Source organism: Triticum urartu, chromosome 7A (genome assembly GCF_056163025.1).
Source record: "Triticum urartu cultivar PI428250 chromosome 7A, HENAU_Tu73, whole genome shotgun sequence".
In the NCBI taxonomy this organism is placed as follows: domain Eukaryota; kingdom Viridiplantae; phylum Streptophyta; class Magnoliopsida; order Poales; family Poaceae; genus Triticum; species Triticum urartu.
In genome coordinates, this window is record NC_141879.1 from 575,321,397 (window position 1) to 575,393,485 (window position 72,089).

A 72,089-nucleotide genomic window follows, 5' to 3' on the forward strand; every position below is an offset into this window, starting at 1 on the left:
ACATCATAGATTGCACTATATCCAATAAAGTACGGTTATGACGTTCGGACACACCATTACATTGTGGTGTTCCAGGTGGCATGAGTAGTGAAACTATTTCACATTGTTTTTACTGAAGGCCAAACTCGTAACTCAAATACTCTTCTCCACAATCAGATCGTAGAAACTTTATTTTCTTGTTACGATGATTTTCCACTTCACTCTGAAATTCTTTGAACTGTTCAAATGTTTCAGACTTATGTTTCATCAAGTAGATATCCCCATATCTGCTCAAATCGTCTGTGAAGGTCAGAAAATAATGATACTTGCTGCAAGCCTTAATATTCATCGGACCACATACATCAGTATGTATGATTTCCAACAAATCTGTTGCTTGCTTCATTGTTCCGGAGAACGGCGTTTTAGTCATCTTGCCCATAAGGCATGGTTCGCAAGCATCAAGTGATTCATAATCAAGTGATTCCAAAAGCCCATCAGCATGGAGTTTCTTCATGCGCTTTACACCAATATGACCTAAACGGCAGTGCTACAAATAAGTTGCACTATCATTATTAACTTTGCATCTTTTGGTTTCAATATTATGATTATGTATATCACTATGATCGAGATCCAATGAACTACTTTCATTGGGTGTGTAACCATATAAGGTTTTATTCATGTAAACAGAACAACAATTTATTCTTTTACTTAAATGAATAACCGTATTACAATAAACATGATCAAATCATATTCATGCTCAATGCAAACACCAAATAACACTTATTCAGGTTCAACACTAATCCCGAAAGTATAGGGAGTGTGCGATGATGATCATATCAATCTTGGAACCACTTCCAACACACATCGTCACTTCACCCTTAACTAGTCTCTGTTTATTCTGCAACTCCCGTTTCGAGTTACTACTCTTAGCAACTGAACTAGCATCAAATACTAAGGGGTTGCTATAAACACTAGTAAAGTACACATCAATAACATGTATATCAAATATACTTATGTTCACTTTGCCATCCTTCTTATCCGCCAATCACTTGGGGTAGTTCCACTTCCAGTGATCAGTCCCTTTGCAGTATAAGCACTTAGTCTCAGGCTTAGGATCAGACTTGGGCTTCTTCACTTGAGCAGCAACTTGCTTGCCGTTCTTCTTGAAGTTCCCCTTCTTCCCTTTGCCCTTTTCTTGAAACTAGTGGTCTTGTCAACCATCAACACTTGATGTTTTTCTTGATTTCTACCTTCATTGATTTCAGCATCACGAAGAGCTTGGGAATTACTTTTGTCATCCCTTGCATATTATAGTTCATCACAAAGTTCTACTAACTTGGTGATGGTGACTAGAGAATTCTGTCAATCACTATCTTATCTGCAAGATTAACTCCCACTTGATTCAAGCGATTGTAGTACTCAGACAATCTGGGCACATGCTCACTAGTTGAGCGATTCTCCTCCATCTTTTAGCTATAGAACTTGTTGGAGACTTCATATCTCTCAACTCGGGTATTTGCTTGAAATATTAACTTCAACTCCTGGAACATCTCATATGGTCCATGACGTTCAAAACGTCTTTGAAGTCCCGATTCTAAGCCATTAAGCATGGTGCACTAAACTATCAAGTAGTCATCATATTGAGCCAGCCAAACGTTCATAACGTCTGCATCTGCTCCTGCAATAGGTCCGTCACCTAGCGGTGCATCAAGGACATAATTCTTCTGTGCAGCAATGAGGATAAACCTCAGATCACGGATCCAATCCGCATCATTGCTACCAACATCTTTCAACACAATTTTTCTCTAGGAACATATCAAAATAAACATATGAAAGCAACAACGCAAGCTATTGATCTACAACATAATTTGCAAAATACTACCAGGACTAAGTTCATGATAAATTTAAGTTCAATTTAATCATATTACTTAAGAACTCCCACTTAGATAGACATCCCTCTAATCCTCTAAGTGATCACGTGATCCAAATCAACTAAACCATAACCGATCATCACGTGAGATGGAGTAGTTTTCAATGGTGAACATCGTTATGTTGATCATATCTACTATATGATTCACGCTCGACCTTTCGGTCTCCGTGTTCCGAGGCCATATCTGTATATGCTTGTCTCGTCAAGTATAACCTGAGTATTCCGCGTGTGCAACTGTTTTGCACCCGTTGTATTTGAACGTAGAACCTATCACACCCGATCATCACGTGGTGTCTCAGCACGAAGAACTTTCGCAACGGTGCATACTCAGGGAGAACACTTCTTGATAATTTAGTGAGAGATCATCTTATAATGCTACCGTCAATCAAAGCAAGATAAGATGCATAAAAGATAAACATCACATGCAATCAATATATGTGACATGATATGGCCATCATCATCTTGCTTCTTTGATCTCCATCTCCAAAGTACTGTCATGATCTATATCATCACCAGCATGACACCATGATCTCCATCATATTGATCTATATCAATGTGTCGTCACGTGGTCGTCTCGCCAACAATTGCTCTTGCAACTATTGCTATCGCATAGCGATAAAGTAAAGCAATTATTGGACGCTTGCATCTTATGCAACAAAGAGACAACCATAAGGCTTTTGCCAGTTGCCGATAACTTCAACAAAACATGATCATCTCATACAACAACTTATATCTCATCACGTTTTGACCATATCACATCACAACATGCCCCTGCAAAAACAAGTTAGACGTCCTCTACTTTGTTGTTGCAAGTTTTACGTGGCTGCTACGGGCTTAAGCAAGAACTCATCTCACCTACGCATCAAAACCACAACGATAGTTTGTCAAATAGACTCCGTTTTAACCTTCTCAAGGACCGGGCGTAGCCACACTTGGTTCACCTAAAGTTGGAGAGACAGTCGCCCGCAAGCCATCTATGTGCAAAGCACGTCGAGGGAACCGGTCTCGCATAAGCGTACGCGTAAGGTTGGTCCGGGTCGTCTCGTCCAACAATACCGCCGAACCAAAGTATGACATGCTGGTAGGCAGTATGACTTGTATCGCCCACAACTCACTTGTGTTCTACTCGTGCAAATAACATCAAACCATAAAACCTAGGCTCGGATGCCACTGATGGGGAACGTAGTAATTTCAAAATTTTCCTACGCACACGCAAGATCATGGTGATGCATAGCAACGAGGGGAGAGTATGATCTACGTACCCTTGTAGATCGCAACGGAAGCGTTGACACAACGTTGAGGAAGCAGTCGTACGTCTTCTTCCCGATCCGACCGATCCAAGCACCGTTACTCCGGCACCTCCGAGTTCTTAGCACACGTTCAGCTCGATGACGATCCTCGGGCTCCGATCCAGCAAAGCGTCGAGGAAGAGTTCCGTCAGCACGACGGCGTGGTGACGATCTTGATGTACTACCGACGCAGGGCTTCGCCTAAGCACTGCAACAATATGATCGAGGTGGAATTTGGTGGCAGGGGGCACCGCACACGGCTAAGGAAAGATCTCAATGATCAATTGTGTGTCTAGAGGTGCCCCCTGCCCCCGTATATAAAGGGGCAAAGGGGGAGGGGTGCGGCAGCCATAGGAGGAGTCCTACTCCCGCTGGGAGTAGGACTCCCCTTCCAATCCTATTCCAAATAGGACTCCCCAAGTGGGGAAAGAGAGAGGGGGTGGCCGGCCACCTTCCCTAGTCCTAATAGGACTAGGGAAAGGGGGGGAGGCGTGCAGCCCATGGGGCAGCCCTTTCATCTTTCCACCAAGGCCCATGTTGGCCCATTTGGCTCCCGGGGGGTTCCGGTAACCCTCCCGGTATTCCGGTAAAATCCCGATTTCACCCGGAACACTTCCGATGTCCAAACATAGGCTTCCAATATATCAATCTTTACGTCTCGACCATTTCGAGACTCCTCGTCATGTCCGTGATCACATCCGGGACTCCGAACAACCTTCGGTACATCAAAATGCATAAACTCATAATAACTGTCATCGTAACGTTAAGCGTGCGGACCCTACGGGTTCGAGAACAATGTAGACATGACTGAGACACGTCTCCGGTCAATAACCAATAGCGGGACCTGGATGCCCATATTGGTTCCTACATATTCTACGAAGATCTTTATCGGTCAGACCGCATAACAACATACGTTGTTCCCTTTGTCATCGGTATGTTACTTGCCCGAGATTCGATCGTCAGTATCCAATACTTAGTTCAATCTCGTTACCGGCAAGTCTCTTTACTCGTTCCGTAATACATCATCCCGCAACTAACTCATTAGTTGCCATGCTTGCAAGGCTTAAGTGATGTGCATTACCGAGAGGGCCCAGAGATACCTCTCCGACAATCGGAGTGACAAATCCTAATCTCGAAATACGCCAACCCAACATCTACCTTTGGAGACACCTGTAATGCTCCTTTATAATCACCCAGTTACGTTGTGACGTTTGGTAGCACCCAAAGTGTTCCTCCGGCAAACGGGAGTTGCATAATCTCATAGTCATAGGAACATGTATAAGTCATGAAGAAAAGCAATAGCAACATACTAAACGATCGGGTGCTAAGCTAATGGAATGGGTCATGTCAATCAGATCATTCAACCAATGATGTGACCTTGTTAATCAAATAACAACTCATTGTTCATGGTTAGGAAACATAACCATCTTTGATTAACGAGCTAGTCAAGTAGAGGCATACTAGTGACACTTTGCTTGTCTATGTATTCACACATGTATTATGTTTCCGGTTAATACAATTCTAGCATGAATAATAAACATTTATCATGATTATAAGGAAATAAATAATAACTTTATTATTGCCTCTAGGGCATATTTCCTTCACACACTATGGTGTTCCAGGCGGTATTAGTTGTGAAACAATTTCCACAATGTCTTAATTATGTGCCAAACTCGTAACTTAGATATTCATCTCTATGATCATATCATAGACATTTTATCATCTTGTCACGACGATCTTCAACTTCACTTTGAAATTACTTGAACCTTTCAATAATTCAGACTTGTGTTTCATCAAGTAAATATACTCAGCATCTACTCAAATCATCTGTGAAGTAAGAACATAACGATATCCACTGCGTGCCTCAGCACTCATTGGACTGCACACATCAAAATGTATTACTTCCAACAAGTTGCTTTCTTGTTCCATCTTACTGAAAACGAGGTCTTTCAGTCATCTTGCCCATGTGGTATGATTTGCATGTCTCAAGTGATTCAAAATCAAGTGAGTCCAAATGATCCATCTGTATGGAGTTTCTTCATGCATATCTATCAATAGACATGGTTCGCATGTCTCAATCTTTTCAAAAACGAGTGAGTCCAAAGATCCATCAACGTGGAGCTTCTTCATGCATTTTACACCAACATGACTCAAACGGCAGTGCCACAAGTACGTGGTACTATCATTACTATCTTATATCTTTTGGCATGAACATGTGTATTACTACGATCGAGATTCAATAAACCATTCATTTTAGGTGCAAGACCATTGAAGGTATTATTCAAATAAACAGGGTAACCATTATTCTCGTTAAATGAATAACCGTGTGGCGATAAACATAATTCAATCATGTCTATGCTCCACGCAAACACCAAATAACAATTATTTCGGTTTAACACCAATCCCGATGGTAGAGGGAGCGTGCGATGTTTGATCACATCAACCTTGGAAACACTTCCAACATATCGTCATCTCACCTTTAGCTAGTCTCCGTAGCCTTTTATTTCGAGTTACTAACACTTAGCAACCGAACCGGTATTTATTACCCTGGTGCTACTAGGAGTACTAGTAAAGTACACAATAATATAATGTATATTCAAAATACTTCTGTCGACCTTGCCAGCCTTCTCATTTACCAAGTATCTAGGGTAGTTCAGCTTCAGTGACCGTTCCCCTCATTATAGAAGCACTTAGTCTCGGGTTTAGTTCAACCTTGGGTTTCTTCACTAGAGCAGCAACTGATTTGCCGTCTCATGAAGTATCCCTTCTTTCCCTTGCCCTTCTTGAAACTAGTGGTTTTACTAACCATCAACAATTGATGCTCCTACTTGATTTCTACTTTCATGGTGTCAAACATCGCGAATTTCTCAAGGATCATCATGTCTATCCGTGATATGTTATAGTTCATCACTAAGCTCTAATAGCTTGGTTGCAGTGACTATGGAGAACTATCACTTTCTCATCTGGAAGATTAACTCCCACTTGATTCAAGCGATTATAGTACTTAGACAATTTGAGCACATGCTCAACGATTGAGCTTTTCTCCCTTAGTTTGCAGGCTTAAGAAACTTGTCAGAGGTCTCATACCTCTTGACGTGGGCACTAGTCTGAAATCCCAATTTCAGTCTTTGGAACATTTCATATGTTCTGTGACATTCCAAAAAACGTCTTTGGTGCCACAATTCTAAACCGTTAGTATTACGCACTGAACTATCACGTAGTCATCAAAACATATATGTCAGATGTTTCCCAACATCTACAGACGACGCTCGAGGTTCAACGCACTGAGAGGTGCATTAAGGACATAGCCCTTCTGTGCAGCAATGAGGGCAATCCTCAGTTCACGGACCCAGTCCGCATAATTACTACTGTCAACTCTCAACTAAATTTTCTCTAGGAACATATCTAAAACAGTAGAACCAAAGCGTGAGCTACGACATAATTTGCAAAGACCTTTTGACTATGTTCATGATAATTAAGTTCATCTAATCAAATTATCCAATGAACTCCCACTTAGATAGACATCCCTCTAGTCATCTAAGTGATACATGATCCGAGTCAACTAGGCCGTGTCCGATCATCACGTGAGACAGACTAGTCATCATCGGTGAACATCTTCATGTTGATCGTATCCACTATACGACTCATGTTCGACCTTTCGGTCTTCCGTGCTCCGAGGCCATGTCTGTACATGCTAGGCTCGTCAAGTTAACCTAAGTGTATTGCGTGTGTAAATCTGGCTTACACCCGTTGTATGCGAACGTTAGAACCTATCACACCCAATCATCACGTGGTGCTTCGGAACAACGGACCTTAGCAACGGTGCACAGTTAGTGGGAACACTTTCTTGAAATTATTGCGAGGGATCATCTTATTTATGCTACCGCCGTTCAAAGCAAATAAGATGTAAACATGACAAACATCACATGCAAATCATAAAGTGACATGATATGGCCAATATCATCTTGCGCCTTTGATCTCTATCTTCGAGGCGCGGCATGAACACCATCGTCACCGGCATGACACCATGATCTCCATCATCGTGTCTTCATGAAGTTGCCTCGCCAACTATTACTTCTATTACTATGGCTAACAGTTAGCAATAAAGTAAAGTAATTACATGGCGTTTTCATTGACACGCAGGTCATAAATAAATTAAGACAACTCCTATGGCTCCTGCCGGTTGTCATACTCATCGACATGCAAGTCGTGATTCCTATTACAAGAACATGATCAATCTCATACATCACATATATCATTCATCACATCCTTTTGGCCATATCACATCACATAGCATACCCTGCAAAAACAAGTTAGACGTCATCTAATTGTTGTTGCATGTTTTACGTGGCTGCTATGGGTTTCTAGCAAGAACGTTTCTTACCTACGCAAAACCACAACGTGATATGCCAATTTCTATTTACCCTTCATAAGGACCCTTTTCATCGAATCGGATCCGACTAAAGTGGGAGAGACAGACACCCGCTAGCCACCTTATGCAACTAGTGCATGTTAGTCGGTGGAACCAGTCTCACGTAAGTGTACATGTAAGGTCGGTCCGGGCCGCTTCATCCCACGATGCCGCCGAATCAAGATAAGACTAGTAACGGTAAGCAAATTGAACAAATCATCGCCCACAACTACTTTGTGTTCTACTCGTGCATAGAAGCTACGCATAGACCTAGCTCATGATGCCACTGTTGGGGAACGTAGCAATAATTCAAAATTTTCCTACGTGTCATCAAGATCAATCTAGGAGATACTAGCAACGAGAGAGAGGGAGTGCATCTTCATACCCTTGAAGATCGCTAAGCGGAAGCGTTCAAGAGAACGGGGTTGATGGAGTCGTACTCGTTGTGATCCAAATCACCGATGATCCTAGCGCCGAACGGACGGCACCTCCGCGTTCAACACACGTACGGAACGGAGAGACGTCTCCTCCTTCTTGATCCAGCAAGGGGAGAGGAGAGGTTGATGGAGATACAACAGCACAACGACGTGGTGGTGGAAGCAGCGGGATCTCGGCAGGGCTTCGCCAAGCACCAACGAGAGGGAGAGGTGTCACAGAGGGAGAGGGAGGCGCCAGGGACTTCGGTGCGGCTGCCCTCCCTCCCCCCACTATATATAGGACCCCTAGGGGGGGGGCCCTAGGAGATCCAATCTCCAAGGAGGGGCGGCGGCCAAGGGAGGGACTTGCCCCCCACCCCTAGGGTTTCCAACCCTAGGCGCAGGGGGAGGCCCATGGGGGGCGCACCAGCCCACCTGGGGCTGGTTCCCCTCCCACTTCAACCCATGGGGCCCTCCGGGATAGGTGGCCCCACCCGGTGGACCCCCGGGACCCTTCCGGTGGTCCCGGTACAATACCGATTACCCCCGAAACTTTCCCGATGGCCAAAACTAGACTTCCTATATATAAATCTTCACCTCTGGACCATTACGGAACTCCTCGTGACGTCCGGGATCTCATCCGGGACTCCGAACAACTTTCGGGTACCGCATACTAATATCTCTACAACCCTAGCGTCACCGAATCTTAAGTGTGTGGACCCTACGGGTTCGGGAGACACGCAGACATGACCGAGATGACTCTCCGGTCAATAACCAACAGCGGGATCTGGATACCCATGTTGGCTCCCACATGTTCCACGATGATCTCATCGGATGAACTACGATGTCGAGGATTTAATCAATCCCTTATACAATTCCCTTTGTCTATCGATACGATACTTGCCCGAGATTCGATCGTCGGTATCCCGATACCTCGTTCAATCACATTACCGGCAAGTCTCTTTACTTGTTCCGTAATACATCATCCCATGATCAACTCCTTGGTCACATCGTGCACATTATGATGATGTCCTACCGAGTGGGCCCAGAGATACCTCTCCGTTACACGGAGCGACAAATCCCAGTCTCGATTCGTGCCAACCCAATAGACACTTTCGGAGATACCCGCAGTGCACCTTTATAGCCACCCAGTTATGTTGTGACGTTTGGTACACCCAAAGCATTCCTACGGTATCCGGGAGTTGCACAATCTCATGGTCTAAGGAAATGATACTTGACATTAGAAAAGCTTTAGCATACGAACTATACGATCTTGTGCTAGGCCTAGGATTGGGTCTTTTCCATCACATCATTCTCCTAATGATGTAATCCCGTCATCAACGACATCCAATGTCCATGGTCAGGAAACCGTAACCATCTATTGATCAACGAGCTAGTCAACTAGAGGCTTACTAGGGACATGGTGTTGTCTATGTATCCACACATGTATCTGAGTTTCCTATCAATACAATTCTAGCATGGATAATAAACGATTATCATGAACAAGGAAATATAATAATAACTAATTTATTATTGCCTCTAGGGTATATTTCCAACACTCTTTTTGCGGTGTGTTTGTCGAGATCCGATGAATTGTGGGTTTATGATCAAGTTTATCTATGAACAATATTTGATTCTTCTCTGAAATCTTTTATGTATGATTGGTTATCTTTGAAAGTCTCTTCGAATTATCAGTTTGGTTTGGCCTACTAGATTGATCTTTCTTGCAATGGGAGAAGTGCTTAGCTTTGGGTTCAATCTTGCGGTGTCCTATCCCAGTGATAGCAGGGGCAGCAAGGCATGTATTTTATTGTTGCCATTGAGGATAAAAAGATGGGGTTTATATCATATTGCTTGAGTTTATCCCTCTACATCATGTCATCTTGCCTAATGCGTCACTCTGTTCTTATGAACTTAATACTCTAGATGCATGCTGGATAGCAGTCGATGTGTGGAGTAATAATAGTAGATGCAGAATCGTTTCGGTCTACTTGTCACGGACGTGATGCCTATATACATGATCATACCTAAATATTCTCATAATTATGCACTTTTCTATCAATTGCTCGACAGTAATTTGTTCACCCACCGTAATACTTATACTATCTTGAGAGAAGCCACTAGTGAAACCTATGGCCCCCGGGTCTATTGTCCATCATATAAGTTTCCGAACTATTTTATCATAAAAATATCAAAAATATTTATCTTATTATTATTATCTCTATCAGATCTCACTCTCGTAAGTGACCGTGAAGCGATTGACAACCCCTTTATCGCGTTGGCTGCGAGGTTTTTATTTGTTTGTGCAGGTACGAGGGACTTGCGTGTAGTCTCCTACTGGGTTGATACCTTGGTTCTCAAAAACAGAGGGAAATACTTATACTACTTTGCTGCATCACCCTTTCCTCTTCAAGGGAAAACCAGCGCAGTGCTCAAGAGGTAGCAGTGCCGACGGCGGTGAGTGCTTAGCTCGATGGTGGCAGCGGCCGTGCACGGGAGTTGGATTCCTTCGAACAGATCTAGGTGAAAACTTGCTTTCGGCTATAGCCAAGGCTGGCGGTGGCGGCGCTATCTGCATCGTTCCCTTCTTGAAGGCATCGCCATGGAGAAGTTCAAGGCCACTCTCTGCTACCTCCGGGGAAAACCCTAGATCGGATGATCGGATGACGGCGGCGCTCTAGTGTCGTTCCCCCTTTGGGGCGTCATTCTTGGAGGTGCACACCATACCCGACAGGCGTCCTGAATGGGCTCGCGGCGGATCTCGACGGCATGGCGCTGTGGTGACTCGACGTTCGATGCGGGGAGATGGACTCGGGCGGGAGGGTGACGCGGTCTGGCCTCGTGGTGGCGTCGACGGCAGCTAGATCGGGCAAGGTAGATGCAACAGTACAGTTCTGAAGATGGATTGGTGAAAGGTGGCCACAGCGGCTTCATACCTAGCAGGCGTCCTAGTTGAAGAGTGCGCCGGACCAGTGGGTACCCCATACCCGGCAGACGTCCTGAATGGGACCTCAGGTCTTAGATGGTAGGTTTGACTGCGAGGTCTGTTTGATATTAGGCCCAGACTATCAGCATCCCTTCATAAATTGGATATGAGTAGTGACAGATATTGCATAAACGGTGGCTTTAGTCTTACTGTTATATTATTTTGTAAGATCTTGTATAAACAACTAATAAAGTGATTATATGCATCGTTCAGATGTAGAGGTCGAGGATCTTCCTCCTTTTTTTTTTTAAAAAAGCTGCCCTTAGTTGCAGGCCATGGCACGCATTCAACATTGTTCTTTCACCGGTCGACAATCATGTCGACATACAATTGTAGTACCAAACCTCAAACCAATCGATCCATCCGCTCAACAGATTATATTATGATGAACTTAAACCTCGTGAAAACGAAAGAACCCCAATAATCGACCTTGGTTATCATTTATCAACCGGACTCCTGATCACTTATCGCCACGTCCGTCGCCACATTGCACACAGACGGGTGCCCTTCAAGCCAACCCAAAAACCAACGAACGGCGAGTTCAAGAGATCCCGACGCGCCGCGCATCATCCAGAGCTACGAAAGGAAGATCTTCGCTCCCGTCGCGCTCCACCTTTTTGAGACACAGGCTCCTCCTGCACGTTGGAGACGGCCAAAGGGCAAAAGGAGACGCCGGGAAGAGACAGGCCGTCGGCGTCCCGTTCCGCGCGCGCGGTAGGACCGATGAACAGGAAGGCTGGCCATGCGATGCCATGTCGCCATTGCCACGACGTACGTACGACGCGTTGGCTCCCGAGAGCGACGTGTGGGAGAGAGAGATCTGCAGCTGTCGCTGCCGTTGGTGTGCGACGTACGCAGGGCGCTCGCCGGGCTTCCGCCCTGCCTGCCCGGGATGCCGATGCCGTCGACCCAAGCGAGTTGAGCGAGATGGACGGATGTTTAGCGCAATAATTCCCGGAGGAAGGGAATTCTTGTTGCGTGCTTGCTTCGGGTGTTAATGCTAGGCTGCTGGCGAGATGAGATGCCCGGCGACGCAGGACGGATTCCGAAAGCGGCACCAGGGAATCTCATCCTGTGTCGGTCACGGCGCAGACGGCCGGTCGCGCCGAACAAGGTAACGTCACGATTAAGTGTCGTTTGCGAGCAGTGATAAGTTAATGAAAAGATCGCCGAGAAAAATGAAAGAGAAGCACTATCTGACCAGGTAATAAAAACAAGTGTTGCATCCCTATGCTCTCCGTCTGATAACACGACAATCTTTAGCCTTGCCAGCTCCCACACTTTACTTTATGAGTTTGTGTGTCAATCTCCGACCCTTCACGAATCAAAGAAGCGTCCTATCAAATATCAGCACAAAAGTGAAAGAAACATAGACCAATTATCGCGGTAAGCGACAACACGTCGCTACTCATGCCGAGTACAAAACCATCAACCTGCATATCACAACAAAGTATACCCTGGTCGCTTTCTGATTCTGCATGAAGCGACGAGAACTGAAAGTTGCACATTTCCATCCTAGTACTGACTTAACCAATGATTTTGGGCCGTGTAAACGCATACCCCCTCTATCATAAATTATGACGTCGTCCATTCTCTCATTTAGGGAGATGGTAGACTAACGCATTCATCAAATGCAATAATGTAAGCCATTGATCTAGGCCACGAGCCTTGTTGATTGCTCGTCGACCCCGTCCAGTTAAGTATGTTGCAATGAAACACCTAGTCACCATAATATAGCCTGCTCTCCTAGTCTAATCTTCTTTTTTTTAGCATCAGTACAGACACAAGCGCTCATATACACGCGCATACACTCATCCCTATAAACGCACACACGCACACCCTACCCCTATGAGCACCTAACCAACTCAACCATAGGTTGATTCGCCCTAGTCTAATCTTCTTGTGTTGTTGATGTGGTACTAAACTAAACAAGAGCGCTGTGTAGTTATGGGCTGCTCAGACGTGGGACTAATTAGCCTGGTCGCGTGGACTTGCGTTACTGAATGGGCTCTGGATGGCTAGGCCCAGTAGCCAGAATAAAGGTTGCTTACTTTTTCAAAAGAAAAATAAAACAAAAAAAGGTAAAGATTGCTCACTGTTTGCTCTTGCCAAGAAACTGTAAAAGGGGAAAAGGAGGTGATAATTTTTTTGTAGGGAGAAAGGAGTGGCTCAATTTTTTTGCCGCTCGGCTTCCAAGAGCTGTACTATACATGATACTCCTATCTGAGTACTCAAAAGGGCAAGGAAACAGCGTTGACCTGTGTTTGTAGTTGACGGTAGTTTTCCGTCTCCCAATAATGTTCTAGTCTAGTACTGGATTTAGAAACTTTCACAGGCCATTATCTCATTATTACACTATTCCAATTATTGGCGAAAGTTTCGGTCCTCGGTGATATCTCTCCCATTCAAAGAACATATAGCCATTCCTCGCTGGGAAAAGGAAAGAAAAACAAGTGATGTCAAGTTGTTTAATTTATCTGAGTGATAGTTTATTGATAAGCCATGTCGACCCAGACTTCCTAGTCAAGCGTGATAGGAGAGCCAGAGAGATAAACAAACACCTGATGGCTGTTGAGGTGAGCTGGGCTCTCATCAACCGAAAGATCAATAGGAAATGACAAAGAGCTAGCTTGCCGATTCTTTACTTGTTCTGCAGCATGTGATTCATCACCGTCATCGTGGTTCGTGGATTCCCGGCCCTTCCGGGATCAAAGAAGCGTCCGTCTATACCTTGAACTGGTCGCTTTCTGGTTCTGCGCTTGGCGCCGGCCACCGAAGCGCGGCCTAGATATTACCAGATCCCACAGGTGGATTAAAAGAATGGAGGCGGTTGCAGAGGGATCCAATGAATGATTGGACTGATTAGCGGTGATCAGATCACCGATCACGGGGCGTGCCGCGCGCGTTCTTCGCCGCGTCGATCGCATGAATGATTGCACTCGGTGATCGGCGGTGATCAGAGCAGTGATCACCAAATCGTTGGCCGATACTGTTGGTGATCGATCGCCATGATGAAAGTGTTGCGCGCGCACCTTGATTGTGGAACCTAGGGTTGCGGAGATCCTCGCCAGGTGGCTGTAATCTCGTTAGCAGCTGCTGACGGATGATGATAAACCGAGTATCTGGGATAAGCCGAGTGCCACCGGTTGATCCCAAGAATATAATTCTATGAGAATGATCACGAGCAGACAAAAAAAGTGAGAGTGATCACCATGCATCTATGCTGTGCTTGTAAAATAATCTTTCAAAATATTCTGTACTCTCTCTGTACATTAATATAAGAATGTTTATAGATAACTAAAGTACTGACCAAACAGAGGGGAAAAGATGAAAAGAAATTCTTGTTTTATCTATACTGCATTTCTTATTTCTTTTACTTCTATCAGCACATGTCCTATTTCTTGTTCTGATAGTGTAAACTGAATCAGCTTGCGAAATTGTACTGAAAAAATCATAAAATTCCAATCATGAAAATGGAATAACATACACATTAATGCATTCCCAAATTTAATTTCTCTAGAAATCTTATAAAATTCATTCCAGCTAAAAGAAGCCTCGAAGACACGAGTTGCGTTACTAAGAGCATCTCTAGCAGACCCCGCATCCCGCCCCGACCCGCAAAATAACCTCTAAAATGCGGGTCGGGGCGGGAAAACCTGACCGATCAGACACCGCATTCGCGGCCGATCCGTAAAAGTTTTTGTGGGGCGCGGTAAAAGATCTCCCCCGACCTCTAGATTCACGGGCTAGGAGGACGACTCGAGCTCAGCCCCTATCCGCAGCGAGATTTGGCGGGAAGGACATTTCCGCGTGGCCGTCCCCCCCCCCCCCCCCCACCACCACCATTGCCTCGCCACCTCACGCTCCGGTGCATTCCCCGGCCGTTCTTCGCCGCCATGGATGACTCCCTGCTGTCCCCCGTCACCGTCGAGGTCGCGCACGCTCAATCCCCTTGGGCGGATCTCGTCGCCGGCCATGTTGGCCCCGCCGTCGCCCAAGGTACCGCCACGCCTGCCCGCAAGCGGCAGGGCAATGTGGTCGTGCAGGGCGGGAATCCGGCTGCCCCCGCCGCGAAGGCCCGCGCTCCGGCCGCCAACGCCGCTGCGCGATCCCGGCCGGCGGCGGAGAAGGTCGCTAAGGCCACCGGCGTAAAGAGGAAGAGGATTCCAGCTACAAAGAAGTCACCTCCTTCATCCACTGCCTCCGCCCCGGAAAGAGGTTCCCCGGCGATGCCGCTCAACGGTGCTGCTCCCACCGCAAGCGAGGTGTTTGACGAAATGGCCGGAAGGTATGCGTCTTCGGTCATGGCAATTTTCTTTGCTTTTCGCCATTTGCGATAGCTCGTGACTTGTTGTCGTTCACTATAGCGATGGTTCGAACAATGCAACTGTCGAGTTCGTGAACTTGTTGGACACAAACGCCGTTGACATCGATCAAGCCCCGTTCGCCGCATTCGACTACAATGAAACGGAGGACGGCGTGGATGATCATGGTGGGGAGGAAGAAGTGGAGGAGATCGATGAGGTAGCGTATGAGCAATCGCAAACAAAAGGTAGGAAAAGCCAGAGATCGAAGAACTACACGATCTTGGAAGATCAAATCCTGATCAGGGCATGGAGTGCGGTGTCTCTTGATGCCTGCACGGGTACTTCTCAAACCGCCAAGAGGTATTGGCAAAGGATCGAAGATTAATACTTTCGCATGATGGCAAAGTACCCCAATAGGACTCCACGCACATTTCGGTTGCTTGAAGGGCGTTGGGATGTGATCAAGCCTATGTGCAGCCGTTGGGCAGCTTGCTTGGAGCAAGTACACAATGCACCTCCAAGTGGAACCGTGGAATCCGACTAGGTGAGTTTGTTTTGCCTTTGTTCAAGTTGTGCATATTATATTGCATCATATTGTGTAGGACAAAATTGCCCAATATAGATACAAAGACATGGAAGTTTCGGAAGGCAAATTCTTCAAACTGGAGCATTGTTGGAACTTGCTCAAAGAGTGCGAGAAGTGGAAGTTGATCGACAAAGAATCCCCACCGAAGAGAGGTTCACTTACAAACATGGATGAAGATGAGGACAATGGTGGCCCAAGAAATTTGAACAAGCCCGATGACGACAAGAGGACTAAGGAGAAGGTGAAGAGAGAGCATGAAGTATCGAGCTTGAGGAAGAAGATTGATGCCATGGTAGGACATCATCATAATGTGCACAATGTGATCAAGGAGTTGATCACGGGATGATGTGTTACGAAACGAGTAAAGAGACTTGCTGGTAACGAGATTGAACAAGGTATCGGGATACCGACGATCGAATCTCGGGCAAGTATCGTACCGCTAGACAAAGAATTGTATACGGGATTGATTAAGTCCTTGACATCGTGGTTCATCCGATGAGATCATCGTGGAACATGTGGGAGCCAACATGGGTATCCAGATCCTGCTGTTGGTTATTGACCGGAGAGTCATCTCGGTCATGTCTGCATGTCTCCCAAACCCGTAGGGTCTACACACTTAAGGTTCGGTGACGCTAGGGTTGTAGGGATATGTATATGCAGTAACACGAATGTTGTTTGGAGTCCCGGATGAGATCCTGGACGTCACGAGGAGTTCCGGAATGGTCCGGAGGTAAAGAATTATATATAGGAAGTGCTATTTCGGCCATCGGGACAAGTTTCGGGGTCATCGGTATTGTACCGGGACCACCGGAAGGGTCCCGGGGGTCCACCGGGTGGGGCCACCTATCCCGGAGGGCCCCATGGGCTGAAGTGGGAAGGGATCCAGCCCAAAGTGGGCTGGGGCGCCACTTCCCTCTAGGGCCCATGCGCCTAGGGTGGGAAAACCCTAGGGGAAGAGTCCCAAAGGGGGAAGGCACCCCCTAGGTGCCTTGGGGAGGAGGGACTCCTCCCTTGGCCGCCGCCCCCCTAGGAGATTGCATCTCCTAGGGCCGGCGGCCCCTCCCTAGGCTCCCTATATATAGTGGGGGAAGGAGGGCCTCTCACCCCACGCCTTGGTGCCTCCCTCTCCCTCTCCAACACCTCCTCCTCCTCCATAGAGCTTAGCGAAGCCCTGCCGGAGTACTGCAGCTCCATCACCACCACGCCGTCGTGCTGCTGCTGGAGCCATCTTCCTCAACCTCTCCCTCCCCTTGCTGGATCGAGAAGGAGGAGACGTCGCTGCTCCGTACGTGTGTTGAACGCGGAGGTGCCGTCCGTTCGGCACTAGGATCATCGGTGATTTGAATCACGACGAGTACGACTCCATCAACTCCGTTCTCTTGAACGCTTCCGCGCGCGATCTACAAGGGTATTTAGATCCACTCCTCCCTCGTTGCTAGATGACTCCATAGATAGATCTTGGTGACACGTAGGAAAATTTTGAATTTATGCCACGTTCCCCAACAGTGGCATCATGAGCTAGGTCTATGCGTAGTTTCTATGCACGAGTAGAACACAAAGTAGTTGTGGGCGTTGATTTTGTTCAATATGCTTACCGTTACTAGTCCAATCTTGATTCGGTGGCATTGTGGGATGAAGCGGCCCGGACCAACCTTACACGTACTCTTACGTGAGACTGGTTCCACCGACTGACATGCACTAGTTGCATAAGGTGGCTAGCGGGTGTCTGTCTCTCCCACTTTAGTCGGATCGGATTCGATGAAAAGGGTCCTTATGAAGGGTAAATAGCAATTGGCATATCACGTTGTGGTTTTTGCGTAGGTAAGAAACGTTCTTGCTAGAAACCCATAGCAGCCACGTAAAACATGCAAACAACAATTAGAGGACGTCTAACTTGTTTTTGCAGGGTATGCTATGTGATGTGATATGGCCAAAAGGATGTGATGAATGATATATGTGATGTATGAGATTGATCATGTTCTTCTAATAGGAATCACGACTTGCATGTCGATGAGTATGACAACCGGCAGGAGCCATAGGAGTTGTCTTAATTTATTTATGACCTGCGTGTCAACATAAACGTCATGTAATTACTTTACTTTATCGCTAACCGTTAGCTTTAGTAGTAGAAGTAATAATTGACGAGACAACTTCATGAAGACATGATGATAGAGATCATGGTGTCATGCCAGTGACGATGATGATCATGGAGCCCCGAAGATGGAGATCAAGAGGAGCAAAGTGATGATGGCCATATCATGTCACTATTTGATTGCATGTGATGTTTATCATGTTTATGCATCTTGTTTACTTATAACGACGGTAGTAAATAAGATGATCCCTCATAATAATTTCAAGAAAGTGTTCCCCCTAACTGTGCACCGTTGCGACAGTTCGTTGTTTCGAAGCACCACGTGATGATCGGGTGTTAGATTCTAACGTTCACATACAACGGGTGTAAGACAGATTTACACACGCGAAACACTTAGGTTGACTTGACGAGCCTAGCATGTACAGACATGGCCTCAGAACACAAGAGACCGAAAGGTCGAGCATGAGTCGTATGGTAGATACGATCAACATGAAGATGTTCACCGATGATGACTAGTCCGTCTCACGTGATGATCGGACACGGCCTAGTTGACTCGGATCATGTAATCACTTAGATGACTAGAGGGATGTCTATCTGAGTGGGAGTTCACAAGATGAACTTAATTATCCTGAACATAGTCAAAAGGTCTTCGCAAATTATGTCGTAGATCGCGCTTCAGTTCTACTGTTTATATATGTTCCTAGAGAAAATTTAGTTGAAAGTTGATAGTAGTAATTATGCGGACTAGGTCTGTAAACCGAGGTTTGTCCTCATTTCTTCATAGAAGGCTTATGTCCTTAATGCACCGCTCAGTGTGCTGAACCTCGAACGTTGTCTATGGATGTTGCGAACATCTGACATACACATTTTTGATAACTACGTGATAGTTCAGTTAAACGGCTTAGAGTTGAGGCACCGAAGACGTTTTGAAACGTCGCGAAACATATGAGATGTTTCGAGGGCTGAAATTGGGATTTCAGGCTCGTGCCCACGTCAAGAGGTATAAGACCTCCGACGATTTTCTTAGCCTGCAAACTAAGGGAGAAAAGCTCAATTGTTGAACTTGTGCTCAGATTGTCTGAGTACAACAATCGCTTGAATCGAGTGGGAGTTGATCTTCCAGATGAAATAGTGATGGTTCTCCGAAGTCATTACCACCAAGCTGCTTGAGCTTCGTGATGAACTATAATATATCAGGGACATATATGATGATCCTTGAGATATTCGCGATGTTTGACACCACAAAAGTAGAGATCAAGAAGGAGCATCAATTGTTGATGGTTGGTGAAACCACTAGTTTCAAGAAGGGCAAGGGCAAAAAGGGATGCTTCATGAAACGGCAAATCAGCTGCTGCTCTAGTGAAGAAACCCAAGGTTGAGCCCAAACCCGAGACTAAGTGCTTCTGTAATAAGGGGAACAGCCACTGGAGCAGAATTACCCTAGATACTTGGTAGATGAGAAGGCTGGCAAGGTCGATAGAAGTATATTGGATATACATTGTGTTAATGTGTACTTTACTAGTACTCCTAGTAGCACCAGGGTATTAGATACCGGTTCGGTTGCTAAGTGTTAGTAACTCAAAACAAAAGGCTACGAAATAAACGGAGACTAGCTAAAAGGTGAGATGACGATATGTGTTGGAAGTATTTCCAAGGTTGATCAAATATCGTACGCTCCCTCTACCATCGAGATTGGTATTAAAACCTAAATAATTGTTATTTGGTGTTTGCGTTGAGCATAGACATGATTGGATTACGTCTATCGCAATGCGGTTATTCATTTAAGGAGAATAATGGTTACTTTGTTTATTTGAATAATATCTTCAATGGTCTTGCACCTAAAATGAATGGTTCATTGAATCTCGATCGTAGTGATACACATGTTCATGCCAAAAGATATAAGATAGTAATGATAGTACCACCTACTTGTGGCACTGCCACTTGAGTCATATTGGTATAAAACGCATGAAGAAGCTCCATGTTGATCGATCTTTGGACTCACTCGTTTTTGAAAAGTTTGAGACATGCGAACCATGTCTATTGGTGTATATGCATGAAGAAACTCCATGCAAAGGGACCGTTTGGACTCACTTGATTTTGAATCACTTGAGACATGCAAATCATACCACATGGGCAAGATGACTGAAAGCCTCGTTTTCAGTAAAATGGAAGTAGAAAGCAACTTGTTGGAAGTAATACATTTTGATGTGTGCAGTCCAATGAGTGCTGAGGCGTGTAGTGGATATCGTTATGTTCTTACTTCACAGATGATTTGAGTAAGATGTTGAGTATATTTACTTGATGAATCACGAGTCTGAATTATTGAAAGGTTCAAGTGATTTCAGGGTGAAGTTGAAAGACCGTCGTGACAAGAGGATAAATATCTATGATATGATCATAGAGATGAATATCTGAATTACGAGTTTGGCACAGAATTAAGACATTGTGGAAATTGTTTCACAACTAATACAGCCTGGAACACCATAGTGTGATGGTGTGTCCGAACATCATAACTGCACCCTATTGGATATGATGCATACCATGATGTCTCTTATCAAATTACCACGATAGTTTATGGGTTAGGCATTAAAGACAACCACATTCACTTTAAATAGGGCACCACGTAATTCCGATGAGATGACACCATATGAACTATGGTTTAGAGAAACCTAAGCTGTCATTTCTTAGAAGTTTGGGGCTGCGACGCTTATGTGAAAAGTTTCAGGCTGATAAGCTCGAACCCAAAGCGGATAAATGCATCTTCATAGGACACCCAAAACAGTTGGGTATACCTCCTGTCTCAGATCCGAAAGCAATAAGGGATTGTTTCTAGAATCGGGTCCTTTCTCGAGGAAAAGTTTCTCTCGAAAGAATTGAGTGGGAGGATGGTGGATACTTGATGAGGTTATTGAACCGTCTCTTCAACTAGTGTGTGGCAGGGCACAGGAGTTGTTCCTGTGGCACCTACACCAATTTAAGTGGAAGCTTATGATAGTGATCATGAAACTTCAGATCAAGTCACTACCAAACCTCGTGGGATGACAAGGATGCGTACTACTTCAGAGTGGTATGTAATCCTGTCTTGGAAGTCATGTTGCTAGACAACAATGAACCTACGAGCTATGGAGAAGCGATGGTGGGCCTGGATTCCAAAATGGCTCGAGGCCATATAATCCGAGAGAGGATCCATATATGAAAACAAAGTGTAGACTTTGGGAGAACTACTTGATGGTCGTAAGTGTTGGAGAACGTTGCAGAAAACAAAAAATTTCCTACTCGTTTCACCAAGATCATCTAGGAGTTCATCTAGCAACGAGTCATTGGATGCATCTACATACCTTTGTAGATGGCGCACGGAAGCGTTCAAAAGAACAGTGATGATGTCGTCGAACACGACGTGATCCAAATCACCGATGACCAAGCGCCGAACGGACGGCACCTCCGCGTTCAACACACGTACGGGACGGGAGACGTCTCCTCCTTCTTGATCCAGCAAGGGGAGGAGGAGAGGTTGATGAAGATCCAGCAGCACGACGGCGTGGTGATGGATGCAGGGCGTCACAGTAGCAGGGCTTCGCCTATACTACGAGGGAGAGACGTAACGGGGAGAGAGGGAGGCGCCAAAGCTCAGGTATAAAGTCCTCCCCTCTCCTCAACTATATATAGGGGTGCCAAGGGGGGGCGCCGGCCCTAGTAGATGGATCTACTAGGGGGGGGGGGCGGCGGCCAAGGGTGGGGGGCTTGCCCCCCAAGAAAGGGGGCGCCCCCTCTAGGGTTCCCCCCCAACCCTAGGCGCATGGGCCCTTGGGGGGTGGCGCCCCAGCCCACTTTGGGCTGGGTTCCCTCCCACTTCAGCCCATGGGGCCCCCCGGGATAGGTGGCCCCACCCGGTGGACCCCCGGGACCCCTCCGGTGGTCCCGGTACAATACCGGTGACCCCGAAACTTGTCCCGATGGCCGAAACAGCACTTCCTATATATAATTCTTTACCTCCGGACCATTCCGGAACTCCTCGTGACGTCCGGGATCTCATCCGGGACTCCGAACAATATTCAGGTTACTGCATATACATATCTTCTCAACCCTAGCGTCACCGAACCTTAAGTGTGTAGACCCTACGGGTTCGGGAGACAAGCAGACATGACCGAGACGACTCTCCGGTCAATAACCAACAGCGGGATCTGGATACCCATGTTGGCTCCCACATGCTCCACGATGATCTCATCGGATGAACCACGATGTCAAGGATTCAATCAACCCCGCATGCAATTCCCTTTGTCAATCGATATGTTACTTGCCCGAGATTCGATCGTCGGTATCCCAATACCTCGTTCAATCTCGTTACCGGCAAGTCACTTTACTCGTACCGTAATGCATGATCCCGTGACCAGACACTTGGTCACTTTGAGCTCATTATGATGATGCATTATCGAGTGGGCCCAGTGATACCTCTCCGTCATACGGAGTGACAAATCCCAGTCTTGATCCATGTCAACCCAACAGACACTTTCGGAGATACCCGTAGTCTACCTTTATAGTCACCCAGTTACGTTGTGACGTTTGGTATACCCAAAGCACTCCTACGGTATCCGGGAGTTACACGATCTCATGGTCTAAGGAAAAGATACTTGACATTGGAAAACTCTAGCAAACGAACTATACGATCTTGTGCTATGTTTAGGATTGGGTCTTGTCCATCACATCATTCCCCTAATGATGTGATCTCGTTATCAATGACATCCAATGTCCATAGTCAGGAAACCATGACTATCTGTTGATCAACGAGCTAGTCAACTAGAGGCTTACTAGGGACATGTTGGTGTCTGTTATTCACACATGCATTACGATTTCCGGATAACACAATTATAGCATGAATAAAGACAATTATCATGAACAAAGAAATATAATAATAAAGCTTTTATTATTGCCTCTAGGGCATATTTCCAACAGTAAGGCTGTTAGGTACATATGGATTTTAAAAGGAAGACGGATAATGATGGTAGGTATCACCATTAAGAATGCTCGACTTGTCGTTAAGATGTTTTCTGACAAGTTCAAGGAGTTGACTGCGATGAGACTTTCTCACTCGTAGCGATGCTAAGAGTTTGTTGGAATTATATTAGCAATTACTGCATTATTTGTGAAATCTTGCAGATAGGATGCCAAAAAACCATTGTTTCCTTGACGATTTTTGAGGAAAGGTTGTATGTGATACAACCGGAAGGTTTTGTCAATCCTGAAAGATGCTAATAAGTATGCAAAGCTCCAGCAATCCTTCTAAGGACTGGAGTAAGCATCTCAGAGTTGGAATGTATGCTTTGATGAGATGATCAAAGATTTTGGGGGTATACAAAGTTTATGAGAAACTTGTATTTCCAAAGAAGTGAGTGGGAGCACTATAGAATTTCTGATGAGTATATGTTGTTGACATATTGTGGATCAGAAATGACGTAGAATTTCTGGAAAGCATATAGGGTTATTTGGAAAGTGTTTTTCAATGGAAAGCCTGGATTAAGCTACTTGAACATTGAGCATCAAGATCTATAAGGATAGATCAAAAATTCTTAATGGTACTTTCAAATGAGCACATACCTTGACATGATCTTGAAGGTGTTCAAGATGGATCAGTCAAAGAAGGAGTTCTTGCCTGAGTTGTAAGGTATGAAGTTAAGACTTAAAGCTCGACCACGGCAGAATAGAGAGAAAGGACGAAGGTCGTCCCCTATACTTAAGACGTGGGCTCTATAGTATGCTATGCTATGTACCGCACCTGAAGTGTGCCTTGCCATGAGTCAGTCAAGGGGTACAAGAGTGATCCAAGAATGGATCACAGGACAACGGTCAAAGTTATCCTTAGTAACTAGTGGATTAAGGAATTTTCTCGATTATGGAGGTGATAAAAGAGTTCGTCGTAAAGGGTTACGCCGATGCAAACTTTGACACTAATCCAGATTATTCTGAGTAGTAAACTGGATTCGTATAGTAGAACAGTTATTTGGAATAGCTCCAAATAGAACGTGGTAGCTGCATCTAGGAGATGACATAGAGATTTGTAAAGCACACACGGATCTGAAAGGTTCAGACCCGTTGACTATAACCTCTCTCACAAGCATAACATGATCAATCCCAGAACTCTCTGGGTGTTAGTCACATGGGGATGTGACCTTGAGTGTTAATCACATATCGATGTGAACTGGATTATTGACTCTAGTGCAAGTGGGAGACTGTTGGAAATATGCCCTAGAGGCAATAATAAATTAGTTATTATTATATTTCCTTGTTCATGATAATCGTTTATTATCCATGCTAGAATTGTATTGATAGGAAACTCAGATACATGTGTGGATACATAGACAACACCATGTCCCTAGTAAGCCTCTAGTTGACTAGCTCGTTGATCAATAGATGGTTACGGTTTCCTGACCATGGACATTGGATGTCATTGATAACGGGATCACATCATTAGGAGAATGATGTGATGGACAAAGACCCAATCCTAAGCCTAGCACAAGATCATGTAGTTCGTATGCTAAAGCTTTTCTAATGTCAAGTATCATTTCCTTAGACCATGAGATTGTGCAACTCCCGGATACCGTAGGAGTTCTTTGGGTGTGCCAAACGTCACAACGTAACTGGGTGGCTATAAAGGTACACTACAAGTATCTCCGAAAGTGTCTGTTGGGTTGGCATGAATCGAGACTGGGATTTGTCACTCCGTGTAAACGGAGAGGTATCTCTGGGCCCACTCGGTAGGACATCATCATAATGTGCACAATGTGATCAAGGAGTTGATCACGGGATGATGTGTTACGGAACGAGTAAAGAGACTTGCCGGTAACGAGATTGAACAAGGTATCGGGATACCGACGATCGAATCTCGGGCAAGTATCGTACAGCTAGACAAAGGGAATTGTATACGGGATTGATTAAGTCCTTGACATCGTGGTTCATCCGATGAGATCATCGTGGAACATGTGGGAGCCAACATGGGTATCCAGATCCCGCTGTTGGTTATTGACCGGAGAGTCATCTCGGTCATGTCTGCATGCCTCCCGAACCCGTAGGGTCTACACACTTAAGGTTCGGTGACGCTAGGGTTGTAGGGATATGTATATGCAGTAACCCGGATGTTGTTCGGAGTCTCGGATGAGATCTCGGACGTCACGAGGAGTTCCGGAATGGTCCGGAGGTAAAGAATTATATATAGGAAGTGCTATTTCGGCCATCGGGACAAGTTTCGGGGTCACCGGTATTGTACCGGGACCACCGGAAGGGTCCCGGGGGTCCACCGGGTGGGGCCACCTATCCCGGAGGGCCCCATGGGCTGAAGTGGGAAGGGATCCAGCCCAAAGTGGGCTGGGGCACCACTTCCCTCTAGGGCCCATGCGCCTAGGGTGGGAAAACCCTAGGGGAAGAGTCCCAAAGGGGGAAGGCACCCCCTAGGTGCCTTGGGGAGGAGGGACTCCTCCCTTGGCCGCCGCCCCCCTAGGAGATTGCATCTCCTAGGGCCGGCGCCCCCTCCCTAGGCTCCCTATATATAGTGGGGGAAGGAGGGCCTCTCACCCCACGCCTTGGTGCCTCCCTCTCCCTCTCCAACACCTCCTCCTCCTCCATAGAGCTTAGCGAAGCCCTGCCGGAGTACTGCAGCTCCATCACCACCACGCCGTTGTGCTGCTGCTGGAGCCATCTTCCTCAACCTCTCCCTCCCCTTGCTGGATCGAGAAGGAGGAGACGTCGCTGCTCCGTACGTGTGTTGAACGCGGAGGTGCCGTCCGTTCGACGCTAGGATCATCGGTGATTTGAATCACGACGAGTACGACTCCATCAACCCCGTTCTCTTGAACGCTTCCGCACACGATCTACAAGGGTATGTAGATCCACTCCTCCCTCGTTGCTAGATGACTCCATAGATAGATCTTGGTGACACGTAGGAAAATTTTGAATTTATGCTACGTTCCCCAACACCCCCCGCGCCCTCGGCCGCCACTAGCTGTATCCCGGCGCTGCCCGCCGCCCTTCACCGCTAGATAGCCAATCCCCGCCGAAAAAGAGCAGAGGTTCGCCGAGGCAGCCCCTCCACCAGCAGCTGGGCGTTTTTGCCTCCGTTTTCGGCCGCGGAGGGGCAGTTTAGTGGCGGGTACATGCCCACCGGGCGCAAGGTGTTCAACGATTTGCCTGCCTCGGCGATGGACTCGGACAACGAGGAAGCGCTTGCCGCGCTGCTGGAGGAGGAAGCCGAGGCCGACGTCCAGGAAGAAGAGCATCTCATGGTGCTCGCCACCCACGCCCAGCTGCTGGCGAGCAATGAAAAGCCACGGCGAGGTGGCTCGGCGTCGGGGTGGGTGAAAGCAAAGAATCGGCATCATCTCGAAGGCTACTGCATACTCTACTCCGACTACTTCGCCGATGCTCCACTTCACGGCAACAAAACATTTCGGCGCAGTTATCGGATGAGCCTAAAGCTCTTCCTCAGGATTGTGAATTCCATCCGGGAGTTCGACAACTACTTCAAGTGCAAGATGGATTGCACCGGTAAACTTGGATTCACCTCGATCCAGAAGTGCACGACAGCGATGAGGATGCTTGCATACGGAACTCCCGGTGATTCACTCGACGACTATGGGCGCATCGCCGAGTCCACCACCATTGAGTGTTTCTGTAAGTTCTGTCGGGCAGTGGTGGCAGTGTTTGGACCGCAATATTTCAGAACACCCAATGCGGAAGACACTTCTTAGATCCTAGCACAGAATGCAGCAAGAGGATTTTCTGGGATGTTTGGAAGCATCGACAGCATGCATAGGAAATGGCTATTTTTTAAAATAATATATTTTTTATTAATTTGCACAAATATTACGCCCAAAAAATAATTTTCAAAAATAATACACCGTCGGCCCGCAGCAGGCCGACTGGGCCTAGTCAGCCCGCAGTAAGCCGAGTGGGCGCAGTCGGCCAGTAGTCGGGCGACAGCTGGCCCGCTTGGCACGTGTCGACCTCGGATTGGGCTGGCCACGTCGCGAGGGGGAGGGAGGGAGCTGTCGGCGCGGGCGCACCCCTGTCAGCCTACCGCGGGCCGATCGGCCCACTGCTAGCCGACAGGGTGCGGCCCCACCTGACGCGCGGCTGGCCCGGCTCCCTGCGGCCTTATCCTCCCTTTCCTCCACGCTCCACGCGAGAGCTTCTATTCTTCTTCTGTTCTTTCTTTCTCCTCTCTCTATACGAAAATGCCTCTAATTTCTACACCTAAATGAGCCAGTTTTTTTGCAGTTTTGGCACCGTGAATGGATTCAACTTAGTTAGGCAGCCAAAAGAGGTCTCGATCTACTGATGGGGTAGCTCGTGGTGGTCGTGGTGAGCATTTTGGTGGAGGTGTCGGTGGTGAAGTTGGGGCAGTGTGGTGGAGGTGAAGCTCCGACAGTTTGGTGGCTACCGTTCATCGTTCGTCGTTCTTCTTTCGCACGCACGCTTCAAGGGTATATTTCAACAAACATTTAGTTTTCGTAGGTATTTGTTAATATGTTTCGATGTGGAATAAAGTATGTGTGCGATTATTGTTATTTGCCCCGGTAGTATACGTAAATATATTTAGATGTCAACTAATTAGTTGTGTAAAAATGTGTAGTTGCTCCGGTAATATTCCATACTATATGTGGATGTCAAGTATTTAGGAGTGTCAGTATTTGTAGTAGCTCTGAAAAAAAGGTCCATAATATAGGCAGTCCAGTCAAATATATTAATCTGTCAATATTTGTAGTTGCTCCGGCAAATATTCGTAATATACTTGTAGGTGTGTGAATTGTATTTGTTGGTCTGTTAATATTCTGTAATATATAGCTAGCTAATATATAGACATGTCTAATATTTGTTAGTGGGGGTATTTTAAGTTGTTGCTTAATACTTGTATTTCGTTGTTGGAAAAAGGTGAGCCGAGATGTCTGATGTAGTGAAGTTCAGATTTTGCTATGGTCCTGGTACTGTCCAAACAACTGAGATGGGAGCAGATCTGAGTGAATTTACTCACATAGATGTGCCAATGAGTGCACCTCAAACATGGTCTGTCATTCAGTTGAAAGAATGGATTGCGGCAAGTTTAGGTCTTGATACTGAAACACACACCGTCGGTGATCATGCATTGTGGACACGATCAAATTCAATAATTTACTTTTATTTGAGGCCAATAGACCGAGACTCCGATTGGGTACGGTGGTTACAAGATTGTGAACGAAGGGGATGCAATCATATTGCTTTAGTGCTTCTCGTCGTGAAGGAGGTCACTGCACATGAAGGCGAGGGTGGCTACGATCCTGGTCATAGCAGTGTAGGGAGGCATTTATCTATGTCAAATGCTAGAGATGATGGTTACGAACAAGGACAAAGCAGTTAGGTAGAAGGAGGAAATGCTTATGGTTATCAAACAGGGCAGAGTAGTCAGGTAGAAGGAGGAAATGCCGATGGTGATTACAATGGCGAGGTGGATGCTGACGAGGTAGATGGGCACATGTAGGACCAGATGGAAGAAGAAGACGCCGATGTTGAAAGGGGTCATGCCAATGATTCTGACGAGTCAGATGAAGAAGAAAATGCAGAGGAGGTCCCGAATCCTGCATCGTGGAATCATGACTTCTCATCTGCAATGACCGTGAATGATGGACATGATTCAGCCTGGCAATATCACCAGAACAATATTGCAACGGGTGCTATGTATCCGAACAAGCAAGCCCTGAAGGATGCAATAATTAATTGGGCAATGTCCACGCAAAGGGTTTTCACAGCTCAGGTGTCCAGTCAGAAATTCCTGACAATGGTATGCAAGAACGCAGATTGTCCCGCCAGGATGCACGGCTTTCTCCCTAAGTATAGCACAAGTTGGGTGATAAGTGACTTAGTTAATCACAGTTGTCTTATTCCCTGCATCCCTCAGGATCATGCCAACCTTTCATCGACGCTTATTGCTCGGTTGTTTTACGATGATATAGTGCAGGGCAAAGCTATGGAAGTGAAGGCAGTCCAGACAAAAGTCTTCGCCAGGTTCAAGTACAGAATTTCTTATGGCAAGGCTTGGAGGGCTAAGCATGCAGCGCTTGAGAGGAGATTTGGTTCTTATTTTGATGCATATGACTCTATTGTCCAGCTCCTCCACACCCTGCAGCAGCGGAATCCGGGCACCTATATCGATATCCAAGACATGTTCATGCCAGAGTTCCCAACTGTGAGGGTGCTGCATCGTCTCTTCTTATCTTTCGGTGTATGCATCGAAGCTTTCAGGCATTGCCGACCGGTGATATGTGTTGACGGTGCTTTTCTCACAGGCAAGTACAAGGGTCAAATCCTGACAGCCATAGGTCAAGACGGCCAAAATCAAGTCATCCCACTCGCATTTGCTTTTGTGGAGAGTGAGAACATTGAAAGTTGGACATGGTTCTTCAGGCAGTTGAAAATATCAGTTGTGAAGGAGAAGCCCAATGTGTGCATCCTTCATGACAGGCATGCAGGTATACTCAGTGCGATAAGGACACTGACAAACCCAGGCCCTGAGGAACAAGTTCCATGGCAGGACTTGCAGAGCCGTTGGTGCATGCGCCATCTGGGGGCTAATTTCTTCTCGCAGTTTAGAAATAAGAACCTGATAAATCTATTCAAAAAACTCTGCAAGAAGAACCAGTTATGGAAGTACAATTTGATACACCACAGACTTAATGTGTGCACGCAGAGACACGTGAGGGACAGGAAAGCTGCAAGAGATGCAGCAGTGAGGGCACATGTTGAAGCAGTAGCTGCACAGTTGGCAACAGGAACAGCGGCCGTGGAGGAGGAGCCTGTTGGGCTATGTGACCTACCAGGCTTTAACCCACCTGGTACTAGGAGAAGTCTTGGGAGGTCGATTAAAACTTTCGAGCAGTGGATAGAGCATGAGCCTCTGTAGAGGTGGTTTTTGCTACATGAAACACATGGAGCAAGGTACGGTGTCATGACAACGAACCTCACGGAAACATACAACTTTGTCCTCAGAGGAAACCGGGCATTGCCACTTACAGCCATCGTTGAGGGTATTTTCTATGGCACCGTCAAGTATTTCAGAGATAGACGTCAAAAAGCAGAGCAACATATCTTCAACAACCCGAATACACGGTACTGTGAAAGAGTCACAAAGTACATGGACAACAAGATGCAAAAAGCTAGGTCACACACTGTAGCCACCATCGGTAATCAAGAAAGAAAGTTTGAGGTCCGCTTAGCCAACAACAAATTCGGATGTGCAAATGAGTTGAGGACGCATGAGGTGAAAATTGGTAATGAAGCCTGGCCAACATGTGAGTGCACATGCAACAAACCGAAATTGCTTCACCTACCTTGCTCACATGTACTTGCTGCTTGCGGGCAGCTTGGAATGGACGCAATATCGTTTGTGTCTCCATTTTTTTTGAAAGAGTCTGTCCTCAATACCAGGACAGGTGTAACACCCACAATGCGGCTATATCTCCCACGTGTCGGGGCACGACTTAGAGGCATAGCCGCACGGTAGGCATGTCGCAAGAGGGGTAATCTTTACACATCCCATGTACTGAATAAGAAAGGGATAAAGAGTCGGCTTACAATCGCCACTTCACATAGTACATAAATATATCATACATCATCCAATGTACAAACAAAGGTCCAACTACGGAACCATAATTAAAGAAAGACAACCCCTAATGCTAGATCCCCGATCGTCCCAACTGGGCTCCACTACTGATCAACTGGAAACGAAACAACACAACGAACACAATCTTCATCGAGCTCCCACTTGAGCTCAGTTGCGTCATCTACACTGGTATCATCGGCACCTGCAACTGTTTGGAAGTATCTGTGAGCCACGAGGACTCAGCAATCTCACACCCGCGAGATCAAGACTATTTAAGCTTAAAGGTAGGAAAGGGTAGTGAGGTGGAGCTGCAGCTAGCACTAGCATATATGGTGGCTAACTTACGCAAAAGAGAGCGAGAAGAGAAGCAAAGCACGGTCGAGAAGCTAATAGATCAAGAAGTGATCCTAAAGCTACTTACGTTCAAGCATAACACAAGACTGTGTTCACTTCCCGCACTCCACCGCGAAGAGATCATCACGGTTACACACGCAGTTGATGCATTTTAATTAAGTTAAGTGTCAAGTTCTCTACAACCGGATATTAACAAATTCCCATCTGCCACATAACCGCGGGCACGGCTTTCGAAAGTTCAAACCCTGCAGGGGTGTCCCAACTTAGCCCATCACAAGCTCTCACAGTCAACGAAGGATATTCCTTCTCCCAGGAAGACCCGATCAGACTCGGAATCCTGGTTACAAGACATTTTGACAATGGTAAAACAAGACCAGCAAAGCCGCCCGGATGTGCCGACAAATCCCGATAGGAGCTGCACATATCTCGTTCTCAGGGCACACCGGATTGTCCAAGCTTCCGGTAGGCCAACCCAGAGTTGCCCCTGGTGGTCACCGATGACTGACAGGTTGGACCAACACTCAGAGGAGCACTGACCCGAGGGGGTGGGGGGGGGTTAAAATAAAGATGACCCTTGGGCTCGCGAAAACCCAAGGGAAGCTTATAGGTTGTTATGCAAATGTAAAACCAAGGTTGGGCCTTGCTGGAGGAGTTTTACTCAAAGCAAACTGTCAAGGGGTTCCCATAACACCCAACCGCGTAAGGAACACAAAATCAAGGAACATAACACCGGTATGACGGAAACTAGAGCGGCAAGAGTGGAACAAAACACCAGGCATAAGGCCGAGCCTTCCACCCTTTACCAAGTATATAGATGCATTAATAAAACAATAGATATTGTGATATCCCAACATAACCATGTTCCAACATGGAACAAACTTCCTCTTCACCTGCAACTAGCAACGCTATAAGAGGGGCTGAGCAAAGCGGTAACATAGCCAAACAATGATTTGCTAGGAAGATGGGTTAGAGGCTTGACATGGCAATATGGGAGGCATGATATAGCAAGTGGTAGGTATCGCGGCATAGCAAAAAGTGAACAACTAGCAAGAAAGATAGAAGTGATTTCGAGGGTATGGTCATCTTGCCTGCAATGTTGTCAGAGTTGTCGAAAGCTCGATCCTCGTTAGCGTACTCAACAGGATCCTCGATCACGTACTCGTCTCCCGCTCTACCCAAATCAAGAACACAAGCAAAGGAACACCAATCAACCACAGTGCAATGCACAAGCAACATGATGCAAAACATGGCATGATATGCAAGACATGATATGCAATGCATATGCATGCTCCGGAAGGAAAAGAATGATCAATGCAACAACTTGGCAAACCAAGTGTGCCGCTGGAAAGATGAGATGATTTCGGTCGAAATCGATATAAGGATCACCGGAAACGGATGCACGGTTTGCAAATGGCATGGAAAACAAAAATGGCACAATTCTGCGATTAACAGCATGATGCCATCTAGAATGCAATGAGAAACAAAGCTACGTCACTCCAACATAGCAACAAAGCATATGGCGGTGATGTACTCAAGATGCTTGACAAAACATGAACACTGAGCTATGGCTAAAACACCCAAGAGCAGGTTCAAACAAGCATGAAAAAAATGCAAAAGATACCAGCTTCACAGACTTATTGAAAATACTAACATGCCAGGAATAACATCAGGAAGCCATGTTTAGAGCAATCAAACAACATGCTATAGGAACTTATCATAGAAATACAATGCATGTCATGAATCTACTAAATGCATAGAACAAAAGTACCTTAGTGATCATGAGCCAAAAAGGCACAGAAGATAAGATGGCACCCATGTAAATATATCAAGTTTTATTAACAGTTTCAGACTTAGCAGAAAAACAGAGCATGGCATAAACAGAGTTATGAAGGCAACTTTGCGAGCTCAAATCACTCACCACAAGGCATTGCATGACAAGATAAGCATACTAACAGTAAGAAGACATGTTCATGAAGCTAACCATGGCAATAGTAAGTTCATAGCATGCATGTATCAATAGCAACACCCATGGCAAAATTGATTAACATGTAAACAATCTGCCAGGAACATTTTATACCAAAAGTAGAGCAAGATTAAGACATTCTAGGGCACTACATGATTTCAAACATGGGCATGGATGGATAGAGCATAACCATATGTCCAAAACACCCTTACTTAAGATACTCAAAACAAGCATGGATCTCACTGTAGCATCATGTTTACATGGCATAGAAATAACAGCAGAACAAGGACTTAGCAAAATCCTAAGTCCCTGAAAACAACAATATCACGAAGGCTACTTTGCAAGCTTGTGCTAGTCACCACATTGATCACAAAAATACATGTCAAGCACCTCTGTAAAGATAGCATGGCATAGCTCAAAACACATGTAGATCACTTGCCCATATGAAGCACACATCAAAAGTGGCAAAAATGACAAAACATCATAATCTGATAAGTAGCAGCAGTAAACATTTTATAGCACTCTTGCATCAATGATTAGGGCATCAAGATGAACTCAAACAAGCATACCACAATGGAATGAAATGAAGATCATCTCCCAATGAACATTTTGATATATCATGCATGCAAAACGGAGTAGTATGCAAGAAGTTATGGCATGTTGAACAAGGCACCAGAATGCAATAATTAAGGGACTTAGCCGAAATTTAGACCTCGCGAGAAACTGGACGAGACGGATCGGGACCAGGAGATCCGGACCTGTTTGGAACGGGGCCTGGTGGATCTCATCCAATCCGGCCCAGATCTGGCCGGACTTGAACTCCGGCGAGGCGTCGCGGGCTCCGGTGACGAGGGGCGGCGGCGGAGGTGGCGTACGGTGACGCGGGGCGCGGCGCAGCCGACGCGGGCGGCGGCACGGCGAGCTAGCGCAGCGGCGGCGCAGAGGAGATAGAGCGGGAGGCGGGTGAACGGCGGCGGCGGACGGCCTCGCGAGCGGCGGCGCACGGGCGTGGCCCGGTTCGGGCCCGGCGGGGCTGGATCTGGGCCCGCGGCGGGCCGGCGCGGGAGGCGGCGGAGTGGGTGCGAGGGCGGTGACGTGGCGCGTTGTGGTTGGACGAGAGGCACTGCGGACATGTCCGGGCGGTGGGAGATTTGTCCAGCGGCGCGAGATGGAAGGAGATTAGGGTTCATCTGCATGAAATTCGGAGGGGATCACATATTTATAGCTAGGAGGAGGTAGGAGTGTCCAAATGAGGTGTGGTTTTTGCCCACACGATTGTGATCCGACGACGGAGGACATGGGAGTGGTTTGGATGGGTTATTGGGCCGTTTTGGAGGGGTGTTGGGCTGCAACAAACAAGAGGCCTTTGCGGTTCTCCGGTTAACCGTTGGAGCATCAAACGGACTCCAAATGGCACAAAATTTGACATGTGGTGTACCAAGGCCACTTGGAAAATCTCGGTCCATTCCAAGAACATTCAACACCCGCTCACGAAAAGAGACAAGAGGGGTGCACCGGTGCATGTAGGAGTGTCGGATTGCAAAACGGACAACGAGGAAAATGCTCGGATGCATGAGACGAACATGAATGCAAATGCGATGCACATGACGACATGATATGAAATGCATGACATGAACAAAATGCAAAACGAATACAAAACCCAACCACGAAGGGAATCTCATATCGCATATCTGGAAAAGGCAAGAGTTGGAGTTACAAATATGGAAAGTTGTATCCGGGGCGTTACAACAGGTAAGCTGATGTGTTTTCGATCAATGGGTAATTTCAACAGCCTCAACCCTGCTGAAAGGCGTTACATTCCAAACCCAGGGCATATGCGTACAAGTAGAGGCAGACGGCAGTGTCAGCGCATCCAGAATGATATGGATGAATCTGAAGCAAGAGGTCCGACTAGGCAATGCATTCTATGCAATGAATTTGGCCATAGGGACACTAATTGTCCCACTTTCATCATTGGGCGTGGACGAGGCAACCAGGGAAGAAGAGGAGGTAGAGGAGTAAGGGCGAGAGGAAGAAGCTAAGCTAGCAGTAGTATGTTCTGAATTTGTATTAAGTGTGGCACTATGTTCTGAATTTTTATTAAGTGTGGCACTACGTTCTGAATTTGTATTAAGTGTGACACTATGTTCTAAATTTGTATTAAGTGTGACACTAATGAATTTGTATTAAGTGTGGCACTATATTCTGAATTTTTATTAAGTGTGACACTATGTTATGAATTTGTATTTAGTGTGGCGCTATGTTCTGAATTTTTCATATGCAGGAATGTTAGGAGTGTGGTTGCTAAATGGGGACATTGATAGGGGTCATCGTGGTGCGATATGGTATGAGCGTGATACATCTCCAACGTATCTACTTTTCCAAACACTTTTGTCCTTGTTTTGGACTCTAACTTGCATGATTTGAATGGAACTAACCCGGACTGACGCTGTTTTCAGCAGAACTACCATGGTGTTATTTATGTGCGGGATCAAACGTTCTCAGAATGACCTGAAACTTCACGGAGACACTTTTCAAAAAATAAGAAAAATACCTGCCAAAGATGAAGGCCAGGGGGCCCACCACCTTGCCACGAGGGTGGGGGGCGCGCCCCCTACCTCGTGGGCCCCTGTTGCGTCTCCGACTCCAACTCCACCTCCATATATTGAGTTTCGATGAGAAAAAAAATCAAGGAGAAGAAATCATCACGTTTTACGATACGGAGCCGCTGCCAAGCCCTAAAACCTCTCGGGAGGGCTGATCTGGAGTCCGTTCGGGGCTTCGGAGAGGGGAATCCGTCGCCATCGTCATCATCAACCATCCTCCACCACCAATTTCATGATGCTCACCGCCGTGCGTGAGTAATTCCATCGTAGGCTTGTTGGACGGTGATGGGTTGGATGGGATCTATCATGTAATCGAGTTAGTTTTGTTAGGGTTTGATCCCTAGTGTCCACTATGTTCTGAGATTGATGTTGCTATGACTTTGCTATGCTTAATGCTTGTCACTAGGGCCCGAGTGCCATGATTTCAGATCTGAACCTATTACGTTTTCATCAATATATGAGTGTTCTTGATCCTATCTTGCAAGTCTATAGTCACCTATTATGTGTTATGATCCGTTAACCCCGAAGTGACAATAATCGGGATACTTACCGGTGATGACCGTAGTTTGAGGAGTTCATGTATTCACTATGTGTTAATGCTTTGTTCCGGTTCTCTATTAAAAGGAGGCCTTAATATCCACGGTAGGGTAGGACAAAAGATGGCATGCAAGTTTTTTTCCATAAGCACGTATGACTATATTCGGAATACATGCCTACATTATATCAATGAACTGGAGCTAGTTCTGTGTCACCCTAGGTTATGACTGTTACATGATGAACCTCATCCGGCATAATTCTCCATCACCGATCCATTGCCTACGAGCTTTCCACATATTGCTCTTCGCTTATTTACTTTTCCGTTGCTATTGCTATCATCACTACAAAATACCAAAAACATTGCTTTTACTACTGTTACCTTTTGCTACCGTTATCACCACTATCATATTACTTTGCTACTAAACACTTTGCTGCAGATATTAAGTTTTTAGGTGTGGTTGAATTGACAACTCAGCTGCTAATACTTGAGAATATTCTTTGGCTCCCCTTGTGTCGAATCAATAAATTTGGGTTGAATACTCTACACTCGAAAACTGTTGTGATCCTCTATAGTTGTGGGTTATCAAGACTATTTTCTGGCGCCGTTGCCAGGGAGCATAGCTCTATTCTTTGAGTCACTTGGGATATATATATCTGCTTATCATTATGAAGAACTTGAGAGATCCAAAAACGAAGATCTATCCCTCAACTACGAGGGGAGGTAAGGAACTGCCATCTAGCTCTGCACTTGATTCACCTTCTGTTTTGAGTAAGCTTGCGACACCTACACCTGCTTCTGCTATTCGTTCTGATATGTCGCATGTTATTGATGATGCCACTTCTGCTATGCATGATACTTATGATGAAACTACCTCTATGCCTAATACTACTATGCCACTTAGTGATTTTCTTGATAAACAACTTGCTAGGGCTAGAGAAATTGAAAATATTGAATCTGATGATACTGATGAAAGTGATGATGAAGAACCACTTGCTATTCGTAAGGGTTATGTATTTGATCAAGATGCTTCTTTAGCCATTTTAGCTTTCAGAAATAGAACTGAACTTAAAAGATTATTAGCTAAATGGAGTAAGCAATCCCTAAATGATAGAATGAAACCTGACCCTGCTTTGGCTACTTCACCTATCTTTGTTACTGATAAGGATTATGAATTCTCTGTTGATCCTGATATAATTACTTTGGTTGAATCTGATCCTTTTCATGGTTATGAATCTGAAACTGTTGTGGCACATCTTACTAAACTGAATGATATAGCTACCATGTTCACTAAAGATGAGAGAACTTGCTACTTTTATATCCTTAAAATATTTCCGTTCTCACTAAAGGGTGATGCTAAGATATGGTTTAATTCTCTTGATCCTGGTTGTGTGCGTAGTCCCCAGGATATGATTTATTACTTCTTTGCTAAATATTTCTCTGCTCATAAGAAACAAGCTGCTTTAAGGGATATATATAATTTTGTGCAAATTGAAGAAGAGAGTCTCCCACAAGCTTGGGGGAGGCTTCTCCAATTACTTAATGCTTTGCCTGATCATCCTCTTAAGAAAAAATGAAATACTTGATATCTTTTATAATGGACTAACCGATGCCTCCAGAGATTACCTGGATAGTTGTGCTGGTTCTGTTTTCAGGGAAAGAACATGTGACGCCCGGATAATTAAGCTACAGTAACCTCTGCTAATGATGCCACGTCACTTCGATTATTGTCGCTAATCCCGCGTTAGTTCGAAACCGATTCAAATTCAAAGTCAAAATCAAGCAAACAATAAAAGTTTTCAAATATCAAAACTAAAATGTTCATCATGTGGCAAATAATCCCTAACTAGTTTTGGTGGTGGAACCAACCTTTTACAAAGTGTTTAAATGCCCTAAACTATTTAAAAACAGTGGCTAAAATAATAATTTAATTGCTTTTGAAAAATAAAAAAATAATATTAAACTAGTTTATTTTGGGTCCAACTAGGTTTGGCAGTGGCCTATTTTGATGATACTAATTTAGGTGCTAACTTGGTATTTTAAAGAAATTAAAATAATTAGGAGCTAAAAGAAAAGAAAAGAAACAAACAAAAAAAAGGGCCTCGTGGCCAACTGGACCTCGGCCCAGCCAGTGACCCAGCTGGTCCCAGCCGCCCGAATGGGCCGGCCCACCCCGCGCCCTAGCCTACTAATCCCACCCCGACCTAACCCTATCCCACGACCTCCACTCTCCCCCGCACGTCTCTCCCTCTCCCTCCCAGCGCCGCCACACACCCAGCGCCCCAGCGCTCGGCGCCCCCACCCCATCGCCCCGTCGGCCTCATCCCGAACCCGCCGCCTCTCCCCGGCGACCGCGCCGCCCCACTCCTCGACGCCGGCGCCTCGCCTCGTTACCGACCCTGAAGCCGCCGGATCGAGCCGCGCCCCGCCGCCTGGACACCGCCGCCCCAAGTCGCCGCCACCCGCCGCCGGCGGCCTCGACACCGCCGCCCGTCGCTCGCTACCTCATCTCCCCGAGCCCACTGCCGCCCCCTACGCTCCGCTGTGAGCCCCTCACCGATTCCCCCTCGTCCCCTTCGTCCCCGTCGTCGTAGGTGGTCGCACGCGGCGTTGGCCACCATGGCTGCGCTCCGGCAGTCCCCCATCCGCGCGTTGGCCTCGCCTTCCCCGGCTGCGGCCACTAGCCTCCCCGTCGCGATCCCGCCTACGCCTGCACCTGCCCCTGTACGCCCAGCCGCTGCTGCTCGCCGATCCGCACGCTGCCCTGCTCGCCGCTCGCGGCCACCACTGCCACCGCCACTGCCGCGCCGCCTCTGGTCTCGCCCCTCGCTCGCCGGCCTCATCGGCGCGGCCAGTGCCTCCCCTGGCCACACCATGGCCATAGTTGGCCCCTGTGTGTGTGTGTGTGTGTGTGTGTGTCACAGCCAGGGCGTGGCCTTGTGCCACTGACCACAGGGGCCCACCCCCTGTTTAGAACGAAATTGATAATAAATAAAATTAATCAATTAATTAATTAGCTAATTAGTAAAATTAACCTAATTAACTCTGCTTAATTTACCTAATTAACTTGGTTATTTAATTAAAACTGTTAATTGGTTGTTAGACTATGACAGAACGGGCCCACACGTCAGGGTTGACTTTGGTCAACTCTATTGACCTGCTGATGTCAGCATGACATCATGCTGGTGTCATTAATCCGTTTTTCGAATTAATTTAAGTAATTAATTAAATTCCTGAAATTAATAAAATATTTAGAAAATCATATCTTTTAATCCGTAACTCGGATGAAAAAGTTTTATACATGAAAGTTGCTCAGAACGACGAGACGAACCCGGTACGCAGCCCGTTCGTCCGTCACGCACCCCTAACATGTCAAACTCGCAACTTTTCCCCTCCGGCCCCTCGGCCCGAAAACACGAAACACCGGGGATACTTTCCCGGATGTTATCCCCCTTCACCGGTATCACCTACTACCACGTCAGGGCACCTCTAATGTCGTTACTTGTCATGTCATGCATCACTATGCATATGCTTGCTTATATATTTATTGTTTCTCCCCCCTCTTCTCCTGATAGACACCGAGGCCGACGCCGCTGCTACCCAGTACGACTACGGTGTTGACGACCCCTCTCTCTTGCCAGAGCAACCAGGCAAGCCCCCCCCTTTGATCACCAGATATCGCCTACTCTTCTCTATACTGCTTGCATTAGAGTAGTGTAGCATGTTACTGCTTCCCGTTAATCCTATCCTGATGCATAGCCTGTCCTTGCTACTACTGTTGATACCTTTACCTGCAATCCTACTTGCTTAGTATAGGATGCTAGTATTTCCATCTGTGGCCCTACATTCTTGTCCGTCTGCTGTGCTATACTATCGGGCCGTGATCACTCGGGAGGTGATCACGGGTATATACTATTTGCTTTATACATGATACATGTGGTGATTAAAGACGGGTCGGCTTGTAGGAGCACCCGTGAGTGGATCTTTGAGGCGGAGCGACAGGGCAGGTTCCGACCACCTAGGAGAGAGGTGGGCCTGGCCCTGGTCGACGTTCGCGGATACTTAACACGCTTAACGAGATTTGGATATTTAATCTGAGTCTGGCCATTTGGTCTATACGCACTAACCATCTACGCGGGAGTAGTTATGGGTATCTCGGCGTCGTGGTATCAGCCGAAGCCTTCGTGACGTCAGCGACTGAGTGGCGCGTGCTGGATTGGACTGGAACGCCATTAGGCTAGGTCTGCTTCCGGCCGCGTACGCAACGTGCAGGTGTGCAAAGGGCGATGGGCCCAGACCCCTGCGCCATAGGATTTAGACCGGCGTGCTGACCTCTCTGTTGTGCCTAGGTAGGGCTGCGACGTGTTGATCTTCCGAGGCCGGGCATGACCCAGGAAAGTGTGTCCGGCCAAATGGGATCGAGCGTGTTGGGGAATGTGGTGCACCCCTGCAGGGAAGTTAATCTATTCGAATAGCCGTGATCTTCGGTAACAGGACGATTTGGAGTTGTACCTTGACCTTATGACAACTAGAACCGGATACTTAATAAAACACACCCTTCCAAGTGCCAGATACAACCGGTGATCGCTCTCTCACAGGGCGTCGAGGGGAGGATCATCGGTTAGGATTATGCTATACGATGCTACTTGGAGGTCTTCAGTCTACTCTCTTCTACATGTTGCAAGGCGGAGGCTGCCAGAAGCGTAGTCTTCGAAAGGACTAGCTATCCCCCTCTTATTCCGGCTTTCTGCAGTTCAGTCCACATATAATATCCTTATTCCAGTTGATACCAATGCATACATATGTAGTGTAGCTCCTTGCTTGCGAGTACTTTGGATGAGTACTCACGGTTGCTTTCTCCCTCTTTTCCCCCTATCCCTTCTACCTGGTTGTCGCAACCAGATGTTGGAGCCCAGGAGCCAGACGCCACCTTCGTCGACGACTCCTACTACACCGGAGGTGCCTACTACTACGTGATGCCCGCTGACGACGACCAAGAGTAGTTAGGAGGATCCCGGGCAGGAGGCCTGCGCCTCTTTCGATCTGTATCCCAGTTTGTGCTAGCCTTCTTAAGGCAAACTTGTTTAACTTATGTCTGTACTCAGATATTGTTGCTTCCGCTGACTCGTCTATGATCGAGCTCTTGTATTCGAACCCTCGAGGCCCCTGGCTTGTAATATGATGCTTGTATGACTTATTTTATTTGTAGAGTTGTGTTGTGATATCTTCCCGTGAGTCCCTGATCTTGATCGTACACGTTTGCGTGTATGATTAGTGTACGGTCAAATCGGGGGCGTCACAGAACACCAGATGAAGCTGAAATTCTATTGAATAATATGTTGACAAATGAAAATAATTGGACACCTCCGGAGCCAATTCCTGAGCCTATTCCTAAACCAACTCCGAAGAAGAGAGGTATTCTATTTCTTAGTCCTGAAGATATGCAAGAGGCAAAGAAATCTATGAAAGAAAAGGGTATTAAAGCTGAAGATGTTAAGAATTTACCTCCTATGGAAGAAGTACATGGTCTTAATTTACCGCCTGTTGAAGAAACATATAATCCAAATCCTTTACCTATTGAAGAAACTCATGGTCTTGACAACCCGACACTGGTAGTAAAGGTAAATTCTCTCTATAGATATGATAAAGCTATAATCCCATTTACTAAAATTGCTAGCCCATGCTTAGATGAGTTTGATAAATTTATGGCTAAGCAAGAAGATTTTAATGCTTATTTTGGAAGACAACTGAAATATAATTCAAATATGCTTGGACACTTGGGTGATTATATGGCTAATGTAAAAGGTGAACTTAAACTTATTAGTAAACATGCTTCTATGGTTACCACTCAAGTAGAACAAGTACTTAAAGCTCAAAATGATTTGCTCAATGAATTGAATAGTAAGATAATGATAATGCTGTTAGAGTGGCTACTAGAACTGGTAGAATGACTCAGGAACCTTTGTATCCTGAAGGCCACCCTAAGAGAATTGAGCAAGATTCTCAGTGAAATAATATAGATGTGCCTAGTTCTTCTAAAAAGAAGAAAAAGAAAAATGATAGGACTTTGCATGCTTCTAGTGATCCTATTGTTGAAACACCTGAGAATCCAAATGATATTTCTATTTCTGATGCTGAAACTCAATCTGGTAACGAACCTGAAACTAGTGGTAATGTTAATGATAATGTTCATGATGATTCCCAACCTAGTATTGATAATGATATAGAAATTGAACCTGCTGTTGATCTTGATAACCCACAATCAAAGAATCAACGTTATGATAAGAAAGACTTTGTTGCTAGGAAACATGGTAAAGAAAGAGAGCCTTGGGTTCAGAAACCCATGCATTTTCCTCCTAAACCATCCAAGAAAAAGGATGATGAGGATTTTGAGCACTTTGCTGAAATGATTAGACCTATCTTTTTACGTATGCGATTAACTGATATGCTCAAAACCAATCCTTATGCTAAGTATATGAAAGATATTATTACAAATAAAAGAAAGATACCGGAAGCTGAAATTTCCACCATGCTTGCTAATTATACTTTTAAGGGTGGAATACCAAAGAAACTTGGAGATCCAGGAGTACCCACTATACCATGCTCCATTAAAAGAAACTATGTTAAAACTGCTTTATGTGATCTTGGAACCGGTGTTAGTGTTATGCCTCTCTCTTTATATCGTAGACTTGATTTGAATAAGCTGACACCTACTGAAATATCTTCGCAAATGGCTGATAAATCAACTGCTATACCTGTCGGTATTTGTGAGGATGTGCCTGTTGTAGTTGCAAACGTTACTATTTTAACGGACTTTGTTATTCTTGATATTCCCGAGGACGATAATATGTCTATTATTCTTGGAAGACCCTTTTTGAATACTGCAGGGGCTGTTATTGATTGCACTAAAGGCAATATCACTTTCATGTTAATGGTAATGAGCATACGGTACACTTTCCGAAGAAACAACCACAAGTTCATAGTATCAACTCTATTGGAAAGATTCCATCGATTATATTTGAAGTTTTGAATTTCCTCTTCCTACTGTCAAGAAGAAATATTATATTCTTATTATTGGGGAGGTGCATATCCCCGTTGAGGTAACATAGTGTTATTCGAAATTTCTCCGGTTCCATGTTATTCGGAATGAGTTCGTTAACAAGACTTGATCAACCTTGTTAGTGGATTCCTTTTTATGATCATGAGATGGATGAAACTAGAAGGCACAACCTTCTGTACCCCACTTTTACTCTCTGTTATTTATATTAAATAAAATAAAAATAAATAATTTTTTGTCTGTTATCTGATTATCCGTGCAATATAAAAATACTCGAAAATAAAAGTTCTCCAAATGCCCTAAAAATTAAATATGATTTTTTCTAGAATATTTGAGGATTTATGGAACAAAGAACACACTAGGGGGGCCAACCACCTTGCCACAAGGGTGGAGGGCGCGCTCACCCCTCTAGGGCGCGCCCCCTGCCTCGTGGACCCACGGTGGCCCTCATCCACTTATTCCTGCACCCACACACTTCATCTTCCTCCCCCAAACACGAAAAACCAGCTCAAACCCGAGTCCAAGCTCGTTTTGCTGCCATTTTCGATGTCCTTGCTCAAAGCACCTCTCACAAAACTGCATGGGGAGATTGTTCCTTGGTATGTGACTCCTCCATTGGTCCAATTAGTTTTTGTTCTAGTGCTTTATTCATTGCAAATTTATGTTGTTTAAGTGACCTTGATCTTGAGCCTGCATGTCAAATTTATATGGTCAAAAGTAGTTTTGATGCATGATATAGGGCCTAAGCACTTGTAGGAGTAGTTGCTATCAATATTATTGAGTTTGGTTTACTTTTATTTTGAAGTTACTAAAAATTTCAGAATTTCTCAGAAAATGATGAGGAGACTTTTGAGGGGCTCATCGAGCCAAAGCTCGAAGGAAAAGGCACAGAAGCCTAATTATAATCTGCCTCGCACCGCGGAGGTTCGGGCGTGTGACTGGCCTTCCGAGGATTTCTTAAGAGCAGCCGGGATTTCTGAAGATTTTCATGAGTTGGCTCAGACTGCAGGCCTTACCGCTTTCCTCCACGACCAATGCGATCAGTATCTCTTGCTCACAAATACCTTTGTGCAAAACTTTCATTTTCATTCTAGGAACTCACCACCTACAGTGGAATTTCATTTATATGAGGAACATAAGGAGATGTCACTTTATGATTTTTGTCGGATCTGTTTAGTCCCTTTTGGGGGCAAGACATAAGAACCACATCGTGATGATGTGGAGGGATTTATTGACACTATCACTATAGGGGAAACAAGGAAGGTTTCCGATGCACGAATCACTAGCATACACTTTCCTGTTTTACGCTACTTTGCATTATTTGCTAGTCGTTGCTTAATTGGTCGCGGGAACTGTGGAAACCTGAGTATCCCTGATATTATTATTTTGCACCATGGTCTATACGGTGATAACTCTTTTAGTATGGGCAGCATTATTGCCAAACGGTTAAGTCTGAACCGTACCAAGGGCCCCATCTTTGGAGGCATCTATGCTACACGCCTAGCTGCACATTTTAACATACCTATTAGGCATGCTGAGAAGGAAGAAAAAGTGCTGCCCCGTGTTTACCTAGATTATAAAAGTATGGTGGCACATGATTTTATTGTTAAGAATAGGGAAGGAGAGCTTAAATATCAATTGTTCTTTAATAAACATCATCCTGAGACTATTACCTTGCCTGCTCCTTCTTTGTTTGATTTGACTGTAGGCACGTACCTTGTTCCGTTGACGACTATCCACGCCTACCGGAACCCTGCACCAGCCGAGGAGCCAGAGCCGGAACCACAATTTGATCCTTCATGGCAGTCTAATTACCAGTGGGATCCAGAGATGATTATCAGCCAGTGGCAATCTGAGCCTTCTTCTTCCTCGTCACAGTACGACCCCAACAACTATTATTATAGATATCCGCCAGGCCAGCCATGGCCATAGACCAACTTAGGCCAAAAGCCTAAGCTTGTGGGAGTACGTATTTCCCACCGACATTACATTTATGCTCACACACTCATTGCTAGATGTCGGTGCTCATACTTTTTCATTGTATCATCCATGCTAGTTGATTTTCCTTTTTATGCTTTCTTCTTGTGTGTTTAACAAACCTTAAGAAAAACCAAAAAAACTAGTTGTAGCTTCTAGCTAGTTTTAATCTCCATGCTTGTAGTAGTAATTAAAAAGAAAACCCAAAAAAGATTTCATGTTCTTCTTTTGCTTGTTGGGAGCTTTCCCGTGTAAATAGTTTTATTTCTTTTCTTTTCTTTGGGGGTCGATAGGAGAAGACCATAATTAAATTGTTGAGGTGGCTCTTATATGCATTATTGTTGATCTAACAAAAGAGCCCATATTGCCTTGTCTTCTCCTGTTTATTGAATGCTTGCAGATTCCAGCTTAGTCCAATGCACATGCACTATTATTATTATTCACATCGTTTGGTCGTGCAAGTGAAAGGCAATTATGATGATATACGATGGACTGGCTGAGATGAGAAAAGCTGGTATGAACTCGGCCTCCTTTTTTTTGTAAATATGATTAGTTCATAGTTCCTGATTCAGCCTATTATGAATAAACATGTTTGCAATGACAACTAGAGATCATAGTTTCTTGTTCCATGCTTGATTAGCTATGAGTTATAATGGTTTACCTTGCGTGCCAACATGCTATTAAAATGGTTATGATGTGTTATGATAGGGTGGTATCCTCCTCTGAATGATTTAAGTGACTTGACTTGGCACATGTTCACGCATGTAGTTGAAACAAAATCAACATAGCCTTCACGATATTTATGTTCATGGTGGATTACATCCTACTCATGCTTGCATTCAGTGTTGATTAATTTTAATGCATGTTCATGACTGTTGTCACTCTCTAGCTGGTCGCTTTCCAGTCTTTTGCTAGCCTTCACCTGTACTAAGCGGGAATACTGCTTGTGCATCCAAACTCCTTAAACCCCAAAGTTATTCCACATGAGTCCACTATACCTACTTATATACGGTATCTACCTGCCATTCCAAGTAAATTTGTATGTGCCAAACTCCAAATCTTCAAATAAATATCCTATTTTGTATGCTCGAATAGCTCATGTATCAACTAGGGATGTCTGTATCTTCCATGTTAGGCGGGTTATTCTCAAGAGGAGTGGACTCCGCTCCTCACTCACGAGATAAATGGCTGGTCACCAGGATGCCCAGTCCCATGCTTTATGCAAACTTAATCAAAATAATTGCAAACAAAACTCCCCCTGGGACTCTTGTTAGTTGGAGGCACTCGTTGTTTCGAGCAAGCCATGGATTAATGCTTGTGGTGGAAGGGGGAGCATAAACTTTACCATTCTGTTTGGGAACCGCCTATAATGTGTGTAGCATGGAATATATCGCCATCTCTTGGTTGTTATGTTGACAATGAAAGTATACCGCTCAAAATATTATTCACCTCTGTTTCAAAGCCGAGCTCTGGCACCTCTACAAATCCCTGCTTCCCTCTGCAAAGGGCCTATCTATTTACTTTTATGCTGAGTCATCATCCTCTTATTAAAAGGCACCAGTTGGAGAGCACCGCTGTCATTTGCATTCATTATTGTTAGTTTACATTGAGTATGACTTGACTGGATCTCTTTTACCATGAATTACAATGTCTAGTCAGTCCTTGGTCTTTAAAGGTGCTCTGCATTTATGTTTTGCGGTCTCAGAAAGGGCTAGCGAGATACCACCTTGTTATATCATATTATGATTGTTTTGAGAAAGTGTTGTCATCCGAGTTTTATTATTATGGCTCGCTAGTTGATTATGCTATTGATATGAGTAACTTGAGACCTATGCGTTATTGCAAATGTGGTTAGCTATAATCTTTGCTGAAAACTTGAATGCTGGCTTTACATATTTACAACAACAAGAGCAAACAGAGTTTGTAAAAGTTTTTCTTTATCACTTTCAGTTTGTCAACTGAATTGCTTGAGGACAAGGAAAGGTTTAAGCTTGGGGAAGTTGATACGTCTCCAACGTATCTACTTTTCCAAACACTTTTGCCCTTGTTTTGGACTCTAACTTGCATGATTTGAATGGAACTAACCCAGACTGACGCTGTTTTCAGTAGAACTACTATGGTGTTATTTATGTGCAGGATCAAACGTTCTTGGAATGACCTGAAACTTCACGAAGACACTTTTTAGAAAATAAGAAAAATACCTGCCAAAGATGAAGGCCAGGGGCCCACCACCTTGCCATGAGGGTGGGGGGCGCGCCTGCCCCCCTAGGGCGCGCCCCCTACCTCATGGGCCCCCTGTTGCGTCTCCGACTCCAACTCCACCTCCATATATTGAGTTTCGATGAGAAAAAAATCAAGGTGAAGAAATCATCGCGTTTTACGATATGGAGCCGCCGCCAAGCCCTAAAACCTCTCGGGAGGGCTGATCTGGAGTCCGTTCGGGGCTCCGGAGAGGGGAATCTGTCGCCATCGTCATCATCAACCATCCTCCATCACCAATTTCATGATGCTCACCGCCGTGCGTGAGTAAGTCCATCCTAGGCTTGCTGTACGGTGATGGGTTGGATGGGATCTATCATGTAATTGAGTTAGTTTTGTTAGGGTTTGATCCCTAGTGTCCACTATGTTCTGAGATTGATGTTGCTATGACTTTGCTATGCTTAATGCTTGTCACTAGGGCCCGAGTGCCATGATTTTAGATCTGAACCTATTATGTTTTCATCAATATATGAGTGTTCTTCATCCTATCTTGCAAGTCTATAGTCACCTATTATGTGGTATGATCCGTTAACCCCGAAGTGACAATAATCGGGATACTTACCAGTGATGACCGTAGTTTGAGGAGTCAATGTATTCACTATGTGTTAATGCTTTGTTCCAGTTCTCTATTAAAAGGAGGCCTTAATATCCCTTAGTTTCCGTAAGGACCCCGCTGCCACAGGAGGGTAGGACAAAAGATGTCATGCAAGTTCTTTTCCATAAGCACGTATGACTATATTCGAAATACATGCCTACATTATATCAATGAACTGGAGCTAGTTCTGTGTCACCCTAGGTTATGACTGTTACCTGATGAACCGCATCCGGCATAATTCTCCATCCCGATCCATTGCCTACGAGCTTTCCATATATTGTTCTTCGCTTATTTACTTTTCCATTGCTATCGCTATCATCACTACAAAATACCAAAAACATTGCTTTTACTACTGTTACCTTTTGCTACCGTTATCACCACTATCATATTACTTTGCTACTAAACACTTTGCTGCAGATATTAAGTTTCCAGGTGTGGTTGAATTGACAACTCAGCTGCTAATACTTGAGAATATTCTTTGGCTCCCCTTGTGTCGAATCAATAAATTTGGGTTGAATACTCTACCCTTGAAAACTGTTGCGATCCCCTATACTTGTGGGTTATTAGAGCGCAAGCTTGAGCCTTTGGTCAGTCGCACTCCTAAGGAAAACTGGATGATACACCCAGGATGGCTTCAGCGGTACGTGCTTTATTAATTTGCACACTGACATGCATATTAATGGGAGACACTAACTGAAATGTTCTCTGATGAAGGTTGAAATGGACCGGCCTTGTACCTTTCGCGCGTCTGGTTGAGTCTATCCCGGGTGAGAAACGCCTCGCCATCGACGGGTCCTTGCTGAGCTGCTTAGTGGACCGTTGGAGGCCAGAGACCCACACGTTTCACTTCCGATGGGGAGAGATGGCTCCTACTCTGGAGGATGTGTCACTTTTGCTCGGACTACCATTGGCGGGTCATGCCATAGGACCGTTGGACGCACCGGCTGGTTGGGAGCGAGCTCTTACACAACGTTTTCATGGTGTTTTTCCGGATGCTCCGGATCCGGTATGGGAGCATCACGGACCTAAGTATGAGTTGTTGCTCAATTTCTGGGTAATTTCCCCTACCTCTTATCTTCAAGTTATCGTGCATACGGTTTTACATAAAATAGTTGCGGCTTACTAAAACTTTCTCTTTGCTTAATGCAGATCCAGAACTTTCGGGCGCCGTTGACTGTGGAACAGATCACTCGGAGCCTGGAGGCCTACTTAATGTGGCTTTTCGGCAAGGTGATGTTCACAGAGAACCATGTCACCAATATTAGCGCGCTCTACATCCCTATGGCACTCGAGATAGCGAGCGCTTAAACGGCGGATCAGATCAGACAGAGGAGTTGGGGTTCGGCGGTCTTAGCGGCTACATACCGAGGTATGTGCAATGGTTGCCAGCTTACATCAAGAAATCCATCCCTTCTTGGATGCCCTCTATTCCTATAGCTGTGGTCGTGGGAGAGGTTCTCTATAGGGCGACCAGATGTACGTGTTCGTGAGCCTATAGACGCCATGTTTGATGTTGACGGCATCGACATGCCTACTTTCGATCTGTGTTGGACATGTCGCGAGGTATGCACCGTGTTATAGTTTAATGCAACTTTTTTCTGCACAAGACATAGTTCGATGCTAGCGGCTACTAACTTTTATTTTCTGCAGAGACGCTTTGCTAGTGATCAGACCAGGAAGGCATACACAACATTGAACGAGCAGTTCGATGCATACACCGGGGTCATCTGGCAGCCCTACACAGAAGCAGCCATACAAGCGAGATACCCTGGTGGTATGTCTGTGCTATGCATAAGGGACCGAGATTACTGGATGACAAAATCAAATATCATCTTCGATGTCTTCGTCGAGGATATGGCACAACAGAGGGTTATGAGGCAATTTGGTCTTCTGCAGTTGGAGCTGCCTCCCCATATAGAGAACCCGGTGCCAGCACACATCCATAGGTATTAACCAGTTTTTCAATGTTGCATTATCTTTCCTACTACTCCATTCGAAGCTTTAGGTAATTGTTGAACACACACCACAATTTTAGGATGACAAGGAAGGGCATGACCAGGACAACTGCTGACTGGCTAGTTAGACTAGAGCCGTATGTTATAGAATGGGAGACAGCAAACACACATCTATGGCACGAGAATCACAATTTTGATCTCAATGATTTCAATCTCTGTTTGCGGCGCTACATGACCGGAACACGGTTACGCATCGTTGAGCACTCCCACCCAGAGGAGATACCGGATCCTACTCCGTCGGATATGTACCAGAGCTATGACACTTCGGGCTCTAGGCAGTACACGGTAAGATATATTTTCTTTAAGTAATGTTGTCACATACTTTGACGTGCAAGAGACAGACATTAATCATCATGGAAATTTGCAGGCTACCTTGACACACGAACTCTACGAGGACGTGACCACCTTTGGACGATCACTGTCGTCTGGACCTCTTCTTTAGCACCGTCCAGTGCTACAACCCTTCTTGGAACGAATTCAAAACAAGATACGGACTGTGTACGAGGCTATTACGTGCACTCGGAGAACCGACGTTGTTCAGCACCAGCAGCAGCAGCCGCGTCACTCCATGCACCGACATCAACCACGTCCACGTCTAGCACATTAGCCGACAACCAGGCCACCCCGTCCTGACCAACCTGGCAGTTCAACGTGGCAGCAACCACAACACTATGGTCCCACGTCGAGCTTCGTGTTTTCTCCACAGCCACAGCAACACGGCCCCTCATCGAGCTTCGTGTTTTCTCCACAGCCACAGCAGCACGGTCCCTCGTCGAGCTTCGTGTTTGAGCCAGAGCAGCCGTCACAACCAGCAGGTAAGTTTCTTCATATTTATTGTTTTCAATATTAATTGAGGCGACCTCATTATTCATGACTAAACGTTCCATCGTGCAGGAGCCTACGGATATCATGCGTCTATGTCGGCATCACATGATACGTGGGGGGGTGATCAACATCCCGAGGAGAACATACAGGCTCAGATGTCGCAGCACACCCAGTGGATGAACATGTACTCGACTCCTCCACCAGGCCCCACACAGGATACACAGCATGACCAGGGAGTGTCTGAAATTCCTCCTCGTAACATTAGGCCACCTAACAGGTTGGGATGGACGCCGCTTCCAGATCCGCCTCCCCGCCAGGCCAGACGTCATCACTGACGCTTCCATCTATCAGTAGAGACATGACCATCTACTTCTGTATGAGACTTATGTCTATTCTATGTATGAGACAAATGACTATGTACTTATGTATGAGACATATGCCTACTCTATTTTAGCACTCTGTTATCCGAACTACAACATCATATTTAGATAGAACATAATGCTCGTACAACAAGACAGTACAAACAACTAGATAGAACTACATCTAAATTAATGGTACGTACGACTGAACTTACAACATACATCATAAAAACTACATGAAGTCATCATCGTCATCCTCCGTCGATGCAGAACTCTTGCCCTTCGAGGATGCAGAACTCTTAGCCTTGGACGATGCAGAACTCTTGCCCTTCAAGGATGCAGTACTCTTGCCCTTGGTCGATGCAAAACTCTTGTTCTTTGACGATGCAGAACCCGGAAGCGGCGGCATGAAGATATCATCTTCGTCCTCGCTCTCCTCAGTCCATAAAAATGGATGCTTTTCTGCAGTCCTTCTGAAAGTTTCACTCTTCAGCTCCACTACCTTCTTCCACCTTGCATGCAACCAAAGAAGTTCTACACGTACCTCCTCATAGGTCCTTTCAGGCCACCCAGACATACGTAATTCATGAGCCAACTCATTCATTATGGTGTCACTGCCGGTGAGTTCGTCCCATGGAACTATCCTATTGTCCATCCTGAAATCGGTAGCTAGCCTCAGAAGAGTCCTGCTCATCTCAGGGTGAAAACTACGATCGAAAGGATAATGGGACATCTCAACTACACTACACTGGAATGATTATCCTCCTCCGTCTGAAGGGAGTTTTATAGGTAGGGAGGAGAAAATGGCGGGAAAGAACAACCGCGGTATGGCGGGAAAGGGTTGGCGGGAAACGGGTGGCGGGAAAGAGTTGGCGCGAACATATGGCGGGAAACGGGTGGCGGGAAAGAGTTGGCGGGAACATATGGTGGGAAACGGGTGGCGGGAAAATATTGCGGGGAAAGGGTTACGCGAAATATGTCATAGTTTATAAAAAAATTCAGGGATCGTTCGGGACAAAAATGGTGGCATGCACCAGTTGGCCCACAGCAGGCCAATTAGTCCCTGTCGGCCAACTGCGGGCCAATTAGGCCGACTGGACCTGAACTGGTGGCCGACAGGCTAATCGGCCAGCAGCAAGCCGATAGGACCTCAGTCGGCCTGCTGTGGGCCGACTAGGTCCACTTGGCCTGCTGCGGGCCGACGGTGTATTATTTTTGAAAATTATTTTTTGGGCGTAATATTTGTGCAAATTAATAAAAAATGTGTTATTTTTAAAAAAATTAGCTTGGAAATGGAAGAACTGCCCATTCGCTTGGCAGGGGATGTACAAAGGCGCTAAAGGCGGTTGCAGTGTGATTGAGGCGGTGGCCACACAGGACCTCTGGATTTGGCACTCCTTCTTTGGTATGCCAGGAACTCACAATGACATCAACGTGCTGCAGTGCTCCCCTGTCTTTGCCAAGCTTGTTGAAGGTCATTCTCCTCCGGTGAACTTCGAGGTCAATGGGCGGCACTACAACAAGGGGTACTACCTAGCTGATGGCATCTATCCGAGATGGTCTACATTTATGAAGACTATCTCAAACGCTGTGCCAGGAGGCAAGAAGTCCCACTTTGCCAAGGTGCAGGAGGCTTGCCGGAAGGATGTCGAGTGGGCATTTGGTGTGCTCCAATCTCGATTTGCTATTGTCTGGTACCCTGCTCAGACCTGGTCGAAAGATCAAATGTGGGAGATCATGACTTGTTGTGTCATCTTGCACAACATGATCATCAAGAGCGAGTAAGAAGAGCCAGTGTTTGACACTGAACCATACTATAGGCAGGGTCCTCTAACCGAAATTGATCACCAGCTACCGGTAACCTGGACTTGCTACCTCGGTATGCGTCAGAAGATCCTAGACCCACAGGTGCATCGTCAACTGCAGCAGGATCTGTTGAAGCACCTATGGAGGCTCAAGGGCGACGCCGGGCGCGACGTGTGATGAAATATGAGTTTTTATTTGTTAAACTATATAATTTGTATTGAACTATTTGTTGTTGCACTATTTTGTTGAACTATTTGATGAACTATGTGATAAAAAAATATTTATGTTGGTAATTGAACGCCGAGCCACGACGAACCACGCCGAATATGAGCCTATTCTCGCCCATATGGACCCTTTATTCGCCGAAAGTGGGCCTAAAACTGGGCCAATATCGGCGCCTGGGGGCGACCTGGGAGCGACGGCTGGATGCCCAACCGTTCCCAACGCCGATTGTATCGCGACTCGCCCTCAGGGGGCGGTTTTTATTCCTCCTAGGAGGGCCAACGGCTGGAGATGCTCTAAGCCCCATCACCCCTTCGCTAGCCTCTATCCCTCCATCCCCATCACGGGCATAATCACCACCATCGACCATGTCGATGTGGCCATGCCCTCTTCATGGACTTTCGGTTGTTCAACTTCTAGTTGTTTCATGGAATCCATTTTGTAGATCCAAGTTAAAATCCTAGCGTAAACCGATGTTGAAAACTGGTTTGAAAAAACTTACGTGTTGAAAATTTGAGCTGGTGCCTAAATGACAAGTGAGACACACATGTAACCAAACATATGGACACCATGTTATAACGAAGCTGTATTTACGCACACTCTTCACGGCCTCCAATATCTAAATGAAGCGCGCTTCATTTTCCATATGACGATCATCGATACTACGAATTGGCTAGAGCTGCCTTTGGTTGCAGGCCATGGCACGCATTCAACATTATCCTTTCACCGGTCGACAATCATGTCGACACACAATTGTAGTACCAAACCTCAAACCAATCGATCCATCCGCTCAACAGATTATATTATGACGAACTTAAACCTCGTGAAAACAAACGAACCCCAATAATCCATCCTGATTGTAGTTCCTTCGTTCCAAATTACTCGTCGCAGAAATGGATGTATCTAGAACTAAAATACATCTAGATATATCCATACATACGACAAGTAATTCGGAACGGAGGGAGTATCATTTATCAACCGAACTCCTGATCACCTATCGCCACGTCCGTCGCCACATTGCCAGAGACGCGCGCCCTTCAAGCCCACCCAAGAACCAATGAACGACTGACGAGTTCAAGGGATCCGACGCGCCGCGCATCATCCACAACGACGGAAGATCTTCCTTCCCGTGCCACTCCTCCCGTGCACGTTGGGCACGGCCAAAGGGCAAAAGGAGACGTCGAGAAGAGACAAGCCGGCGGCGACCCGTTCCGCGCGCGGTAGGACCGGTGAACAGGATGGCCGGCCATTTCGCCATTGCCACGACGTACGTACGACGCGTTGGCTCTCCAGAGCGACGCGGGAGAGAGAAGCTCCTCCTCTCCTGTCTGTACCCATCTCGCCGGGCTCCCGTCTTGCCTGCGCGCCCTGCCGATGCCGTCGACCCAAGCGAGTTGAGCGAGATGGGTACGAGGCTACGACGGGTCGATGGATTGCCTGTTTGCCGTGATAATTCCCGGAGGAAGCGAATTCTTGTTGCGTGCTTGCTTCCGGCGTTAATGCAGGGATAGATCAAAAAAAAATTCCTGAAACGAGTAACATAGATCAATAATCACGGTAACATAGATCATTAACCTGCAGATCCAGACAACAAAGCATCTTTTTTTCAGCTGCCCCTGGTCGCTTTCTGATTCTGCATGAAGGTGACGTAAACTGAAAGTTGTACATTTCCATCCTAGTACTGAGTACTGACTTTTTAGACAATGATTTTGCACCACTGTAAAACATATTACAAATAATTACAAATAAAGAATAACCAAAGAGATGACGGAGGAAATTATCATGGTTCACAAATGAATGACTAAAAAAATGTATTAATGTTTTGGCAGGGGCCGCGCGAACGCGTACCCCCTCTATCACAAATTATGACGTCCATTCTTGATAGACATTCTTTCACTTAGAAAGATGGTAGACCAACGCATTCACTAAGTGCAATGTAAGCCATTGATCTAGGCCACGAGCCTTGTTGATCGCTCGTAGACCCTGTCCAGGTAAGTATGTTGCAATGAAGCACCTGGTCATCATAATATAGCCTGCTCTCCTAGTCTAATCTTCTTGTGTTGTCGATGGGGTACTAAACTAAACAAGATCTCTGTGGGCCTATTTTGCGTGGACTTGCATTACTGAATGGGCTCTGGATGGCTAGGCCCAGTAGCCAGAATAGGAACTTTCGGTTGCTTACTTTTTCTACTACTTCTATAAAAGAAAGAGAGGGCGGAGAACCAAACAATCAGATCCATCCATCAACAAAATCTAATGCTCCTTAATCCTTCGATGTTTGATGCAACAAACACGCCAATCAACCCACTAATCCTCCATCGCTATAATCACGAAAACAAACCGCTCTGCAGAACGCGCACGCCCGAAAAACCTTTCCCACTCTCCTTCTCCCAACCAGTACTCCCTCCCAACGTCCCCTGCCCGTCGGACGTCGGTCCGCGGCCACCCCGGCCGGCCCCGCGCGCTGCGTCCCCTGCACGTCGGCTCCCGGTCCGCCGCCGCCCTGGCCGGCCCCGCGCCGTCCCCCGCCGCCCAGCTTGGCCTCCGTTGCCGCAACCGCCAGACTTCTTCTGCTTCCCCGCGGACAAATGTGGGCGTGAGCAGAGCAGGCCCCCGCTGGTCTTCTTCTGCTGCCCCAAGAACGCGGGAGCGCCCCCTGCCGCCGCTGCCCACTGCCCGCGGTCAGCCTCTGCTGCCACACGGAAGGACGTCAGCGCGGTGCGGCGGCGCTGCCCTCCTCTGCTGCCCAACGCTGCCCAACGGATGGCCACGACCTTATCTGACTATGGAGAAACCAGTAAGTCTCCATTCGATTGATTGAAGTGCAGATTGATATAAAACTATACTGAATAGTGAGGTACCCAGCATATGGTCCATTTTATGTTCCATACACAAGAGAATTTGATCGTTTTAGCGCATCATTATCTACATGCACCACAATGGAGGATGTTACAAAGTCTACCCTGTACTTATGATTCAGTTTATGTTCCATACACAAGAGAATTTGATGCTTGTGCTTATTTACTTTCTTTGGTTGTTTTACTGCATCATGATCTGCATACGTCGCAGTGGAGGATGTTACAAAGTCTACACTGTACTTTTTCCAACGACCAAATGTGAACTGATTCTCATTCTATCATTCTTTTATATACATGATCCTTCCACACAACTAACATTGCTGCAGTTAAACAACGTTATTCTGGAAGGGTTAGACTCTGATTATATCATTAAAAGGTGAATTATCATGATCCAAATCAATGCCAAGCTCAGCACTAGACAGGGTTACAGTCTGATTATTGACTATTTAATCTCTTCATATGATAATTGTATTGTGTAACTCGAATTACCTTTTCAGTGCTCCCACAAATCCATTCTACCACGACTCACTCCTCAATTGGCATCAAAATTACTACACAATAGCTCCTAAACTTTCTGTACATGATTTCAATCATCCACTAATATACGAAATTCAGGCAATCTCAATACTAATATTTTATATCTTCTTTTTTGGCCTCTTCCCTATCAACTCATACTTTATTTCTACATGTTCAGAATGTTCCCATTCATCAGCAATTGCTGCACCTAAGGTCCTTTCAGTCATATTTTCAGGTTTACTTCATCGCTTGAGAGTTTGTACTTTGTGGTCGGTGGTGGAAAAGTGGAGCAAGAGGTCTCTCTCAAGTTGTGGGAGAACGAGTCTGCAGAGACGACGTTGAATTTTATCAAGGCGGCTTCATTTTGTTATGAACTATCCAAGAGAGACAAGGTTGCTTCATTTGCAAGCTCAAAACTCTTTATGATTGTATTCTGCTTCTCTACCCAGTTCACTGAAAATATGAACCAATGCAATTGGTTGTTGGTGTTTGATCCCATTAGTAGTATGATCAAATTTGTTTCGAGACATGCAGTCCCCAAATGCTCCACTCCCCACAATCTGACGAATGGGAGAGGGAAGCTGAGGCTATGGTCGTGCCGTTGTAGACAAACAGTTTAACACTGAGGTAATGTGATAAAAATAATCGTTTTTTCTCTCTCGTACGTTTCGGTTTATGTATGTCTGCTACGTACAATTCATGTACTCCCTCTGTCCCAAAATAAGTGACTCAACTTTATACTAGCTTTACTATAAAGTTAGTACAAAATTCAGTCATTTATTTTGGGACGGAGGGAGTACTATTCTGTCCTTGCACTGCTTTCTTCTACTCCCTCCATAAACTAATATAAGAGCATTTAGATCACTAATTTAGTAATCTAAACGCTCTTATATTAGTATACAGACGGAGTAATATTTTTGTTGTATATTACTATGTTCAGTTGGTGTGAAATCCCCCAATTTTTGGTTAATCTAGGAAGTAAAAATAAGTTCAGTTTGTAGACTGTTTAAACCACTTTTAACTGAACTTGTACAAGCATCAAATCTAGGATATTTCAAGTCTCTTCACAAAAAACATATTACATAGCAATAATTTCATCTTATTGTTGTACTAATCCGATTATGAGGTGTATTCGTGGTGCCTTGAAGTGTAAAAATCGCAGTACTTTTCCTTCCTCTTTTTTTGTATTATTTTAGCTCAAGCTTACACTTGCTGACTGGACACTAAATAACATTCTTCTGTTTTTTTGTTGCAACGAGAGAATAATAATGAGATGCGCTGCCACAGGGAGAACTTGGACCAATTGATAAGACACCAAATCTTGGGCACTAAATTATGTGTATGTAGTTGATCTGCATCTGAAATCTCTTTATAATAGTCGCGTATATTATAGTTAATTTCACCGATATCTGTGTATCTTTTATTTGGTTATTTGGCCTGAACCTACAGTTCAAGGTTAGTAATTATTTGGTCCGAGCCTACTATTCCTTTCCATGTCTTGTATAATTCTCTTTTTTGACATGAAGAGTTCCTGGAGGTTGGATGGCAATTTGAAAATTCCAGTGTATGCTTCAAGATGTATGCATATAATTTTGGAGTCTATTCATGTTGGTTCAGCATGTTTCTACTACACTCCACATCTCACAGTATTTAGAGCAGAGGGCCTTCGATAGTGAATACTGCATAAAATGGTGTTGTTCCGTGGGATGCATAATTTGTTGTTTCATTCATCCCCTATCCTTGGTGTTGTTTTACATAGCTTATACTCATTTGCTTTGTTTCAGCGGCAGGGTATATAACATAGGAAAACTTGACTAAGCTGTTCTGAAATTCCGGTTCCATTGGGTGATTTCTATTTTCTTAATAAATTGGTGGGAGTGTGAGATAACTATTAAGTCAATTAGTTGATGTGTACATTTAACAAGCGGTCAGTTGGGAGGTGATAATTATTTTTGTGTACACATAGTTTAGTCAGGGCATGCCCATGAACTGTTGCTTGCATATTGTATCATGTGAACGTAAGTGAATAAATCTTCCTTGGCTGAAATGTCATACCCGGTTTTGTGAAGTTTATATAAGCTTGCATTTTTTTTGTTGCTTTGACCATTTTCTTCTTCTCCTTTGATAGCTAAGATGCACATGTAAAATCACATAATTGGATCCTTCGGAGCCTGGTAGATTCAGTACCAATTGTCGACTTAGCACTTATCATGTGCTGCATAATTGTTTCAGATTAGCATCCTTGTACAACAGCAAATCAACTAGGAGCCTCTCCTGAGAAGCAAAGATGTAGATTGTCCACCTCGAAGGCTATAGTTGCTAAAGAAGCTACAGGAGATTTAGAATATTTTATCTCACAACTTTCACTTCATCAGCCCAATAATGAAAGCAGAAGTATGCATTAAATATACAAAGGTCTCCACAAGGTTTGCATAAGACGGTAATGTCCCATCTTTAAATCCTCCGACATTGTGCTAGAAACTAATTTTATTACTGACTGGACATATATGCCATGCATGTTTAGTACCTTGACTCTTTATATAGACAAAGCTCTGAGGGATGAAGCGTTTTGGGAGCCCAGATGAAGAATGCTTCTGAGGCGGAGAAAGAGAAGTGATGAGAATACTTCCAAACCGCTCTGAATTTTTATTTTGGCAAACTCGGACTCCTTGTTTGATGAAATACATCTGAAGAGCATTTTTGCGCATTGTTCAAATAAACTCTTCATTTTTGTGTCTCTGTCAAACAATGCATTTCAAATAATTAGGTTATTGTCCTGGGGATATTTCGATAAATGTTGTACTTATCATCCTAGATACTCCCTATTCATTACCTATATCACATTCCCATTTTATTTCTTTGGGGAATAGCACATATTGTATTTCCATTTTTAGTTTCTTTAGTTGTTTGAATTAAAAAAAGGTGTAGACAAACAAAAGCTATAGAAAAGGATACAAATTAAATAGAGGTGGAATTTGAAAAATGGATTGAATTGGCAGGACGTGCTTACTAGTGAAAAGAAAAGCAAAACAAAAACTGTTAAGATTGCTCACTGTTTGCTCTCGCCAAGAAACTGTAGAAGGGAAAAGGAGGTGACGATAATTTGCAGGGAAATGGCTTGGCTCAATTTCTTTGCCGCTCTAGGCCGGGAACTCCAGTCGAAAGGTATGAGTAGGTCGTATTGTTTTGCCGTAATAACAGATATCAGAGGAAGGCCTTTGCCAGCGTGCAAGTTAGCATCGTCAGGCAGGACCAAAACAAAATGGCGCATGAGATTGCTGCGACGGCGAGAAGATATGGAGACCAAGAGGTTTTTAATTTCGGAAACAAAATAAATCCGGACCTCACTGAAATATGCGAAATTTTAGAAATTCCGCATATTTCGGATTTTTAGACTTCAATTTTCACTTAATTTTAATGAATTCTGACATAATTTAAATTAATTTTGAAATCATTTTGAAAATGCCTCGAAATTTCGGGGTTAAATATACTTCAGACCCCACTGAAATATGTGAAATTTTGAAATTCACTAAAATTTCATTGAAATTTTTAACCCTGATGGAGACCATTTCCGTTTAGCTAACGTGCACAACAACGTGCGGCAAGTTATGTTGTCGGAATGTAATACCACCAATGCATAACTTGTATGCTTTGGTTCTAAAAAGAAACTTTGCTGCTCTGCCTCCAAGAGCTGTACTATACATGATATCTGAGTACTCAAAAGGGCAAGGAAACGACGCTGACCAGTGTTTTTAGTTGACCGTAGTTTTCGCCTCTCAATAATGTTCTAGTCTACTGGATTTAGAAATTTTCGCATGCCATAATCTCATTACACTATTCCAGTTATTGGCGAAAGTTTCAGTCCTCGGTGATATCCCTCTTCCCCTTCAAAGAACATAACCATTCCTTCACGGTCGACACCCCCAAGTCCGCCCTGGGAAAAGGAAAGAGAACACAAGTGATGTCAAGTTGTTTAATTTATCTGACTGATAATTTAATTTATGATAAGCCATGTCGACCCAGACTTCCTAGTGAAGCGTGATAGGACAGAGCCAGAGATAAACAAACACCTGATGTTGAGGTGAGCTGGGGCTGGGCTCTCATCAACCGAAAGATCACAGAGGAAATGACAAGAGCTAGCTTGCCGATGCTCTTCTTTACTTGTGAGCAACATGCGACTCATCACCGTCGTCATGGTTCATGGATTCCCGGCCCTTCCGGGATCAAAGAAGCGTCCGTCTATACCTCTCATATTAGCAGCCAAAGACGTGAAGAAAACAAAGCTGGTGCGCTCTCTACCCGGGATCAACCAACGGCGCTCTGCGACGGCACGTATATCCCATGCGTTGGATGTATCTAGAACATGGCATCAGATCGAAACGTGGGCAAAAGGTTCGATCGTACTTGTAAGCTTTTTCTGGCCGAACTGGTCGCTTTCTTCGCCGCAGGGAGGAGCTGGAGGATCACATGAATGATTGGCTGGACTGATTGGCGGTGGTGATCTGATCGGTGATCACGGGGCGTGCCGCGCGCGTTCTTCGCTGCACCGTCAGCCGGCGCGTTTTGATCGCTCGTTGATAGTACTGTTTGTGATCGATCGGATACGAGCGTGTTGCGCCTTGGGCGCGCACCATGATAGGGTTGCGGAGATCTTCGCGAGGTGGCTGTAATCGTGTTAGCAGCTGGTGATGGGTGATGATTACGAGTCATGGTCTCCATGATGGAATATCATGTGATAAACCGAGTGCCACCCGTTGATCTGGAGAATATATAGTACCACCACCAACACCACCAACAAAATCGTGTGAATGATCATGAACAAAAAATGAATTTTGTAATTAAGATAAATTACTAAACGATAAACTGCAGCGTGAAATTCAAGGAAGCCGAGGAGGAAAAATGAAAGACAGGTTCTTCGATTGTGAAGAAAGGATCTAACCGATTTTCAATTGTGAAGGGTCCATTTGATTTGTTCATTCCTAGAATATATCTTTTTTTTTTGTAAAAAGGGTCAAATCTCTTATAAAGATTCATCAAAAATACAAAACACCTCAAATACAATAAAAATTATATCAAGACCCACGGACCACCGAACGACCATTACCACCACCAGAACAAGTCACCGAAGCGCCGCTGTCCCCGCTCACATATCTGGGCCGGTCTAACCTTGTCAATGACAACCGGAAAATCTTCGTGCACGTGCAACTAAGGACCAGTGCCCCGGAGCCGCACTCGTCACGGTTGAATCGTTGAATCAATCTAAAGAATCTGACACCAAATATCGTTGTTGCGTACGCACGGCGAGGAACCCTAACTTCGCCATCCGAAGGAGCTGGCAGGAATCTACGCCGGAGTTCCGGCTAATCCATCCCAACGGAAAAACTTGAGGAGTATCAAAAGCTAGGAAGGACGGCTCGAAGGAAGATCAATTAATTGTAGCAGAATGTTCCAGTGGTGTAACTTTTCACTAACACAGAGTGCCAAGAAATTATAAAATGCCAATCATGAAAATGGAGCAACATAAACTGAAAGTGTTTCTAAAAACTTAAATTCTCTATTTATTTATTTTTGATAAAATTCGTTCGATTCAAAGAAATCTTGAAGAACCTGAGTTACATCAAAAGATACCTCCATTATACCATGTGCCAGACGTGGTAAAAGCAATCTGAAATGTACTCATCTACAAAATCTTAATAAAAAATACTTAAATTACATGTGATTGTTGGAATTCGAAATGTAGGATTGCAGTTATAAAAAAAAAGTAGTATTGCATTGTCCCGTAGGATCTATTCCTCTTTCTTTTTCTACTATTAGAACAATGCACATGCGTTGCAATGGAATGTAAGTACTCTAGTGCGTTACTTGTGATTTACCTGTCAATAATAATTCAATCGTATAAATAAATATTCATCAAATTCTGCCCGTGAATTACCTTATATTTTGATTAGAAGTTTGGTAAATAAATTAAAGTGGAATTGGTTCAGAAGGTAAATAAATTAAGGTGATTGATTATCATATACATGGAAGGTTGGACGAAGGGCTAAAAGCAACTCTAGCAGACCCCGCATTTTGCCGACCTGCAAAATGTGTTTGCAGGTTGCACGGGGGCGGTTATGCAGGCCGGATTTTGCGGCGGCAGAGTAGAAACCGCAAACAAACCCTAATTTAAAAAAATGTTTCGCGCGAGAAATTTAAGCAGCAGCTCGCCGGAGCTCGCTCGCATAGATGGTTCTTCTTCGCATAATAAGTTCGTACACGCCACATACATACATAAAGGTTAGATATGCTAGACAGGGCCTACGCTACCGCACCACTACAACAAAATGAGCTCACCGGAGCTCCTGCGGTAGCTGCCCACCGGCGGCGATCATTCGGAGTCGGAGTCGACCTCGATGTAGAGCTTCGCCTGCTCCGCCTTCATCACGCGCATGTCAGCCTCCTTCGATGCGTGCGCCTGCGATGCCGTGAGGCCCGTCTCGAGGAAGAGCCGCTCGTACTCGAGCTCGCGCCGGATGCGCTCTTCCATCTCCTCCTGATCCCTCGTCGACCGCTCGAGGAGCTTCTCCTGCCCCGGTGGGAGGTAGTCCTCGGGTCCGATGATGCCTCGGCGCGGCGGCGCATCGGGCACGGCCTCCTCCGGCTCCCTCTTCACCGGAACGAGCCACGAGCTCGATGCGTCCGCGGATGAGCACCCCGCGGAACTGTGGCCGGATGAGCTCCCCGCGGACCAGTTGCCAGAGGATGCGCGGTGGCGACGGGCATGCTTGAGTTCGAACTGATCGAGCTAGCGCCGGTTGAATGCCGGCGGCGGCCGGGCACCATGATTGAGCCACCGACGCCCCCCTCCCCCCGCTTGCGCGCGACGTCAGATCTGGCGCGGCGGTGGCGCTCCGTCTCATCCCCCGAGTCGGCCATGGTGGTTCAAGGCTCGCTGGCGGCGAGAAATTGAGTGGCGCGGTGGGGAATTGGAGGGGAACGCGGCTGCGGGGGGATAGGGTTTCGACCCGCATCTGCCACGCAAACCCGCAATTATAGTGGCTCGGGGGTTGCGTTTGCGGGCTGTGATGACCCACAAGTATAGGGGATCTATCGTAGTCCTTTCGATAAGTAAGAGTGTCGAACCCAACGAGGAGCGGAAGGAAATGATAAGCGGTTTTCAGCAAGGTATTCTCTGCAAGTACTGAAATAAGTGGTAACCGATAGTTTTGTGATAAGATAATTTGTAACGAGCAACAAGTAACAAAAGTAAATAAAGTGCAGCAAGGTGGCCCAACCCTTCTTGTAGCAAAGGACAAGTCTGGACAAACTCTTGTATAAGGAAAAGCGCCCCCGAGGACACATGGGAATATCGTCAAGCTAGTTTTCATCACGTTCATATGATTCGCATTCGGTACTTTGATAATTTGACATGTGGGTGGACCGGTGCTTGGGTGCTGTTCTTACTTGAACAAGCATCCCACTTATGATTAATCTTTATTGCAAGCATCCGCAACTACGACAAAAGTATTAAGGTAAACCTAACCATAGCATGAAACATTGTTGGGGAACGTAGCAGAATTTTAAAATTTTCTACGCATCACCAAGATCAATCTATGGAGTCATCTAGCAACGAGGGAGAGAGGAGTGCATCTACATACCCTTGTAGATCGCGCGCGGAAGCGTTCAAGAGAACGGGGTTGATGGAGTCATACTCGTCGTGATCCAAATCACCGATGACCTAGCGCCGAACGGACGGCACCTCCGCGTTCAACACACGTACGGTTGGGAAGACGTCTCCTCCAACTTGATCCAGCAAGGGGGAAGGAGAGGTTGATGAAGATCCAGCAGCACGACGGCGTGGTGGTGGAAGCAACGGTGATCTCGGCAGGGCTTCGCCAAGCTCAGGAAGAGGGAGGAGTGTCACGGGAGGGAGAGGGAGGCGCCAGGGGCTAGGGTGCGGCTGCCCTCCCTCCCCTCACTATATATAGGACCCCTAGGGGGCGTCGGCCCTAGGAGATTGAATCTCCAAGGGGGGCGGCGGCCAAGGGGGGTGGAGTGCCCCCCAAGCCAACTGGGGCGCCCCCACCCCTAGGGTTTCCAACCCTAGGCGCAGGGGAGGCCCATGGGGGGGCGCACCAGCCCACTAGGGGCTGGTTCCCCCCCACTTCAGCCCATGCGGCCCTCCGGGATAGGTGGCCCCACTCGGTGGACCCCCGGGACCCTTCCGGTGGTCCCGGTACAATATCGATTACCCCCGAAACCTTCCCGATGGCCGAAACTTGACTTCCTATATATAAATATTCACCTCCGGACCATTCTGAAACTCCTCGTGACGTCCGGGATCTCATCCGGGACTCCTAACAACTTTCGGGTTACCGTATGCTAATATCTCAACAACCCTAGTGTAAGTGCATCTAGTGCCACCCGTAGTTGATTTTGGAGTATTGACGACAAACCTAGTTGAGGGACTAATGTGTTTGTGAGAATTGTAGGATAACACAGGTAGAAGTCCCTCATTGATTCGGTTTTACTACCAGAGATGACCCCTAAAACTTTATGAAGACATTGAAGTCAAAGGTGGTATATGAAGATATTCACATTGAAGACTATGACACGAGAAGACACGATATGAAGCCTATGGAGCTCGAAGACTTAGATCTTTCGTAGTTCTTTTTCTTTTGTGTTGAGTCATAAGAACCACCGTACTGTTAAGTGGGGTCCAAGAGAACCATTCAGAATGACTGAAGTGATGCCTAAACCAAAAACCTATGTCTTCGAGTGAAGACTATGAGAGCGAATCTTGTCCAAAGTCGGACAAGTCAGCTTTGCTTGTAGCCCAAGTAAAGTTGCCGTGTGAGTTTGAAATCTGACCGTTGGAACACGTGTCAGTTCCTTAGTGACCCAGGGTCATTTCGGACAAATCAGGTCGGGTTGCCAAGTGGCTATAAATAGCCCACCCCCTACAACCATAAACGGTTGGCTGCTCAGATTGAAAGTACGGCTTTTGTTGTTTGAGAGCAACCCACCTCGAAGCCTTTGAGAGAGAATTCCCTGCGAGGATAAAGCCCTAACCACCAGAGCCAGAGAGAATTGGGCATCACTTAAGTCTTCTTGTCTGTGTGATCTGAAGACTTATTACACTTGAGGACTGTGCATCCTCCAGCCGGTTAGGCGTCGCGTTCTGAGCATCCAAGAGACATTGTGGATTGCCGGTGAACGAGGTCTGTGAAGGTTTGAGAGTCTACCTTGAAGACTTACCAGAGTGATTGGGCGAGGTCTATGTGACCTTAGCTCAAGGAGAATACGATGAGGACTGGGTGTCCTGAGCTGCGTGTTCAGGACTGGGTGTCCGGGACTGTGTGTCCTAAGGTTTAAATACCTAGCCGCTCCAACCAGACGTACAGTTGTCACAGCAACTGGAACTGGTCCAACAAATCATTGTCTTCAACGAGTCACTGGTTTCATCTTCACTTCACTTTACTTACTGTTACTCATTGTGAAGTCATTGTATGTTTGCACTATCATTTGTCTTCACTGAGTGACTGCGTGTTCTGTTTGGCTTCACAATATCTTTCTACCTGATCCTTACTACCTAGCTGCTATTAGTCTTTGTGCTTTCACTTCATTGAATACTTGACTATGGTTTGCCTAGTGTAGTCTACCTTCCGCTGCATGGTAATAGGTTTAATTTTATCATTTGTCTTCAAAACTCTCATGTTCTGAAGACTTTCATAAAAATCGCCTATTCACCCCCCCTCTAGTCGATATAACGCACTTTCAATTGGTATCAGAGCTAGGTGCTCCCTTGTTCTGTGTGATTCGGTTTAACCACCTGGAGTTTTAGCTATGTCGACTGCAGGGATAATTAAAGTCTCCGCTGCATGCCCCGTCTTCGATGGAACTGAATATCCCTACTGGAAGAATAAGATGCGTATGCATCTTGAAGCCATTGACGTCGACCTGTGGTATGTCGTCGAGAACGGCGTTCCCAAGGCTGGAGAAGGTGTCACTGCTACTGATGTCAAGAAATTCGTTCAACTGGACTCTACTGCCAAGAATATCATCTGTGGTCATCTGACCAAAGGACAGTATGGCCGTGTGAGTGCTTTGAAGACATCCAAGCTGGTCTGGGACTGGCTCTCCAAGGTCAATGAAGGCATCTCAACCCAGATAGATCAGAGAATCAGTGTACTTCGCAACCTCTTCAACCGCTTCAAGCGAAATGACAATGAGAATGTCCAGCACACATTTGACCGACTCACTGACATCACAAATGAGCTTCAAGCCCTCGGCGCCACTGAGATTACCAAACACGAAGTCGTCAAGACGCTGCTGAGATCACTTGATAGTTCGTTTGACATCCTGGCCCTGATGATTCAAGAACGTCCTGATTTCAAGACACTCGATCCGTCTGACATACTTGAGAGGCTCAACACACATGAGTTTCAGCTTTCGGAGAAAAGAGAGATCTACGGTCCAAACTATGGGCGAACTCGTGCCTTGAAGGCAAAAGCTGTCTCCTCATGTGAAGAAGAATCTGACAACAGTTCTGATGACCCTGAAGACATTGGAAGGGAACTTGCTATGCTTGTCAAGAAGTTCCAAAAATTCACCAAGAAGAAAGGCTTCAGAAAGTCTTCCCGATCAAGTTCAAGGAATGATGAAGCTCCTGCTCATGACTACAAGAAGAAAACATGTCACAAGTGCAAGAAACTTGGCCACTTCATCTCTGAGTGTCCACAATGGGACAATGAGAACAAGAAGAAGAAGAAGAGCAAGGAATATGACTCTGATGACAAGAAGAAGAAGAAGAAATACTCAAAGTCTTCTTCCAAGTCTTCCTCAAAGTCTTCATCACACAAGAAGAGCTCATCTGGCAAGGCACGTGCGTTTGTTGGCAAGGAAATGGATTCAGAGGAGGAGTCTGCTTCTGAGGAGGCGGAGGTGGAGTCTGAGGAGGAATCCGACTCAGGCGTCGCAAGTCTGGCTACAGCATACGTTGCCAAGTCCATCTTCAACACTGAAGACAATGACTTCATCACCGACACCGATGCAAATGACAAGGACTACTCCGCTTCTACCTACTGCTTCATGGCACGCGGTGCCAAGGTAAACACACGCACTACTCACTATCAAACATCCAGTGACGATGACTCTGATTGTGGTTCAAAACCTAGCTACAAAACACTTGCTAAAATTGCAACTGAACAACAGAAAGCTATGGAACATATTCAAAAACTGTTAGACAGAAGCGATGATCTGTTAGGTGCTGAAATGACTCGATCTGAATCCTTAATTGAAGACATAAAAAATCTTCACGTTAAGTATCAGGGACTTGAAAGTCGTCATGAAACTCTCTCAACAACTCATGAAAAGCTTTCCTATGATTATCTTCAAAGGAAGCAAGATCTTGAGAAATTGAGAGCGGTTCATGAAGATCTTCAAACGGAAAACGAGTCACTTCCCGCCAAATAGATCAGTCCCGCTCAGGAAGGATTTGAACCACCATGTCTTAAATGCGTTGAGCGTGATAATGCTACTTCTGTTGCTGAATGTTCTACTGCTACTGCTGTTGCAATATTTTTAACTGTTCATGCGGTAACTAACCCCTCTGCTGAGGATACCACCGCTATTGCTGATGAGAATGCTAGGTTGAAGACATTGCTTGAAACAGGGATGTACAAAAGTCTTAAAGGGCATCAGACGCTATGTGATGTCCTGAAAAAGCAGATTCTGAACCGAAACCCTAGGAAAGAGGGTGTAGGGTTCGTAAGGAAAATGAATGCAGATGGCTCTTACTGGAAACCTGAGCAGTACCCCAAAACCATGTGGGTTGCTGCAAAGGAACCTTCAGCAGATCCATCCAATCTATCTGGCTTCACTTGTGCTAACCCCATTATCATTGATGAATCCTTTGATGCAAACTATATACTGTTTAAGAATCAGAATGGTGAAGTGTTTGCCAGGTACATTGGTACTAACTGCAGGAATGGACCGCCTATGAAGAAGATCTGGGTTCCGAAAAAGTGTCTGGAGAGTCTTCCTGTGAATGTCATCATGACACCTCACGTGAAGAAGACAAACCTCAGACCAAAGGCTTCATACAGACAGAGGACTCACCTGAGTCGCACTAACGCAAATGGTTTGCAGGAAAATCATACTCAGGCATATGAATATGAGAGCAGTTCATCAAACTGCCATGTTCATAAGACCAAGAACTATTCTGTTTATTCTTATGAGTACTATTGTCCTCCTGCAAGACTGTTTGCTAAGTCTTCAAAGCCAAAATTCTCAGATGCTGCACTTAGACTTATTGCTTCTAAGCCACCCTTGAAGATGTGGGTGGCTAAGAAAGCTTAACTCTCTTTTGCAGGGAAAGGTCTTCAGCAGAAAACCAAAATCGTTTGACGCTATTGCTGGGGACCTTAAACATCTTGTAGGGCGCAAGATCAAATGCCCAAACGGTCTTACTATGTACTTCGTACCTGAATCGCTTGCTACTCTCCCTATTAGTCCTAACTTGGATCTAAGCTTTCATAACCCGCTGGTTCGTCAAATGTTTTTGCTTCACAATGCTCTTGGTGAAGCCTATCCCCCTAACTGCACTGTAGGGTACGACACCAGCGTCTTCAGAATGGATTATTGACAGTGGGTGTACAAATCACATGACTGGCAAAAGAAGTCTTCTTATGGACTCAACCTTACGTCCATCCGACAAAAGCCACATCACATTTGCTGACACTGGTAAAAGTAAGGTATTGGGTCTAGGTAGAGTTGCAATCTCAAGGGATCAACACATGGATAAAGTCATGCTTGTTGAATCCCTTGGCTTCAACTTAATGTCTGTCTCAATGCTTTGCGATTTGAACATGATCGTAATGTTTGGAAAATATCGTTGCCTTGTACTAATGGAATCTGACAAGTCTCTAGTGTTTGAAGGGTATCGAAAAGATGATTTGTACGTGGTAGATTTCTCAGCAGGGCCACAGCTTGCAGTATGTCTTCTAGCAAAGGCTTCAGAATGCTGGCTCTGGCATCGGAGGCTTGGACATGCTGGCATGAGGAACCTCCACACCCTTGCGAAGAAGAAGCATGTCATAGGCATCGAGGGCGTCAAGTTCAAGAAAGACCACTTATGCGGTGCCTGTGAAGCATATATACTTGGGTGCACATAATCCTTTACAAGACTGAAGTGCAGGATGTCTTCAGACGCTTCGCCAATCGAGCTATGAACAATTTTGGCGCCAAGATAAAGCACATCAGAAGTGACAATGGCACTGAATTCAAGAACACTGGCCTTGATACATATCTTGATACCTTGGGCATCACACATGAATTCTCAGCCCCGTACACGCCACAGCAGAATGGCATCGTCGAACGCAAGAACAGAACACTAATTGAGATGGCCAGAACGATGCTAGATGAGTACAAGACCCCAAGAAAATTATGGCCCGAAGCCATTGATACTACATGCCATACAATCAATCGTGTTTATCTTCACAAGCTACTGAACAAGACATCTTATGAGCTCCTTACTGGCAAAAAGCCAAATGTCAGTTACTTCAGAGTATTTGGCACAAGGTGCTGGATCAAGGACCCACATCACACCTCAAAATTTGCACCAAAAGCACATGAGGATTTTATGCTTGGATATGGAAAGGATTCGCACTCCTACAGAGTCTTTAATCTCTTTCATTACAAAGTGGTTGAAACAGTGGATGTGCGGTTCGATGAGACCAACGGCTCACAAAGAGAGCAGCTGCCAAGTGTGCTAGATGAAGTTCCATCCAGTGAATCAATCAAGCTAATGGGAACTGGAGAAATTATACCTTCTGAAGCTCATCCTGAAGAAGAACTTATCATTTCAGCACCTGATCAACATGAAGACAATGCTCAGCCTGAAGACATTCCTTCCAACAACGACAATGAACAGCAAGAGCAAAGTCTTCGCCCTGTACATCCTCGCGTTGCCAATGAAGTGCAGATTGAAAGAATAATTGATAGCATCAATGCACCTGGTCCACTCACTCGTTCAAGGGCAACTCAGCTAGCAAATTTCTATGGGCACTTCGCATTCGTCTCGATATCAGAACCCAAGAAAGTTGAAGAAGCCTTCATGGAACCTGAATGGATTCAAGCTATGCAAGAAGAGCTTCAACAGTTTGAGCTGAATAATGTATGGGAACTGGTTAAGCGTCCTGATCCACGGAAGCACAATATAATAGGCACCAAATGGATATACCACAACAAGCAAGATGAGCATGGTCAAGTTGTCAGAAACAAAGCTCGTCTCGTTACTCAAGGATATACTCAAGTGGAAGGCATTGACTTCGATGAAACATTTGCTCCTGTGGCTAGACTTGAAGCCATACGCATACTGCTGGCCTATGCAAATCATCAACATACTTCTATATCAAATGGATGTGAAGAGTGCCTTTCTCAATGGCAAGATTGAAGAAGAAGTGTATGTTGCACAACCGCCTGGCTTTGAAAATCCAAAACATCCTGACATGGTATACAAGCTCAACAAGGCACTGTATGGCCTCAAACAAGCCCCTAGGGCCTGGTATGACACACTCAAATACTTCCTGAAGAGCAAAGGCTTCATACCTGGTTCCCTAGATCCCACTCTTTTCACGAAGACATATGATGGTGAACTGTTTGTGTGCCAAATATATGTGGATGACATTATCTTCGGCTGCACCAATCAGAAGTTCAGTGAAGAGTTTGGTTATATGATGCAAGAGCAATATCAGATGTCCATGATGGGGGAGCTGAAGTTCTTCCTTGGTCTTCAAATACGACAACAACGCAATGGCATCTTCATATCTCAAGAGAAGTATCTCAAAGATTGCCTGAAGAAGTTCGGTATGCAAGACTGCAAAGGCTTCACAACACCAATGCCAGCCAAACATCATCTGGGTCCTGACGACAATGGTAAAGAGTTTGATCAAAAGGTATACCGCTCCATGATTGGTTCTTTACTTTATCTATGTGCATCTAGGCCAGATATTATGCTTAGTGTTTGCATGTGTGCTCGATTTCAAGCGGCACCAAAGGAGTCGCATCACTTAGCTGTGAAGCGAATTCTTCGATATTTGGCTCACACCCCAACTCTAGGATTATGGTATCCAAAGGGCTCAGAGTTTGATCTGGTTGGATTCTCGGATGCTGATTATGCTGGTGACAAAGTTGATCGCAAGTCTACATCAGGCACATGTCACTTTCTGGGACGATCACTTGTATGTTGGTCTTCAAAGAAGCAGAACTGTGTATCTCTCTCCACTGCTGAATCTGAATACATTGCTGCTGGATCTTGCTGCGCTCAGCTTCTGTGGATGAAGCAAACACTCAAGGACTATGGCATTCATCTGAAGCAAGTGCCACTTTACTGCGACAACGAAAGCGCCATCAAGATTGCCAACAACCCAGTTCAGCACTCGAAGACAAAGCACATTGAAATTTGTCATCACTTTCTCAGAGATCATGTTGTGAAGGAAGACATTGATATCATACATGTCAACACTGAAGAGCAATTGGCAGATATC

At 45.5% G+C, this 72,089-nt stretch overlaps 1 long non-coding RNA gene, 1 other non-coding gene and 3 pseudogenes across 3 annotated transcripts; 3 read left to right on the forward strand and 2 right to left on the reverse strand.

Moving 5' to 3' along the window:
• Nucleotides 1-12,549: 12,549 nt before the first annotated feature.
• On the reverse strand, nucleotides 12,550-12,715 carry LOC125526221 (U1 spliceosomal RNA). The gene has a single exon (XR_007291632.2). It is a non-coding gene; the product is annotated as a U1 spliceosomal RNA (small nuclear RNA).
• Nucleotides 12,716-27,924: 15,209 nt separating this feature from the next.
• On the forward strand, nucleotides 27,925-34,954 carry LOC147960501 (uncharacterized; annotated as a pseudogene).
• A 14,183-nt stretch (nucleotides 34,955-49,137) lies between these two features.
• LOC147960502 (serine/threonine-protein phosphatase 7 long form homolog) lies at nucleotides 49,138-50,418 on the forward strand (annotated as a pseudogene).
• A 4,596-nt stretch (nucleotides 50,419-55,014) lies between these two features.
• On the reverse strand, nucleotides 55,015-55,187 carry LOC125526217 (U1 spliceosomal RNA; annotated as a pseudogene).
• Nucleotides 55,188-55,560: 373 nt separating this feature from the next.
• LOC125525565 (uncharacterized) lies at nucleotides 55,561-59,747 on the forward strand. 2 transcript variants are annotated; one of them, XR_007291357.2, is made up of 3 exons: nucleotides 55,561-55,985; nucleotides 56,786-57,901; nucleotides 58,795-59,747. It is a non-coding gene; the product is annotated as an uncharacterized LOC125525565 (long non-coding RNA). The 2 variants fall into 2 exon arrangements; XR_015612030.1 differs by having other exon boundaries at nucleotides 56,786-56,954; nucleotides 57,097-59,745.
• The last annotated feature ends 12,342 nt before the right edge of the window (nucleotides 59,748-72,089 follow it).